General features: G+C 38.5%; 3 protein-coding genes across 5 annotated transcripts; 2 read left to right on the plus strand and 1 right to left on the minus strand.

The window, feature by feature from the left end:
* The first annotated feature begins 13,524 nt into the window (after positions 1-13,524).
* On the plus strand, positions 13,525-41,814 carry rsrc2 (arginine/serine-rich coiled-coil 2). Of its 2 annotated transcripts, XM_079815496.1 has the most exons (10): positions 13,525-13,657; positions 14,083-14,185; positions 22,916-22,956; positions 27,543-27,718; positions 27,827-27,979; positions 28,078-28,194; positions 34,329-34,405; positions 34,499-34,755; positions 39,292-39,381; positions 41,086-41,814. In XM_079815496.1, the coding sequence occupies exons 1-10, from the start codon at positions 13,652-13,654 to the stop codon at positions 41,272-41,274; spliced, it is 1,209 nt and encodes a 402-aa protein (XP_079671622.1). In that variant the 5' UTR covers positions 13,525-13,651; the 3' UTR covers positions 41,275-41,814. The 2 variants fall into 2 exon arrangements, with proteins under 2 accessions (XP_079671622.1, XP_079671623.1); XM_079815497.1 differs by lacking the exon at positions 28,078-28,194.
* Positions 41,382-50,162, minus strand: LOC307125563 (uncharacterized protein). Its single transcript, XM_079815504.1, has 4 exons — positions 49,776-50,162; positions 44,684-44,813; positions 44,456-44,589; positions 41,382-44,367 (listed from the first exon to the last, which is right to left on the minus strand). Exons 1-4 carry the CDS (start codon positions 49,896-49,898, stop codon positions 43,600-43,602), a joined length of 1,155 nt encoding a protein of 384 aa, XP_079671630.1. The 5' UTR covers positions 49,899-50,162; the 3' UTR covers positions 41,382-43,599.
* A 2-nt stretch (positions 50,163-50,164) lies between these two features.
* Positions 50,165-60,741, plus strand: zcchc8 (zinc finger, CCHC domain containing 8). 2 transcript variants are annotated; one of them, XM_079815490.1, is made up of 14 exons: positions 50,165-50,375; positions 51,593-51,635; positions 51,729-51,803; positions 52,018-52,123; positions 52,207-52,284; positions 52,378-52,481; positions 52,600-52,665; positions 52,793-52,853; positions 53,009-53,136; positions 56,059-56,195; positions 56,357-56,466; positions 56,988-57,074; positions 57,163-57,277; positions 58,860-60,741. In XM_079815490.1, the coding sequence occupies exons 1-14, from the start codon at positions 50,195-50,197 to the stop codon at positions 59,708-59,710; spliced, it is 2,142 nt and encodes a 713-aa protein (XP_079671616.1). In that variant the 5' UTR covers positions 50,165-50,194; the 3' UTR covers positions 59,711-60,741. The 2 variants fall into 2 exon arrangements, with proteins under 2 accessions (XP_079671616.1, XP_079671615.1); XM_079815489.1 differs by having other exon boundaries at positions 57,160-57,277; positions 58,860-60,532.
* Positions 60,742-60,948: the final 207 nt, after the last annotated feature.

Here is a 60,948-nt window from a genome sequence, read left to right on the forward strand (position 1 = left end):
ACCACTGAAGCACCAAAATTGGTGCTATATAGCACTAAAAAAGGTTCCCCTATGATTACGTGCCAAGAACCATTTTTGGTGCCATATAGAACTTTTTTAGAGTGTATTAAATATGATACAGTATACTAACATATTAATAAAAAGGCATTATACTTATTGTTCAACAAAATTGTTTACAAATGTTTAGTTTAAGTTATGAGAGAATAAATGGTTTTAAATATGTGCCTAAAATGTATAACACACAACGTATGCTGGGGGATACAAACATTAAAATAAAAAATAAAAGTCTTGTTTTAAAGAAAAAAAATTGTAAATTGTATTTGTGTCTTAATAAGTTGGAAAATAGCATTAAAAAAAATATTTTCTGATGTCTCTTTATGGTCTTGCCCTTCTTAGGGTTAACTCGTTGGGTTTTACAATGAAAGAGAGTTAAACCTGATGCAGAGCAAAGAATAAAAGCATGATGGTATGGCAGTATTTGATGTTCAGCAGACCAACAGCCTGAAGGAAACATCAGTTTCTTTTAGTCCTAAAGTACCTTTGTGAAAATGGGTAGGTGGCACTTGCACATCTCGTCTGTTTCTGGTGAAGTTCGCTGAGGCTCCAGTTGATCTTTGCTGCTGAAGTTGCGTTCAGTCGGGTTGATGCAGAAGACAAGACCGCAGCCTCACACAAACTTAAGGGTCCTTTGAAGATTTCTAGCTCATCGTCCTCATGTTCATGTCAGTATTTCCCATTCTTCCTGCTCTCTGGTGATCTTTTAAAGCATGAGGATGTCACACCCTGTGGAGTGAGTGAGGCAGTAAGCAGTTGTAAGGGACAGATGTGGACAAAGTACACAACTTTATTACTTGAGTAAAAGTAAAAGTACTGCTGGTCAAATATTACTCCGTTACAAGTGAAAGTTCTAAAAACAGATTTTTACTTAAGTAAAAGTACAGAAGTATTTGTTTTTAAAAGTACTTAAGTATCAAAAGTAAATTTCCTTTTTTATGTCAATGCATTATTTTATCATTGTTGTATAAATGCACTCTATGCCATCATGGTGGTTTAAACCAGTCAGCGATGCTCCATCCGACATGCTAGCATACGACTACCGTAAACTCATTTCAATAGTTGTATAAAAGTTACAAAGCTCTTTACAAAGCTGCTGTCACTTTAAGGCTGAATGCATGGACCCTATACTCTGATACACACCCGATATTTTCCCAACTCTTTACACTAACCCAGCAATTGGGTTGTTTTAACCCAGTGAATGGGTCGTTTTAACTCAGTGGTTGGGTTGAATGTTTGTTTAAAACAACCCAATTGCTGGGTTAGTCCATTTTAAACCCAACTTAGGTTGTTTTTAACCCAGCATTTTTAACCCAGAGTGTACTCTTGTCTTTCTCCCAGACATTTACATTTTTGAGCATTTTATGAGACATGCGTCAAGTGTATGCCAACTAAACTAATCTTTAATCTTTTGAGAAAACTGAAACACACTTTCTAAGAATGGCCATGGGTGCGCACACTGTGCCGAGGAACAGTCTTCTTCCATTTTGCTATAAACTGATCAGTGTTCAAAAATTTTTGGGAAACTTCACATAACCCTACAAGAGTGATTACTGATAGGCTGTCTGCACAAAAAAACAAAAAAAAACTTTTAAAGAAGAAAAAAATCATCCACTGACTTTCAAAGCTGCTACAGAAACGACTTTCGACTTTGAGGACCTTGATAGAAATGTAGTGGAGTAAAAAGAACGATATTTGTCTTTCAAATGTAGTGAAGTTAAAGTAATAAGTATCCAGAAAAAAGAATACTCAAGTAAGGTACAGATACTCAAAAAGTGTACTTAAGTTAATTACTCAAGTAAATGTACTTAGTTACTGGTAGGGGAGAGTGGGGACGGTTGCAACATGGGGCCATTGCTTATTTCTCCAATTAGATGATATTCATATTACACATGCTCAGTATAGCCCATCTTAATTCCTGTAAGAAAGCAGACACATGTGACCATTCCTTCAGCCAAGTTAAAAAAAGTTTTTACAGATTTTTTTTTAATCAGATTTTTTTGTCATAGGCTGCGTTCACACTGCAGGGCTTAATGCTCAAATTTCGATTTTTTTGAAAAAATGTGATTTTTTTTGCAAGGCCGTTCACATTTCCAATTAAATGCGACCTTTTGTGATCTCCTGTGTGAACGTGAAATGACCCAGAAGTGACCCGCATGCGCAGAAGAGTACTCAACGGTCAACGACGTCACTTGTTGTTTACGGAAGTAGCCAAATATGGGTGTCAGCATTGGAGTTCGTTTAGCTTTATTAAAGTTATTTTCGCAACGGAGCCAGCACCATTACAACCTTCTCATGTTAAGAAGAAAATTAAAAAAGAGGAGGAGAGCAAGGTTTTTGTTTAAAGGCTTTTTATTTTTCGCTGGCATTGGAGCCAGGATCGTCTGTAACCACGCTCGGCCATTTCGCTGGAAATGTTTTCAAAAACCGCCCGGTTCCGATAAGAGCCCTCGAGTTTGGCCTGAATAGAGCTGTCCCCCCAAATATTAATTAACTCCGAAATCTCGCTTCCCTTCCACTGACTGGTCTCAGCATCGTCCGCCATAGTTGTTTATCTTCTCATTCCCGCCTACTTCAACGTACAATGATGACGTTTGTCGCGTATCAACGACGTGCGGGTCGGATACATGTGACCTGGCAGTTCAGACTGAAGACGCATTTCAAAAGATCGGATAAGTATCGGATTTGGACCACATACCCAAGTGGCCTGGGTCGCATTTGAAAAGATCGGATCTGTGTCGTTCAGACTGTCATGAAAAGATCAGATACAGGTCGCATAAGGGCAAAAAAATCGGAATTGGGTCGTTTCAGCCTGCAGTGTGAACGCAGCCATACTGTGTAAACTGTTTGCGTGAAGCATTGTAAAATCATAATTTGAATCAGTGTTCTCTTAGTTTCTAAAACGCATAGCCTCGTTATTAATCACGGCTTTCAGTTTAGGGCCCTTATCACAACATTGAAGTAAAACCTTGTCATAACATAACACAACACACTTTTATGTATTAAGGCGAGACACGGCAGGTGAAAACATCTTTTTTTCATGCAGTGGTCAATTTTGAGATTTTGGGCCAGTTTGCTCCCTTAACATGTAAGCTTTCATGTCAAAATAAAAAAAAATGGCAACATTACACATTAAGGTGGTTATTTCATAATATTTTGTCACCGTGCGCCTTTAGATTTCTACCCGAAATCATCAAAACTTATTCTAGAGCGATCTCTCGTGCCGTCTCCATTCACAGAAACGTGTCATGCTTGGTATCATTTGCCGCGTTTCCACCGCAGGAACTTTACCCCGGAACCAGGAACTTTGGGGGGGAACTCGGTGTGTTTCGACCGCAGGAACCAGGGTCTAAATGAAGTTCCGGGTAAATATTTCCCCCTCCAAACGGCCCTGCTTGCGAGGTGGGACTTTTGAAAAGTTCCCGAACTTTCGGGGGTGGGACTTGGGCGCTGAACATGCTGATTGGTTGAGCTCTCGCAGCTATTTTTTTTTCCACCGCCATATTTACGAGTCTTTTGCGAGGTGAGTTCTGTGGGTTTTGCGTTCAGTAAATATTTTTTTTTGCAACAATGGAGTTCAACAATAAATTCGACCGATGGACCGACGACGAGGTTCAGGCTTTATTGAGCATATATGCGGAGGAGGACATCCAGCGGGAACTGGAACGGGCGACCCGTAATGAAAAGGTATACCTGAAGATATCGACTCGGTTCCAGTCACACTGGAAAACAGTGCAGAGAGAAGTTGAAGAAATTAAGACAAGATTACAAGAAATTAAAGGATCATAACAACCGGAGCGGTTCCGACCGGCGTATCAACAAGTGGTATGACCGCCTGGACGCGTTGCTGGGACACAGACCGTCCTTTTCTAGGGCAGCGGTAACGAAAGACTCGGCTAGTGCGTTGTTGGAAACCATCCAGGAATCCGAGTGGGTTGAAGGTAAATATATCATCTTGGTATCATCTATTAAACTCGTTGCAGTGTTTAAACACGTTGCAGTAACTTTTTTCAACGTGCTTTTCCAGACATAACGGGTGGCCCTGATGAATCGCAGGCAACGGAGACCAGCGTGTTTCCCCCCGCGGTCACTAGTACGTTATAAAGCTGACAAAAATGTGTATATATTTAAAAACTGATGTGTAATCCTTAATGGTTTTGAGTAGTTTTGTTGTTTTTAATTGTAAACTTAAATTGCCCATGATAAAATTTGCACATTGGGCATTGTTCAAGCTGGCCAAACAATTGTTCATTATTTGTAGTGAAAACACTTTAAATAATTAATTGATGGTTTCTATTGTTTCATGGTTGCCTTGTGTATTAATTTCCATGTGTTTCTGTGCAAGTTTTCTACTTAGGGAAAAGGAAAAAGGACTGTGACTTTTTTGATGCACTGAGGGACATGGGCCGGGCCGTCCTGCAGCATGGACAAGAACAGCCTGACCAATATATGCAGCTGTTACTGGATAGCCAGGCCGAGGAGAGATGAGGAGGCAAGAGCTGGCATTCCACCAGTCAGAAGCGGAAGAAAGCAGAGGGACTTTCAGACCGGGTTTCTGTCTGTTCTTGGACAGTTTGTCCAGTCGTTCAAGAAGTAGCCACAATGACCAGCCGCTTGAATGAAGCATTTGCACTACCACACTTGTACTTTATATATTGTACGTGTTGGCACAGCTCTTGGACAGGTTACTGAAAAATACACTTTATTTTTTATATTGTTGTTTTCACATTTTATATTTTCATTTTATTGTTCTAGTAATTTATTTGTCTTTGCACACTTTTATTTTAATTTTGTAAGAACTAATCTGTCTAAAATAAAGTCAAATGTGTAAAATGTCACTGTGTCTTTAATTTCCACATTCTAACTATATAACCACATTCTAATTGTATTCATATAGTGTAGGAAGCAAATAAAAGGGCTGCTGCTCGCAAGTCTTTCTGAATATGCACATAAACATATCTAGAAAACCCAAATATTATATTTTTAAATGTATAACTATGTGAATGTAGTATAATAACTTATAACCACAACTTAAGTGAAGCCATAAGTGTGGTCCTGCTTCATTTCAAATTTGAGGAAGAAGTCTCTAAAATTATGCATTTAATGAAGCATATTGTAATACTAGTCATGTGAATTTTTTTTTTTGTGAATGTTAAGAGATGTTATTGTGATAAAAAATAAAATACTTGCAGTCTAGTACCTAATCTTTCAACTGCTTAATTCAGTCTATTGTTTTCATTCAATTAACTTTTCACACATCTGTCATGACTGAAACCTCATTATACTTTTATAGAAAATGTTTTGTTTTGGAATTGAGCTATTACAACACATTCAGATTTTGGATTGCCCATCATCCCATTTTGCATTAAAATGGTCAAACCAGGTGAAAGTGCACGTTTAAATAAACAGTGTTGGTAATGTGTGTACATAATCAGCAAAAGCAGCGCTGCTTGCATCACCTACACATGTTATTGTTGCAGACAGTATCGCGCAAAAGTGATTACTGTCCGTCGGTAACTGGGAGGAGCAGTCGCGCGCATTCCCACGTCACCGGACTAATTTGCCTAATCTCCCCGGTACTTTAGACCGCGGTGGAAACGCAGATTGTAGCAGGTCTGGGGGAGAAAAAGTTCCTGGGAAAAAAGTTCCTGGTACAAATAGTTCCGGGTAATTTCGGTGGAAACGCGGCTATTATAAAGCTCTCAGTCTCACACACAGCGCTGGCTAATCCAAATATGGCAATTTCCTTTGTAGAACTGACCAACCACGAAAGTTTGCAGCCGAAAACCACATCTGATTGGTCGATGTGAATTTCTCACGCGCTGCCGCTTGCTTGTGTATTCTCCACCTGAGAGAAAGTGCAGACAACGCTGAAATCGGCTCATAAACGCTCACAGAAAAGACCAAGTAGCAAGAGCTAGTAAAAAGAAAGTAAACAACAACAGATTAGACGACGAAACCCTGTCAGAATTAGATTCAAATAGTTATAGATGGACCAATACAACAAACAGGGACAGTTCGTCCGCAGTTTTTGTGACTGGTGTTTGTTAAGGTAGTTCTCTTAAGGTAGTTCTCTAATAGCTATTGCTATTAATAATTTATTCATTTATCAATTTCCACGTGTTTTAAATATTATACACTACTGATATTAATTAACTGAATATATATTTTGTTTGTAGGTTGGGGGTTTTATAGAAATGTATGCAGTTATACAGTATAAAACTTTAAAGGCCGTTTTCTCAAAATGAGTTTTTTCTCACACTCAGAGTCAGATATATCCACTTCAGTAGCACCTACAAGCACCAACTTTTGCAGTCTTATACTGAACTATATTCTGAAGGCTTTTACAGAGGGATTTGTTGATATATCATTCCTATCCTGAGTTATAGGTCCTTTAACTCCAAAAAACATGGCGAAAATTGATTTTTTAAGGCTATTGTCAGTATTCTCTAATTTACTAAAGCACATAATAAGATACCCAGAATCCCCTCTGTAAAAGCCCTCTCATCTAACATGTCAACAAATAGAACCAAGAATTTTAAACATGGTCCTTTCCAATTTCCAGATTTTGTTTTTGGAAAAGTATGCAAATGAGCATATATTTAAGTATATAAGGCCTAATTTGCATATTAATACATTAATTTACACAAAACTTGTAATAAATTTTTTTATTATGTTTATGCCAGTAATAAACTGAAGAAGTTTCACAGTGATATCTTGTAATTAAAAAAAATTCCCTATTCACCTGTAGTGTCTCGCCTTAATAAAGAACACTTTTAATCGTCCGGTATCTCCCCTTTTAATCGTCAGGTACCTCCCCTTTTTATCTAAGTGAGTAAAAATCAGACTGGGCATACATTTGATCCGTTCTGTGTCAGTATATGCCAAAAGAGGAAATGCACAACAGAACAGATAGGCATGTGGTGTCCCTCTGATCTGATGTTAGCAGCAAACATAGTGAAGCATAAACACAGGACACCGAGATCAGAGGCAAAACACTGGCATTTGCCACTTTTTTCTCTCTCGCAAATACGAGTTAACATTTTACAATTCTTACAAGGATAAACAACTATTTGAAAATCTGAGGGTGAAAAAATATCGAAATAGTGAGAAAATCGCCTTTACAGTTGTCCAAATGCAGTCCTTAGCAACGCATATTACTACTAATAATACATTTGTGATATATTTACGGTAGGAAATGTACAAAATATCTTCATGGAACATGATCATTACTTGATATCCTAATGATCTTTGGCATAAAAGAAAAATTGATCATTTTGACCCATGCATACAATGTATTGTTGGCTATTGCCACAAATATACCCGTGCGACTTATGACTGGTTTTGTGCTCCAGGGTCACATATAAGAATAGCTATATTCCAACATTCACTTAAAGGTGGCCAATTTTTGGAGGCTAGCAATAAGCTAGCTTTGAAAGCATGAGATCCCACCCTCCCTTCAGAGCATCTCCAAAGCGTGCCACAAGAGTCCTGAAAAGTGAAGTCAAAGCGTCTCGATCGCCCCCAGGTGGCTGGATGCAGTATAGCTCATAAACCCCGCCCTCTCCATTACTGGGAATGCCCACATATCCGCCATATGCCGTGGGGGAAAACAAGCCATTAGAATGAATGCACGTAGACCTTGTTAGACGCTTTATCTTTACTCTTTGTAATGATTACGATTGATTTTTGCTTGGTGCAGTCCCGAAAAGTTGCCATGTGGCGTACTGCACCTCTAGTAAGTTAAAAAACTCTGATCTGAAGTTTTATACTGCCAAATAAACAGACGGAGCCGTTCGTCAATTCCGAAAGCCTGTGCAATACGTCCATTATAATGAAACATTTGCTCTACATGATACTGGTATTATTGTAAAGATTAAAAAAAGAGATTTTATTAATTGCAATGGCAAAAGTTTGTAGAACAAAACGCCAAAAGTCATACTTAAGTCTTCTTTATTTCATGCTTGTGCTTCAAGCTGATAGTCACATTATATGTAAGACATTTGTAAATTTTCTTGTCAAAATGTTTGCTGCTCCCACAAATATTACACAACATAATAGCTAGGCTACTTCATAAATCACACAGTCTTTTGATGAAGACGGTTGCTATTAAAAAGTAAATAAAAAACTTTGCTATTGTCAGTAATTCTAATAATATTGTGACACTGACATGTCAACTCCAAATATCAATTTCATAGCACAAGACACGCTTTATGATAATTTTAAAAACGTTAAATGTATCCATTAAATCCAGGAACATTGAATTATCGTCTTCATCGAAAGACTGGGTGATTTCTGAAGTAGGCATGTCATACCTATATATTTGTACCAAGTATTGTACCCATACCAAGTATTTTGATGAGAAAATGACACCTCTGGCCATTGATTCCGTTGGGTCGTTTATCTGTCAGATTCTGTACGGACAATCTGACCCAATATGGCTAAGTTTTCCTATATATCTAGCTCTGTTGAGCGGCAAAAGTGATTCTACACAGCAGGGATGGAAATTCACTTTTTGTCCACCGGCCACTGTGGCTGGTGGATTTCAAAATCTACCAGCCACTCAATGTTTTTACCAGACACTTTCTTGTTTTTAACCGACAATGTGTAACTGCATGTGGAAATGAATACTACAAGCTCTCCAATACTTAAGCAGTTTATTTAATCTCAAGTCTCAATGAAATACTGACATTTTCTCTTTCTCTCTTATACACACATAAACCATGAACTGATATACATTTCTTTAAATGAGTAGGGCAGATTAATGGATGTGGCATTTGGATGATTCGTGGTCTTTTATGGCTTCCAGTTTTAGGTTTTTAGTCCCAACAATAAAACTATTCGTTTTGGCATCTTCTGAAGCGTGTTGACGACATATGCACCTTCAGTGTGGCAAAATAAGGGACACCCATTCACGACAATATAAAATGTTGTATTATTTTACAATCGATTATTTAATTTATTTCTAAAGAACTCTTTAGTAGCCTATTTGGCGCACTTTAAAGGGATAGTTCACCCAAAACTGAAACATTCTGTCATCATTTACTCTCCCTCATGTTGTTCCAAACCTGTATGAGTTTCTTTGTTCTGCTGAACACAAAAGAAGATATTTTGAAGAAAGTTTGTACCCAGGCTGCTTTGGGGGCACCATTGACTTCCACATTAATCTTCCTATGTGTTCAAAATAACGAAAAGTATACATGTTTGGAACAACTTGAGGGTGAGTAAATGATGACAGAATTTTCCTTTTTGAGGGAACTGTCCCTTTAAGCAGTCATTCTGAACCAGTAATCACTTTTTTGTCAATTCTGAAATTCAAAAATGTTAAATTTTGTATTAATTTACTTAAATGATTACTATATTATTATGTAATTATATTATTTTAATAAATGTCAAACTTTATATGGCAGGATTATTATGTATGATTAAAATGATACATTAATAATAACATTAATTAGACTATAATCTATTAATTAACCTGTCTAAAAATATATAACAATTCTGTCTGCCAAGCTCTGATAATGTATGGAATATTATATAAATATATTATCCATTTAAAAAAACAATAGGCCTATACCTTTAGAAGCACGGATGTGTGTCAGCGCTGCTGCTTTAAGTCAGTCAGTCTGAGACACTGAAATGCTTCTCTGCAAAGTGTGCAGTTCGCCTGAGGTTCATCACGAGTTACTGGACAGACCCATTGATAACTTTTTTTCTATTCAGCTCTATATCTGGAGATCCTCTTGCGTTCAAACGGTGGACGCGACGCGAGCTCGATATGTTTTTAAAAAACCGCGCAAGTTTACAGCGCATGTTCTCGAGACTCCGCCGCTATGGCAATAAAGCCGCTAAAAAACGCAACCACGTGCAAATTAACTTCTCTACTACTTATTGTGAATTTGATTTGTAACGCCACATTTTTTTTGAAGGTGTGCCTCCTCTAAAAGTGTCCGCCGTCCAGGCTATGCTATTTTTATTTACCCGCCACGGTGGCCTGTAGCTGAAGCGAGTTTACCCGCTACAACACAAAATCACCCGCATCTGGCTGGTGGCGGGTGCCAATTTCCATCCCTGCTACACAGGCTATACTGGGTTAACCCCATTCATTTATATTGTATTATACTGTTTTCCCACACGCCGACTCCGCCCCAATGTCACGCCCCCAGCTATGACACGACGCCGACCAAGTCTATATAATGTAATGGGACATAAACAATCAAATTACACTTCAAATAAATTTTTTCCAAAGATAGTTTCTGTAATTTTAGGCAGTTTTTATCACGCTGATGTAAGTTCAAGTGTTCGTTCTTTAAATAAGTTTGGGTTTAGTTAGTTATTCTATGCTATAAAAACGAAGGTGTGACATTATGATTTACAGCTTCTCTGAGCGAAGTAGTCACTGAGGCACCAACATACTTTTTTTCGGGAACTTTGGGAGGAGCTACATTTCCATAACTGTTTATTTCACAATAAGTTCAGGGGCGTGTGATTTATAAAGCGGGAACATTCTATGAGTGGGAGTGTGGGAGGGACCTTGATATCGCGGCTCCACTTTGCACTCACTACTACAGACTCAAGATTCAAGATGCCAGCGCCATATTTGGACACTGGCGGCTTCACTTACTACAATGGAAAAGAGTGAATGTGCGTTATCCATCTTTTTTTAAAGACTGACTGTATCTGACGTCTGTCTCTGCATAGAGTGAAACTTGTCGATGATGCGGAGGTATGGGAATAGCCAGAGGAAGTACTTGAGAAATTTTACTTGATTACTGTACTTAAATATTATTTTTGGGGATTTTTACTTTACTTGAGTACAATTAAAAATCAATACTTTTACTTTTCCTTAATTAAATTTTCTAAGAAAAAAAAAGTATTTTTACTCCTTACAATTTTATTTACAGTCAAAAAGTACTTCTTTCTTGGAGATCACTTCATTCTATTTTCCCTTGCTATTACCCAGTTTAATTTAAATGTATTTATTCTGCCAATGAGATTCATTTTCACATTCCATGAAATTGGTCAGACATGTTAATTGTTCCTTTGGAAGTGACGTCATGTCGCATCAATTACCACAATGCAGCACCTTGACCTGGGATCAGTTGATCGTAGAGACCATTGGTGGCAATTGTTCTACGATCAACTTAAGCTTAAGATGGTTTTGGGAAACGCAGCCCTGGAAATTAGAGTGAGAGGCTTTTCAGCACTGCAAGATAGCTTTACAGCCCCAAAATACACTTGACACTCACAATTTTGAAAATCAGCTTCTGCTTAAAGGGATAGTTCACCCAAAAATGAAAATGTGATGTTTATCTGCTTACAGGTGTCTTTGTTTCTTCAGTAGAACACAAATTAAGATTTTTAACTCCAACCATTGCAGTCTATCAGTCGTATAATGCATGTGAATGGTACATGACTACTAGAATCATCTATGAGAGTAAAAAAAACCTGCACAGACAACTCCGTAGCTCGTTACAACACATTGATACCCTAAGACATGAAACAGTCGGTTTGTGTGAGAACCCGAACAGTATTTATATAATATTTTTACCTCAAAAACGATCTATGTCCGACACCCGTTCAGCACGCCATCACTTCCGGTAAGTGTGGTCAATGTACATAATAATAATAATAATAATTTGATACATTTATATATCGCTTTTTTGGGTACTCAAATCGCTTTACATATGGAAGGGGGAAATCTCCTCAACCAACACCAATGTGCAGCACCACCTGGATGATGCGACAGCAGCCATATTGCGCCAGAACGCCCACCACACACCAGCTTATGGTGGAGAGGAGACGGAGTGATGAAGCCAATCGGTATATGGGGATGATTAGGAGGCCAATGAACAGAGGCCAATTTGGCCAGGATGCGGGGGTTACACCCCTACTCTTTTTCCGAAGGACATCGTAGGATTTTTTTTAAGACCACAGAGAGTCAGGACCTCGGTTTAATGTCTCATCTGAAGGACGCTGCCCTTTGACAGTATAGTGTCCCCTACTGGGGCGTTAGGACCCACACAGACCACAGGGTGAGCACCCCCTGCTGGCCTCACTAACACATCTACCAGCAGACACCTGTTTTTCCCAGGAGGTCTCCCATCCGGGTACTGACCATGCTCAGCCCTAGTTAGCTTCAGTGGGAAACAAGTCTTGGGTGATATGGCTGCTGGCAAATGATCAGACAGAGTGCCAGAAGCGATCTCTCGCACGTATCTCTACGCCAGATTGTGTACATTGACCTCACTTACCGGAAGTGATGGCACGCTGAACGGGTGTCGGATATAGAATGTATTCGAGGTAAAACATTTTTACAAATACTGTTCGGTTTCTCGCACAAACCGATCGTTTCGTGTCTTAGGACATCAATGTGTCGTCACGAGCTGCGTGATTTGTCTGTGCATGTTTTTTTTTTACTCTCATAGATTTTGTTTCCATTCACATGCATTATACGACTGACAGACTGCAACTGTTGGAGTTAAAAATCTTCATTTGTGTTCTATTGAAGAAACAAAGACACCTACATCTTGGATGCCCTGGAGATAAGCAGATAAACATCAAATTTCCATTTTTGGGTGAACTATCCCTTTAAATTAAATCCAGGGTTTTACAACTTTGAGTAGCATGTTGCATACTGGCATTTGGTAGTAGTCTTATTGTTTGATAATTAAATACCATTAAATGCAAACAGTTCTAAAGCAGGATAAAACCTTGTATGTGGTTCATTCACTTCATGTTTTTAGAGATTAAAAGCTTAGTAGTAGAATCTCTAGTTTTCATTCTTGCTGCTACTTTTACTTTTTTAATACTCAAGTACAATTTTAATGTGGTATTTTTTACTCAAGTATGATTCTGGCCAGATACTTTTACTTTTAATTGAGTAAAAATTTCATTCAGTACTTGTACTTTCACTTGAGTAACATTTTTGAGTACTTTTTACACCTCTGGGAATAGCTACATACGTTGACAGTAGTAGTGGGAAGTTTGGATCATTTTACTGACTTGGATCTTTGAATCTCATTCAGCAAAATGAGACGTTCATTTTGCTCATTTCAGCAGAATATAATTAAAATGTTACATGTTAAATTTTCCAACACATTTAGTACTTTTGGAATAAAAAATAAACTATAAGCTAATGCAGCCATGGCCAAACTTTGAGAAAGAAATGATTATTGACCAGGAATGTCACTTGGCCCACCTTACATCTCAAAGCTGGAGCTGGGCTTGACTACCAGGTAGTCTACATCTTCAAAACTCTTGTCACAATACTCCAAACAAGCCAATGTAAGCCTGTCTATGATTCACACCTAATACAGTGCTTTCGTTAATGTAAAGTTGTAAATATTGTGTCAAACACACCATATATTTCAATGAGAAGAACATGCAGTCAGCCAGGTTTCATCATCGTCAAAAACCTGGAGTCAGAATGTCCAGCCGCAAGAGTGGCGCTGTGCGTCTGCGAATATCCGCAGAAGAAGAAGGAAACATCCGGGTATTGTTCCGCCGCAAAGGAAACGGATGATAGAAGAAGGAGCTGTACGAGTTCTACCGATAACCACAGGGACACAACCAATCCGTTTCTTTATTCGTTAACATGGCGGCAAGTACATTTGATTATTGTTTTGGTCGAGATCATATTCGACAGAAGCACATCATTAATGAAACAGTGATTGATGGGCTGCGTTCTGTACTCAGAAAATGGCGGATAGCCTAAGCTAACCTTACATAGAAAATAATTAATCTCTAGACTCAAAACAATGCTGTGAGCTAAAATGGGAACCCATGGTGTTCAAAATCAGAGTGTATTTGAGATGACAAGTTATTTAATTGTGTTAGAGTTTGCTATCCAGCATATAACGTGTTAGTGCACGCAAACAGGAGGCGATTAGCTGGATAATTCGACTTACGGTCCTTGTAGTCGCACTCCAGTGTGAATGTTCATTATCGAGTGCTTTTATACTGTAGTGTTTACATTGTAAAACGGGTTGGCGGGATGTTTATATTGTTTTTTTCTGATTTTATCAGGCAAGTGACGACGACTTAGGCTTGGAAACCTGCAAAACATCCAGGAGCTCGAAGCATTGTTCACGGTCCAGATCGCGCTCAGTGGAGCGAAAGCGCAAGTCAGGTAAACCATATTCACTAATAACGACATGTTGCTGTCATTCTCATTAAAATCCCCATAAACCTCAATGAACGCACCATAAAATCAACCTGTTAGACGTTTAAAGCTCGTATTTATGAGTTTAACGCACATTAACGCCACCACTAAGCCGTAAATACGAGTGGGAAGCTCGGGATATTTAAGTCCCGATCTTTACGAATTCGAGGTGTGTGTGTGTGAGAAACATGGCGGAATACCTCAATATTTATAGGTATTTACTTAGCAACAAAATATGCTAATTTCCTGCACAAAATATATCTTAGTAAAATAACAACATGTAACGATGAAGTTTACAGTGGTGTTATAAATTAATAGAAAATGTAAAAAAAAAACTAAAAACATTACGTCATAAAATACATTTCTAGTTTCAACATTATTTGTTGTTCAGATATTCCTTTTTTAAAAGAAAAAAAGCTCTATGCAAAGTGACCCACATTTGATTTTTGACCACTGAAAATGTGTGCAGTTGTCTAATATACTCATGGAGCCACATTAAGATCCCTATATCTCTGTAAATGAACTAGGGCTGTCAAAATTGCTCAAAAATGACGTTCGAATATTCCCTCTAAAAAAAGCACGAATATTCGAACATCTGGTTGTGCATTTTATCAATGACGCGCATTACGTCAATAACAGGACAAATGAATACAAAGAGACATAACTACTTATATAGGTAGTCTAGTTAAGTTTAAACATATTTGACAACGTATTACTACACAAAAACAAGTAAATCAACTAATGGCTAAGACTGCAGAACTCACTCTCTCTCACCCTCACGCTCTCTGCGCATAACGGTTTAAAGCAGGGGTCTCCAAACTCAGTCCGGGAGGGCCGTTGTCCTGCAGAGTTTAGCTCGAACCCCAAATAAACACCTGAATCAGCTCATCAGTGTCTTACAAGGCCCTAGTTAGACACTGGTGAGCTGATTCAGGTGTGTTTAATTAGAGTTAGAGCTAAACTCTGCAGGACAGCGGCCCTCCAGGACTGAGTTTGGAGACCCCTGGTTTAAATGAACAAACACATTTTGAGAGCTGATCAAGAGTTTTGTGCAAGCAATTTAAGGTCGCGACTCTTGTCCCAAATATAGCAGACTTCATTAAGTGATTGAAACAAATATTAATATAAGTTTTACAGCATATTATTTTTAACTTCTTGCCCCTGAGAGTAACAAATTCCATCACGGCCCCAAACTTCATCCGAGAGGGACAAAAAAAGCCCAACCATCCCCCTAACAAACCAGAAGCTGGAGCGCTAGCCATGACTGGAAGATGCTAGTCGATGTTGGCCAGCAACTAATCTTCCCACCCGAGATAGCAGCCACCACCCTTATGCCAGACTTGGTACTTTGGTCCCCTTCATTGAAGTCTGTTTATATCATAGAGCTCACAGTCCCATGGGAGAATTTAGCAGAAGAGGCCTATGAGCGCAAGAAACTGCGCTACATAGAACTGGCAGCAGACGCTCAACAACGAGGATGGAAAGTGAAAGTCTATCCGGTTGAAGTGGGATGCAGAGGTTTTGTGGCTTTTTCTACCATCAGACTGCTGAAAGACCTTGGCATCCATGGACAGGCTCTACGGCAGACAGTCAGATCAGTCTCTGAAGCGGCCGAAAGAAACAGCCAGTGGATATGGATTAAGCGGAAGGACCCTTGCTGGGCTCAAAGAGCAACAACATGACCCGCTTACTAATCCCCCCACCCTATACCCCACTTGAGAACCCAAAGGCCCGTGGGCTGTGCCATTTAAAACAACCAGGCAATTCTTATGATTGGGCATGGGACACAAGCTCAGGTTTGATCACCCTGTAGCTGGCCACCTTTGATGAGGGTGTCTAGTGTTGAAAGGCCGAAACACCCCCCGATTCAAAGGTACACTACTGATGATGTGTCCCGAAATTAACATCTTTCCCACTTCTGAGATACAGCTCTCACGCCACTCTCAACATCAAGGCAAACCTCATGTGCATACCATCTATTGGCACAATGGACAGTTCAACATCACGTCCCGTGTTTTATGATTCTGAACGCTCCGAGCGAGCTGTGCTGTGGTAAACATGGAACTTTTCCTTGACATGAAACGGTAAATAATCAAACCAGTGGAAGCAGTGCATTTATCCTTTATTCATGCAATATCTATTCAGTCAGTACCTCGGTTCCATTGCTTGACAGAACTCCAGCCTGCCCCATCCACGACACTGATCGCTCTCATGTCCTTACAAATGAACAAAATTAATTTCTCCGTTATGGCCTCTTGTCGTGTTGCAGACAGAGAGCTTGTGGCGGGCGATGCAAAGTAAGGGTGGTCCAGTTTGCACAAACAAATTAGTTGCTTATATTTACAAAACGAGCCTACAAAAGCATAAAAAAGGCCGTTTAATAAAGAAAAGTTCACGAAACTAAGTGAAAACTCACTAAAGTGTTTAGTGAAATTAGGAAACATTTAGATATCATAAATTGAGTTGTATAAGTTAACGTTACATTTCTACATACATTTTGTTCTCATGTCACAAGTAATATCAAGGTTTATTTTGATCCGTTTTACATGATTCTTTTGTAGTGTGGTTTTTGGTGAAGTGTACTAAAATAAATATCGTCACCTGTGTACATTAGCCCACTTCTTCTCGACGCTTTTCCTGATAGTTTATAGAACAATTACTCCGAGTCGTCATCTGTCGTTTCAAAGAAAAGCACAACGCGAGCGCGTCAAGTATAAACACCTCGTCCGTTTGGGGAGGAGCGCGCGCAGTCAGCGGAGGCTCACGCTGCGGAGACAGGCCAAAGTACAGAAGGCTTCATGCGCGCTAGCGCGCCCACTCGCAAAGCAGACAGCCACGCCTCTACTACCGCGGGCGTTTTTTTTCCCCACATTTTTTTATTTATTCGAATATTAATTTTCACCTTCGAAATTCGTTTTTTAAAAACTATTCGAATATATATTCGAATTTAGAATATTCGTTGACAGCCCTAAAATGAACCATATAAGGCCTTTAAAATGAAGATCCCAAAAGAAAAGTTTAAGAACCAGAATCTGAAAAGGATATTTTTTATACTACTTGAGTTACAGACATGCAAACTTGGGGCAAAAAACACAAGAAAAAATGTTATTGGCTACATCTAGCATATTTAAGCGTGCAGCAAACATTTTAAAATATCTTTATAAACTGTTCAACTGAAAGTATTAATCTGTCAAAATTCAACCAGTTAATTATGAGCATCCCATCAGAGGTGGAAAGTAACGAATTACATTTACTCGCGTTACTGTAATTGAATAGTTTTTCTGTGTACTTCTACTTTTTTAAGTAGCTTTTAAAATCTGTAATTTTACTTAAGTATGTTTTGTTTGAAGTATTGTACTTCGCTACATTTTAAACCACATCCGTTACTGAGTAAAAATATATAATACAAAGGGATGAAAATCGCGATCCAGAAACGACTGCATTGAATTGAAGGCGGGAGAACAACACGCCAAAATCACAAAAAGATGGAGACAGATGTCAGACGTCAGACTCAGCTGAAAACGAAACGCTGTCGTGAACCCCTGGATAGTATGGAAATACTTTGGATATAGACAAAAAATAGACGGGTGTTGTTCTGGAGGATATCAAATTAGCAAAAAAAAATGTTGATGCAAAGGAGGAAACACATAGAACATGTTTGGGAACACCCGCTGTGCTTAAGGCCGAATGATTTCTGTGATGCAGAGGGAATCCAGACATGAGAATTTTATTTACAGTATAACGCAAATGTCAATTAAAACACACAGACGGATGGATGGATGAATACATCGAAAGTAGAGCTGAATAATAAATCAAATCGCGACATGGTCTGTGAATATTAAAGCTCAAAACACTGCTATTTAAATATATGATCTGCTTGTTCTGTCTCTGTGTGAATGAGCAGCGCCGTTTCGTCTAACGTTACTAGTCTACATACTCAAGTAGCCTAAAGGTGATGCTTGTGGTGTTTTTAACGTCCCACAAACCATATTTGAACATGAACACATGGACATTTCCAGAGCTGATCTGAAACCCCCCTAATGAGCATTTTCATAATTTTCTTTAATTAAAAACCATTGTCACTCTGAAACAGGTAAAAATAAACGTTTGGTTTAACTAGATGAAATTGCGACAGAAATATATTAGGCTACTCTTGTAGGCCTACAATAGAATACTTGTCATAATAATAATAACACATAATTTAAACATTATTTAAGAATATATTTTTCAATCCATGGTTTAATTTAGTAAAACTGTTTTGCAGCGCTTTGCCCAAAAAAATATGAAAGGATAAGTTTGTTACATTTTATTTGATTATCACCGTTTTGGTAATGTATTTGTATTAAATCATAAAAAGAAAAATTTCATAGGACTCTATAATTCTTAAAGTTGTTAATCTAATTCATAATAATTTATTTAATTTATTTAATTAGACATGTTTTATTGAAATTTTAATAAACAAAACAAACAAATGGTTTCAAGTTTGTTATAATAAAGCATTTGTTAAAAAAAAATCAGTTTTCATTAATTTAACGCAATTTAACTGGTGATAATAATAACCATAATTTAATAATACAGTTTATTTATTAAATAATTAATACCGTGATGCTGAGTCCCCCTCCCTGCTGTTAAAAAAAGTAACTCAGTAGCTTTTACATTTTAAATGAACTACTTTTTACTTTTACTTGAGTAAATATTTAGACCGGTACTTTTTACTTGTACTTAAGTAAAATTGTATTGAAGTAATAGTACTTTTACTTGAGTAGAACATTTCGTTACTCTTTCCACCTCTGCATCCCATATTATGCATACAATAACATACTATGGCCTGTTTATTGCTAGGGTGATGTAAATGCTTGCTAGAGCTTGGAAAGACGGTTTCCAGTGACAGTTAACCTGTTTGCCTGACCATGTCAAAAGAGTTCACCCCCACCATGTCTGTATAATGTTTTGGTGCCAAAATATGGCATATTCATTTTACTCTACGTTTGCTAGGGTGTGGCTTCACAGTTGGTATAGTATATTTGTATTCTAAATATAGTATATTTTTGTAGAATAATTTGGGAGTAATATGAATAAAACCAGGAAGGCCTCTGTAACGCACACTATATGACCTGCACCTGTGGTACAGGCCTGTTCACACCGGGGCGATTTTTGCGCGTGTTAATTGCCGACTTTTAATGCCTTGTGACTAAACAAAGAGCGCCAGTGTGAGTGTGCACACCGATGCGCAAAACAACAGGCGTAAAAGCGTTTTTGGTTTAACGCACCACATTAACTGGCCGACCAATGAGATCGGCGCTTTAGTTCACGTGCCTGGAGCTGCTGAAGTTACAGTAAAACACGACTTGGTGGCGCTCAAGCACAAAACGGTCTTGCACACATTGATATGACGAAGAGGAAGAAAGTAGACAAAGAAGAAGATGAGCTATGCCGCCATATGCCGCTGCGCATCGCCAGTGAAAATCGCAAAGAAGCGTCAAACAACGCTGGTGATAAGCGTGTGCGAATAATCGTCCCGGTGTGCACAGGCCTTTAGGCTGCTCTCTTGATTTAAATGTTGTATGTGCTCTTTTGACAAAAAAAATAGACTAGTTGGCAGTGCGCCAGCATTGAAAAGAAGCCACAAAGGTTAAGAAATGACTGTGGCAAAGGGAATGGGGATGGACAAAAAGCTGGAGTGTGTGTGTGTGTGTGTGTGTGTGTGTGTGTGTGTGTGTGTGTGTGTGTGTGTGTGTGTGTGTGTGTGTGTGTGTGTGTGTGTGTGTGTGTGTGTGTGTGTGTGTGTGTGTGTGTGTGTGTGTGTGTGTGTGTGTGTGTGTGTGTGTGTGTGTGTGTGTGTGTGTGTGTGTGTGTGTGTGTGTGTGTGTGTGTGTATATATATATTAGTGCTGTCAGTTAAACGCGTTATTAACGACGTTAACGCAAACCTATTTTAACGGCGTCAATTTTTTTATCGCGAGATTAACGTTCTTTTTGGTCTAACAAACTTTGTAGTTTTTTCACATGCTGTTGCAACAACTAGTAACGTTAGAAAAACTACAACACCACTTCGGATGTAGCTAGACCGGAAACAAAACATCAGGCACGCTGCGGCTGCCCGCACTCGTTTGGGCCATTAAAAGAGTAGACGTGGATGGCAAGCGTGAGACGCCGAAATGAGAAACGTATTAAGCCATGGTTTAACTCAGGGGTCTTCAACTAAAAGTGCTTGTCTTGAGCGCTGCTTTCTGCTCTGATGGTGCGTTCACACCAGACGCGAATGAAGCGTTTTGCGCGAGTGATTTAAGTCAATGCAAAGACGCAAATAGACATTCTGCGGCGCGGATTAAGCGGCGTGCATGTCGCGTCATTCGCGTCCGGTGTGAAGGCACCATCAGTCTCTTCTTCACTGCATGCTTGACCGCGCGTCTGGGTCTGAACGTAGTAACTGAGCATTGCAACGTTAACTGTTTCATTACGTCAAAAGGCTTCGCGGTCCGGATTCGGACCGGAGTCCGCTAGTTGGCGACCCCTGGTTTAACTGCACTATAGGCGGAGTCCTAGTTTACCTTGCATGTGCACTTTGTAATTTTATTTTGTATCACCCTGTTTTGATCCCTTAGAAAGGGCTGTTGAAGGGGCTGTTTGTGCAACAAAGTATTTGTTTCACCCTTTTATTGATGGGCAGTGTTACATTGCGTGAGCGATCATTTGCTCCAATTGAGAATGTTGGTGTGAAATCGAACACTAAAGTATGCCAATGTTGTTTTCAATAAAACAAACATTTGAACAAAGCAAGCCGATCCACTTTTCTATGTTGATAAGAGCATTAAAATAAGAAAAAATAATGGGACAAAAAAGAAATCAAGGGACATTTAGAATAAATAAAAATGTGCGATTAATTGTGAGTTAACTATGACATTAATGCGATTAATCGCGATTAAATATTTTAATCGTTTGACAGCACTAATATATATATATATTAGTGCTGTCAAACGATTAAAATATTTAATCGCGATTAATCGCATTAATGCCATAGTTAACTCACAATTAATCGCACATTTTTATTTATTCTAAATGCCCCATTTCTTTTTGTCCCATTATTTTTTCTTATTTTAATGCTCTTATCAACATAGAAAAGTGGATCGGCTTGCTTTGTTCAAATGTTTGTTTTATTGAAAACAACATTGGCATACTTTAGTGTTCGATTTCACACCAACATTCACACTTGGAGCAAATAATCGCTCACACAATGTAGCACTGTCCATCAATAAAAGGGTGAAAAAAATACTTTGTTGCACAAACAGCCCCTTCAACAGCCCTTTCTAAGGGATCAAAACAGGGTGATACAAAATAAAATTACAAAGTGCACATGCAAGGTAAACTAGGACTCCGCCTATAGTGCAGTTAAACCAGGGGTCGCCAACTAGTGAACTCTGGACCGCGAGATGCGTCCATCCGGACCGCGAAGCCTTTTGACGTAATGAAACAGTTAACGTTGCAATGCTCACTGTTACTACGTTCACTTCAGACCCAGACGCGCGGTCAAGCATGCAGTGAAGAAGAGACTGATGGTGCGCTCACACCGGACGCGAATGACGCGACATGCACGCCGCTTAATTCGCGCCGCAGAATGTCTATTTGCGTCTTTGCATTGACTTAAATCACTCGCGCGAAACGCTTCATTCGCGTCCGGTGTGTAGGCTACGCACCATCAGAGCAGAAAGCAGCGCTCAAGACAAGCACTTTTAGTAGAAGACCCCTGAGTTAAACCATGGCTTAATACGTTTCTCATTTCGGCGTCTCACGCTTGCCATCCACGTCTACTCTTTTAATGGCCCAAACGAGTGCGGGCAGCCGCAGCGTGCCTGATGTTTTGTTTCCGGTCTAGCTACACCCGGAGTGGTGTTGTAGTTTTTCTAACGTTACTAGTTGTTGCAACAGCATGTGAAAAAACTACAAAGTTTGTTAGACCAAAAAGAACGTTAATCTCGCGATAAAAAAATTAACGCCGTTAAAATAGGTTTGCGTTAACGGCGTTAATAACGCGTTTAACTGACAGCACTAATATATATATATATATATATATTAGACACACACACACACACGTTTGTTTTTGTGAAATGTGAGGACATTCCATAGGCGTAATGGTTTTTATACCGTACAAACTGTATTTTCTATCCCCTTACACTGCCCCTAAACCTACCCATCACAGGAGACTGCAGTTTACTTTCTGTGAAAAAAAACTCATTCTGTATGATTTATAAGCATTTTGAAAAGTGAGGACATGGGTAACGTCCTCATATTTCACCCTCTTTTTGTAATACCAATGTCATACCCATGTCATTATACACATTTGTGTCCTGATATTTCACAAAAACATGCCCACACACACACTCACACTCACACACACTCACTGGTCAGAACAGGTTAGATAAACTGTATAAAAGAGAGAGGTACGATTGAGGTTGACAGATGTACAGCTGGCATGGAAGAATAAAGTCTCATCTTGGACATCTAGAACTTCTTGATGTTCTTGTGTCTGGTTATGGCTTGTTCATGTTGTTCATGTCTAAATGGTTGCTAGAGTGTGGCTAGGCAGTTGCCATTTTAAAAGAGGAAAGAAAAAACTTTTACTTTAAAAAGTTACATGTAATTTAAATCCTCGAGTGTCCTTCAAACAATAATTTATTTGTATCTTTTTTTGCCTTTTAGGAGACAAGAGGCACAGACGAAGCCACAGCAGAAGCAAAGAGGTAACTAATTTTAGTCCATTGATGTCATGTAGACCTAAATTAAACTGGTCACATCATCATCAGTAGTTTTACAGCTGGCATTTCTAGTTTTAGCCCGTGGTAAGTATGCAGCTTAGACCGAAAGGAATGAAATGCCAGACTGAGAAGAAAAGCACTGATATAATCACAAGTGCATGTAATCTTAAATGATATTAATGTTGAATACAGATGGAGAGAAATGTCTGTTTGGGAGCTTTTTTAACGTCCTGTATTTTAGATCATATGATAACATTTGTACAATAAATTACACTCAGCGTGCTAATGCACGAAGAGACACTCTGAACAGAAGACGCTGCTGACAGATAGCAAAATTATATGCCTACTACCTGGACAGGTAACTATCAGTCATTTAAACTTATTTGCCTATAAATAGATCTTTTTGTCTCACAACCCCTTTTTTTGTAGATACCTGCTCAGAATTGTAATGAGAGAAATTGAGTGAAAATGGCCATTCCCCATGTGAATGCATGCAGATTTGCACAGTATTATAATCTGTTTTAAAACCAGCAAAATAATTTTTTCAAATGAATTTGGTCATAATTGGCTTTTTACGCTGTACGCCGTGCCCGTGAGTTCTTTTTCGATGGGAGGTAGAACAGGCTCATTCACGTGAATCATGCCACTTTGTTGTGTACAACCGCAGCTGCTGAGATTACTTTATTCAAATTGCATTAGATTTAATATTTAGTTAACCTATTCTGCCCTACAAAGCCTAAACACAGTGATTTCACATTTGTGTGTGAAAACTGCAGTACATGTTATTTTAGTTTTTATTTGTTTTATTCATATTTTAATTAGCTTTCATTTGTAGTCATTTTGTTTTCATGTGCTTTTCATGTGTCATTTTATTTGTATTTATTTTACTTTCCATTTTAGTTTGTCTTATCTCCAGTTAATATTTTTAGTGCTACAACATAAACTTATTTCAGTTTATTGTTTTTCAACTAATATTTATGTTTTATTTAATAGAAATATTCTTGGTTACATTTGGTGACGTAGTTACATTTTACATTGTACTAAATAATATTAATTAACTATATATTTGCTATAGGATTAGGGTTTGGTTTAGGGTTAGTTACTTGTAGTTTTGCATAATTTACTGCTATTACTATAGTAAGTACACGTAGTAATGATTACGTCACCTTAAAATAGTGTTACCATATTTTTAATATAGTTAATGATAATAACCCTGCTGCAGTCACTGAGATCCACTCTAACCCAAACTTTAAAGAGCACCTATCATGGAATTTTGAAATTTACCTTTCATGTAGTGTGTAACATAGATCTAAGTGAACAAAAACATCCTGCATAGTTTGAAATATGACAGTGCACCGTATATATAGTTATTTTCTTTCAAAAGTAAGAGTCGACTCTGAGTCATTTTTAAGAATCGTTAGAAGACCGAAGCTTTTTCTCTGACTAGATGACGTCAAGTTATTTGAATACGATACGCCCACTTATTGCGCTCCAAGATGCCAGTGAAAACTAGAAAACATCATGGCGACGAGATCCTGTGTTCTGAAGTGCGACTCAAAAGCAAACTTTTTTAATCTGCCCAAGGATGAGCATTTGAAGACTAAGTGGCTTGAAGACAAACCATACATCGCCGCGATTGAGTGTTTATTAGTCGTCAAATGTATGTTTCGCGATCTCAGGAAGCTTTTATTATGGACTTCTATTATGGCACATGGTTCTTCTTCGTCTGTCTGTACATGGACTACATGTGCACAGAGCGCCCTCCGGCTGCCAGTATGAATTGAAAACAACACATTAGAGACTCAATCGCTCATGATTAGGCTATATCTGCGCATTTTGAGGAAGTATTGAATAAAAAATACTCCTCTGTTTAGAAATTTGACACAGACATATGAGAATCTATCAATATGTCTCCTCATCTGCACACTTTTGAACTAAAAGCCCTGAGGGATGTTGATTTGTCGCGAGTCTTCGTGAGGAGAATAGAGGAGTTTTTTTTATGAATGAGATCAACTAAGGCTCATATTACAATCAAAAGGTACAGACGCGGTTTTCATATTCATAACTCCTGACACATATTAACAAATTACCTGTCACTATAAGACTTTGATGGGCGTTCCGTTTCCGAAAATATCTGCACAGACTATACCAATCACAACTGACTGGGTCATCGGACCAATAACAGCAGATTAGCGTCAAGTAAAGGCGGGGTTTTGAAAAGTGAATCACTAAAGGAATCATTTGAGAATCGCTGTCAAAACAGGTAAAAATAAATGCATATTATAAGAAAACTAAAGTCTTTTTTGTCATTGCATGCATGCAAAACTGTTGTTGGGGACTTCTAAAACAATATTTGGAACATTTTAAATGCCATGATAGGTGCTCTTTAAAGCCATTTTTCATTTGGTGTTGTTACTTTGTTTTGCCTTTGTAGTGCAGTATTATCTTTGCATTTCTCAAATGAACACCCACACATTTTAAGGAAAAATAAATGCCATTACACCTAAAAGGAATAAATACTCAAACACGATGCAATGTTTAAACCGTAATCATTTCAGAAATAGGATTTTTTTCGTTCACTTGCACAAGCGGGCATCATTGATTGTTACCATTTTAACCACTTGCGCGTCCGTGTTTTACATTGCCTATATGTATGGCAATGTGCCTGTACACATAAGAGTTGGCAAGATTGCAAGAAAAGTTTTTCTCGTATCATGTAAAATGACCTTTAAAGTCAACATGAAACCGCATTCCCGACCCAATTTACTTCCATAATGGGACATTTCTAAATAGGGGTGGGAATCACAGGGTACCTCACGATACGATGCGATACATGGCTCACGATACCTATTATATCACGATAAAGCATTTTCTGCGATAATCATTATATTGCTAGACAGTTCTATAATGACACATCACGATAAAAATTCCTGTGAAAAGGTTAAGTGCAGGTTTTCAAGACTTTGGACTTAAACGTGGCTGGAGCATCTATCATTTTACTCACACTGCTGTCCGCCATCCCATTAAAAACCTCTTTTTCTTAGGCTAGTTAACTTGTTCACGTTTCCTTCATTAATGTGTTGAGTGCCACCTCAAGGAGCCATGAAGTAGCGATGCTGGGAGCAGGGAAATCTATTTAGAGCGCCTTATTTTATTGATTAAAATACTGATATTTGGCGCCAGCATATCGATTCTTGTTTCGCGTGGAGGAGGACTACGAGATATTGCCTTATCGATATTTTGTCCCACCCCTATTTCTAAACGAAACATAGTATTCTGTATCAAAATTAATTTATTCATGTTGTATTGACTCAATGGACTACTTGCACAACTTACTTACGTGTTCTAATTATTGCTGCTCAGGAGTTTGTTCGGTAACAGCGTTCAGCGCACCTACATGCATGAGAATGCAGATTATTACTGCGGTATATGGCTGTCAATTGATAACATGAATTATCTTGAACCTGCTGAAATGTTCCTATAGAGATATATTTTCTTTCCAACTGTGCATTCAAAATATTAATTATATTTTCCCACTAACCTGCAGCAGTCCAGTGCTCGTCTTCTCATTAACAGTGTTTTTCTCTTACTGATCAAATTTCATACCTTTTGAATTACATTTGTCTGATTAAAAAGGATTGCTGCATGCGTTGGCGCTCCTATTCCAGTCTTTTAAAATAGTTGAATGAATGAATGTGCATGTATGTGCCATAAATTTATTTTATTTTACATTTTTAATTAACCCGTTGACAGTGCTTCTACTTTGAATATTAATGAAGAATTCTGGCATAAGCATAAATTACATGTGGTGAAATGACTGACAATGAAAAATGACAGAATGGTGAATAAAATATTTAATATAAATAAATAAAGGATTGTGTCTGATTCAAAGCAGGCAGAAAGCTAGATCTAATGAGCCATTTCTGACAAAAATAACCATAAATTTTACCCTTCCCGTCAAATATTGTGCTGCAAACATCAATAACAGCTTTAAGTTGTCAATGCCGGCAAATGATCATGGTATAAGGCAGATAATCCACAGCTAGCTCTTCATTAAATGATTTAAATGCACTTTACGAAAGGAACCACCCGCTGCTTCAAGTCGATTTACACGGCTAGCTCAAATTCACTCTCAAGAGCATCTCAACAAATCCCAAAGCTATAATGTGACCGATAAGTCAATCAGAGTAAGACCAGAACATGCAAGTAAATGGGGTTCATTCGGATTTCATGTTGACTTTATGTAAGAGGAAAAACAAGAAAAGAAAATGCCGGTTCAAATGAATTAAATCTGTCGAATTCTCAGAATGAAGTTTTGCCCTCTGGTGTAGACCAAGATCTCCCGTGCCATTTTTATTTTTTGGTACTGAACTAGGTGTAAATGTGCTGGTTAAATGCACTCATTAAATGTAACTGTACATGCTGCACTCGGATGGTGGTGGAAGGGCTTTTGTAATTTAAAATAGTGTTTTTCTTGTCAGAATTATTTTGGCAAGTTTGTTGTTAAACCAACTTACTAACTCTCTTTATTGCACTATTTTCCTGAAAGAGACCAATTCTTCTTAAAACAGGCACGGAAGAAAGACTCTGAGAAAGCTCTGAAATGTCAGAGTGGATCAGAGGAGCAGATGGAGGTGTCAGATAAAGGACGCGACAGGCTGTCCGAAGACGGGGAGGAGCGACATCGCAGAAAAGACAAGAAGTCCTCCAGACCAAGAAGCCTGTCGAGGTCACGTTCAAAGGAAAGGTATTTTCGTTTGACATTTGTCGTTTTGATTCGATTTCATTCATGCAACAAAGTCAGTATGTGAAGGCTTAGTGTGCTTAGATGTGCTAAATGAATGTTTTCCCGAAGACGGCATCATGGTCGAAACTGGGACAAAAGAAGATCTCGCTCACGCAGTGGGGAAAGGCGATCGAGGAGTCGTGACAAAAAGAGACGGGCCAGGTCTCGATCCAACTCCAGAGGCAAACACAGGCATCACAGCAGGAGCCGTAGCAAGAGCAGGTGGACAAAGATTTTGTGTTTGGGATTTTGTTTGTGAGTGAAACTGAATGAAAATGCTGATTTGTGCTTAAACCGTGAGATGGTCCGATTTTATCTAGGGAGAAGAAGAAGAGGACAGAGAAAGCGCGGAGAAAAAGCCACAGTCGGTCAGTTAGCCCTGTGACCTTCAGGGGTAGAAACACAGCCATGGATGCTCAGGAAGCATTGGCTAGAAGGTAGAGTGACATCTGTTGCCTGGAAGCACAAACTAAACTTTTTGGATTTTATACGCAGTATATAACAGAAGTGAGTACACACCTGTGCAATATCACTTAGTCACCATGAAATCAAAAATTCATGTGCCCTTATAATCTTTAATCAAAATAATTTCCCTTCCCTCTTGCAGTGACATCTCTTCTCTTCTCTGATGATGTGTTTACTGGTGTGAGGGCGGGGCAACCTGTCACTCACATGAGATCCACCAATAGCAAACCACAACCATCCAATCAATTCCCAATAGACAAAATCAAGTCCAGCCCTACATTTTTTTTCCTTTTTTTTTCTTGTGCAAGAAGCCATTTCACTCGATATACGTCACAATAGGGAAGAAAAGACGGTTGCATCATCTTTTTTTCATGTCGACTTGTATCACCTCACAGTAATTGCATTACTCCTAAGTTGAACAGGTGACCTCACTTTTGTTGAGTTTGTACCTTGGGGCCTGTATTTTAAGGGTGGGTTGCACCAATAAGGATTCAATTAAGCACAGTTTAGAGCTAATCTAGGATTTGTTGATCTCTAGGCTTTATTTTAAATCGAGTTGTGTTGCGCCACATAATTTTAAACCCAGACAAATCGGGGATTAGAATTTAACCTGCGATTAAAACCTCCTTTTACGATGAATTTTCTCCGCCATGATGGATTTACCATTGACAGCAAAAATTTTAATATTCCATTTCCTCCTACAGAAACTCACTCTCTGACATAAGTAGCGGATTTCATAAGCCTGGAAATGTACAGTATCAATTAATGGAGTATTATTGTAGCGTAACTTGATAAAACAACTGGCATGATTGGCGAAGTGACCATCTCCGCCCTGTCTGTTTGAGCACCGCCCAGCAGTCACGCATGGAGCGGGCATGAGAAACGAGAGGTGTGGCAGCGATCATTAGCGTTTGCCTCATCACCGCTCTCGTTAAATGCTAAATATATTACTCTCTTCTTTTCTTTGTCCAACAACGAGAAGCGTAAGCTCCGGGCCGCCACGACCTCACACTCTGCCGGCTCAATTCGCTTTGTTTAATATTTATATGTGACCCTGGACCACAAAACCAGTTATAAGTCGCACGGGTATATTTGTGGCAATAGCCAACAATACATTGTATGGGTCAAAATTATCGATTTTTCTTTTATGCCAAAAATCATTAGGAGATTAAGTAAAGATCATGTTCCATGTAGATATTTTGTAAATTTCCTACCGTAAATATATCAACAATTTATTATTATTAGTAATAAGCGTTGCTAAGGACTTCATTTGGACAACTTTAAAGGCGATTTTCTCAATTTTGCTTTTTTGAACCCTCAGATTCCAGATTTTCAAATAGTTGTATCTAGGACAATATTTGGCCGATCCTAACAAACCAAAAAATGCTTACCCTTATGACTGGTTTTATGGTCCAGGGTCACATTTGTAATAAACACCTCTCTAAGACCTGATGACACACCCACTGTTTCTATCTCTGTTCAGTCATCCACATATTTTAATTGTAGGTGCACTTTATTTAATTTAAACCACCTCACCTGTAAATTTAAAATGAATCCCTAATAGACCCTTTTCACATTTCCGGGTTTCTCAGAGCGGAAGTCGTCATAGTTGGGTTAAATATTATAGCTGTGAATGAGAGAATACATTAAATATTTTTTTTTGTGTGCCCATTTGCTCACATAGCAAAAGAAAATCGCCACAGTAGTGATTTCACAACTTTCAAAAAGAGGGAAAAAATAGAGTGAGATTGATAACGCAGTCAAAAGAGAGAAATATGTTCATTTTTACCATCACTCCCATAGACGCTATTACTAAACACCCTCACAGCAGCGGTAACTTTTTTATTGTAATTTGATGCAAAAGTAATTAAAACAAAGTATTAGTGTTATTAATATACATATATATTTTTTTAAATGATAATACAAAAAACGTTGCAGGATTTACGATATTGATGACCGTTAAAACGCGTCATCACAGTCTGTGAAAAGGGTCTATTGAGATTTAAATCTGAGTTTAAAGTTATGAAGTAACAGGATTATTTTAAATACAAATTCAATCCAGGATCAAAATGATGGTTTAAATGTAAACCTGCTTATTTTTAAACAAGGTTTGGTGCAACAGAATTATTAGATTAACCTTGATTTAATCTAGATTTAAGATTAATCCTTGTTGGTGCAAGTGTTTGATTTTGATTGTTCATGAGAGGAAATAATCTATTTGTCAAACTAGAATTAAAGCAGGTTTACTCACTTTTGTTGTATACTGTGTGTATGTGTATATATTCTCCCAGAAAAGGTTATAACTGTTTGATCAGAAATATTGTCAGAATCGTTTGGATTTCTACTCTAGCTATTTACTAAAACAGGGGCCGGATTCACGAAACAGTCTTTAGAATAAAATTCTTCATAACTGTCAATTTCTTCTTATTTTTTCAACTTGGAGAAAAAAAGAAGAATATTTTGTATTCCCAAAAACATTTCTTAAGAATGTTCTCATCTTTTTTTTCTTTCTTAAGATTTAAGAAGTATTCATATTCATGTAAAGAATGTTTGGTTATGCTTTATTTTAAGGTGTCATTGTTACAGCGTAATTATATATTTAAGTACTGAGTAATATTAATTAACTACATGAACTTATTATATGGTTACGATTAGGGTTTGGTTGAGGGTTAGTTACATGTAATTATGCATAATTTACTGTTATTACTATGGTAAGTACATGTAACATATGTAACAATGACACTGTAAAATAGTGTTACCGAATGTTCTTAAAAATCACCATGAAGTTAGGATAACCTCCAACCTGTCTTAAATACCCAAATGTTAGATGGTTAATTAATTTATTGGGTTGTTTGAAATATTAAGCATTACAACACAACGCTAGCTAAGTATAATACATATTGTAACTAGTACGAGTAGACGAGCGAGGGATGTCTCTCACTCTAGAGAGCGCGCAAGAAAGACGGAGCACAGATGAATGGGAATAACCTCTGCATCTTGAGACGGGCTCTTTTAAAATAATGATTTTAACTTAACACGGCGCAGTAAAAACACAACGCTGAGTGATAAACTCCCGACAAGCCAGTCACAACAAAAATAGTCTGCATGCTTATTATGATTTCTACGGTAATCTGCGGGGTGTTTTTCATTCAGTGAGTCTTCAGCTATACCCACCTTTCAATCAAATAACACAGCATAACACCCTTTCATTGCCTTCTTAAGTAAAACAAAAGTTAAGGATGTTCTTAAGAAAATATTCAGAGCTTCTTAAAGGGATAGTTCACCCAAAAAATTCTGTCATTAATTCCTCACCCTCATGTCGTTCCAAACCCGTAAGACCTTTGTTCATCTTCAGAGCACAAATGAAGTTATTTTTGATTAAATCCGAGAGCTCGACCCATCCATAAACAGCAATTGAAATACCACTTTCAAGGTCCAGAAAGGTAGTAAAGAGTAAAGTCATTGTTAAAATCATCCGTGTAACTATAATGGTTCAATCTTAATTTTATGAAGCGACGAGAATCCTTTGTGCACAAAAAACAAATAAAATAACGATTTCTTCTAGCCTGTTTAACAATGTCTTTACTACCTTTCTGGACCTTGAAAGTGGTAATTCAATTGCTGTTTATGGAGGGGTCGAGCTCTCGGATTTCATCTGAAAGATCTTTATTTGTGTTCCGAAGATGAACGAAGGAACGACATGACGGCGAGTAATTAATGACAGGATTTTAATTTGTGAGTGAACTAACCCTTTTTTTCAAGAATTGCACTAAGAATTTTACCAACTTAAGATATTCGTGAATCCGACCCCAGTTTATTAAAATAATATATAAGCAAATTTACTATCTCAACAACACCTCACAAACCTGTAGTCTCTGCATACTTCAGTGAACACTGCTAACAGAAACCAATCATTGCTTTGACATTTGTTGAAGTAGAGACAAATTAAAGGAACACGCCGACTTTTTGGGACTTTAGTTTATTCACCGTATTTAGATAAGTCCATACATACCATTCTCATCTCCGTGAGTGCCATAACTCTGTCTGACGCACCCACCGCTAGCCTAGCTTAGCACAAAGACTGTAGGTAAACGGCTCCAGCTAGCCTACTGCTCAATAAGTGACTAAATAATGCGCAATAATATTACACAGTGCCTGAAAATAGGTTAACTTCCGTCAACTTCACCAACGTGACAACCTGCTTGCACAGGGAGCGCTGGGGACTATTTTCAGCCGCTGCGTAATATCATTGCGCCATTGAACTCATGGTACGGCAGCAAAGTTCCTCGATCATTACGCAGGAATGAGAGAATAGTTCCTAGCCATATCAGTCTAGAAAATCGCAACTTTTCATTTTCCGTCGGTCTTAGTACACAATGTAACTACACCCATCACAACATGTCAATAGGAAAATGTTGCCGTTCTTTTGACACTTATTGAGCAGTAGGCTAGCTGGAGCCGTTTACCTCCAGTCTTTGTGCTAAGCTAGGCTAGCAGTGGGTGCGTCAGACAGAGTTATGGCACTCACGGAGATGAGAATGGTATGTATGAACTTATCTAACTCTGGGGGATGTGGTGAATAAGCTATAAAGTTGGTGTGTTCCTTTTAAGAAACAACTTTTTTGAGCGTGTTTTAACATGCTGACTGTTAGTACAATGAGCAGGCTTTCACACTGGCAATTTAGTCTGATAAAGAGCACGGTTTGCATGACAGATTAGTTATGTGAAAGCTGACATGCAGATCAGGAGGCAAGCTGTGGCGTTGAACCTGAGACTACAGCTATTTTTCCATCCAAAGTTGCGAATTTAACTTGTGCGCAAAATTGGCAAATGACATAGAACGTTTGCGAATAAAGCAGCATTTCCATTCCACGTGTTTAAGAGAACAAAACTCTCACTTCCTGCTAAATTGGTGCAAAATATCTGTATTGGAAGCTGCTGCAATCGGGGAAGAAACTGTGGCTCTTTTTTCACACATCATACATCACTTGAGCCTCAGAGCACACCGACCCAACACAATAAACGATTTCATGTTGTCTTGCGTTCAGTTGGAGAACACAATCATGCTTCTGGGAGGTCATTATACCAAATTATTCTGATGACAGACTTTGGCTCAGGCATTTCAGAATGAGCACACCAACATTTTTGTTTTATTTATAGTTTAATTAATAGGGACAGATACAGTAAACAGATTATCTTCTTTTAAGCAATTCCATGCCAGCATCATAGTGTTTATAGCCAAAGGCTAATTCGCAACACTTGTCCCTAGAAGGGCTTTTTGTAAATTTGAGATGCTGTGCAATGAAACTGATCCGCTGGTTTAGTCCAGTCATCCAATCACATCCTCTGTTGAGGCAAAGTCCCCTGAGCTTTTAGTTGTGCATCGAGGGATTCATTCAGTGAATGTTTCCACTTGTAGTTTATGCACATGTCGTCTTATTGGATAAAATAATCAGAAAAAAGTGCAAACGTTTTTAATGTGCATTGTTTTTTACATTTATGCACATCTTGGCATTTCCATCCAGCATTTATATAGTTTTTTTTATACAATATCCCAAAATTCAAGTGGATGGAAACATGTTATGTGATGTAAATGACTTGGGTGTGTCAATGTTACATAACTTGCACATGCGTTTTAGCTGACAGTGACCTCACTAGGTCCAGGAGATGTGCGTAAGGGATGACAGTGGTTATGACTTGAGCATGCAAATGTAATCGGAGTTGCTAATGAATTGCTCCGCTGTCTCCTCAACAAAAAGACTTTGCGAACAGCATAAAGCCACCTTCCCCTAGACATCTATTGAATTACGTCTTGTCTTGCGCATAAAGAGCCAAATGAAAAAAAAAACCGTGTGATCTGCATTGTGCTCGCCATGCCCGTTTGTAATGCAAAATGAATGGAAATGCACCACTGTTCTATAGAATCCAATGTGTCTGAAAGCACACCAACACGGCGGTGGTGCCGGGAATAATCACACTCCGATTTGGACCGCAGCAAACTTGCCCAGTGTGAAAACCACCTAAAGTATCCAACTAGTTGATTAGTGACGTTTGAACTGCTTTCTAGTCTTCATGTTCAGTAAACACATTCACTTCACACTCCTAGGTTGGAGAGGGCAAAGAAGCTTCAAGAACAGAAAGAAAAGGAGTTGTTGGAAAAACGGCAACAAGAGCAAGCAGCAGGCAAGTGACTGCCACATGTTGGCGTGCTATTGGCGTAATGGCTTCACATCTGTCCCACTCCATCTGATGGTTTGTTGGTTGTCTCCCCAACAGCAGCTGCTCCACTGTTGTGTGATCCGGTCACCGCTGCACCCAGTCCAGCCCTGAACGTCGCAGCGCTGCTTGCCTCTGGCACACAGGTCACTCCCCAGATCGCAATGGCTGCTCAGATGGCAGCGCTTCAGGCCAAGACGCTGGCAGAGACTGGCATTGCTGTGCCAAGCTACTACAATCCCTCAGCGGTCAACCCAATGAAGTTTGCCGAGCAGGAAAAGAAGAGGAAAAGGTTGTGGCAGGGGAAGAAAGAAGGGGTGAGGACAAGTTATGTAAGGGATAATGCATCAGCCATAACCGGCTGGATGTACATTATCCAGCTTATTAAATGGCTACGTGCCACATAAATAATTAGACATAGAATATTGATAGACTAAATATTTTATTAGCTCTTTAAACACAACGCTTTTGTGAAGAAAGCAGTTGCTAGCAAGCGCAAGTTCAAACTGGATGGACATTTAAGGGATACGGTGCAGTTATACCACTTATTACATGGCATTTCACCACATAAAAAATAATTATGGGGATAAGAGATATTGATTTGAGATGAAACCGTTTTAAAATTGCACCCGTTTGTTATCATATAACCTATGCCCGTGATAACGGTTTTTAGCAGTTCTCTGAAAATAACATGCCACTGGATGACGCGATTGACCAATCAGAATCAAGTATTCCACAGAGCCGTGTAAGAATTGGATTTTAACACATAGGGTTGTTGCCAAGTTATATCGTGGTATCCGTTAAATTGTTTGGATGGGTCATTAATTGTTCTGTTTATTACATTATACATCATTATTATTATGTGGGGGGTGTCATCTTTGTAAGTGCACATACAAATTAAATGGAATTTGACAATTACGCAAGGCTAGGCCACTTAGGGTGCTATAGAACAATAAAATGTAATACTGGTTTAAATAGATAGTTCACCCAAAAATGAAAATTGTCATCAATTACACATGCTCATTTTGTTCCAAACCAATAAGACTCCTTCATTTTCACAGCACAAATGAAGATATTTTTAGGGATGCACCGAATCCAGGGTTCGGGTTCGGATTCGGCCGAATATTGGGCTTTTTGACTGGGTTCGGTTTCTGCCGAACCTCAGAATTTATTTCCACCGAACCCGAACCCTAGGCTTGCACTATGCGCGCCCCGCTGGTCGAACGTGCAAACAGCCTATAGATCTATAGATCAGATAAAATATAAATAAAATTAATAAAATATATAGGCCTACACTAAATATTTTCACTTAAATAATTACCAAATTAAGATGACAAAACGAAAATACACTGAATCCGTAAGCTTTGAAGAACCGGAATTAGGTAAATAGGTAGATAATATACTATATATCTTTACATATATACTATTCTCTTAAAACCAAATTTCGTTATTTTTACTAACCCAAATAATGATTCATCTGCTAGGTTGCACGTGAGGGGGAAAAATAGGTTCCTTCCACTTAAGAGTTGAGCTCTTTTTATTTTAATATATCTCTTTACATAAATACTATTTTCTACTTTTTAAGAAAATAACTTCGTTATTTTACTAACCCAGTGTTTTGTATGTGAAGCTGTTTCACGTGAATACCACAGGAGTGAAGCGCAAAGCTTTGTTTAGCCTAGAAAGGAAATAATGGTCAGATTGCACTTTTTCATTCTGTTTTGCAATCTGGATATGGTCACTCGATTTTCCGTGAATTTGAACAATAGGCCTAGTCCATTTTATCCCAATGGACATGGACATCTATCTCGTTTCTTTTCACAAAAACTTCACTCACGTCGCACCCATGTTCGCAGGGGATTATAAACGTTTCTTCCTTTCGTTTGCTTATAATTAAGTCTATTATAACTATTCACATCCTTTACTGTGGGAAAGTATAAAAAACACTGTAGGACGAATACCTTTTTACTTCAAATTTTATTTAACACAGTTTGTTCTTGTTATTAAACTTGGTAAGGCGCGTCAAGTTTGGTTTATTTGAATAGCGCATTTCACACACGCCGGTGATTTTAGTTTCGTTTTCTTTGGCAGTGAATAATCAAACATTGCCTAAATGTCTTTGACCTTGTGGAAGATAAAATCCGCTCTTCAGACCTTTTACAACAAGTGTTGCTTTGCAACATCAGTAGAACATATGAAGACGAAGATATTCGAGAAGGTGTCCATTCAGTGTCCCATTCCTCTCAAAGCGCAGAGTGGTATATGACGCATCTTTGCGGGGAAATAGTATGAATCAAATATTTTTCTAACTAATATTTAATTTTCATATATTCTTGAGGTTACCATTATTTACTGAAAATCGTTTTTGTTTTATAGGCTGTGTTGTTTCACTGACGGAAGTGCTTAAATAAACACGCATGCTTATGATGTTTCAGCCTCAAATGATTTCAAAATGTAGGCTATATATCTGGCATAGACTACAGTATTTAAAATAGCATATATGCATTAGTTACATTCTCAATTTAATTTACAGAGCAATCCCTGCTAAGTTTTTGTTTAACTAATACTATAGAAGAGGATTAGTGTGTGTCGCACACAACAGACTCACAACCGGGGCGTGGCATCACGATGGTGGGTTGGGTTGTTCTTTGAAACGACAGAGGACGACTCGGGGTAATTTTTCTATAAACCATCATGAAATAGCGTCGAGAAGAACATAGACGACAATGTTTACTTTAATAAACTTGACCAAAACAGTTAATGGTAGCATCCCTACACTGCTGTGGACGTTGTTAACTTCATTAATGTGTTTACTGTGATAATGGACTGCGGATGGGAGTAGGATTCGGTATTCGGTTTCGGATTCGGCCGAATCTTAACCAGTGGATTCGGTATTCGGCCGAACCCCAAAAATCTGGATTCGGTGCATCCCTAGATATTTTTAATTAAATCTGAGAGATTTCTCTCACTGCCTTTAAAGTCTGTTCACCCAAAACACTGATGCTTCAAAACGTTTATAAAGAGATGGTAAAAAAAAAAAAATCCAAATGACTTAAGCGGTTTAATCCAAGTCTTATGAATTGCTTTAGATGGTGAACAGGCCTAATCCCATTTCTACCCCATAACCTTTCCCTTTCCCCTACCCCTTCGTTTTGCGCGGCGTTCACGTGAAAGGGGTAGGGGTGTCTCGATTCTCTTTTGGCTGGAGTGGTAGGGGTAAGGGCCAGATAGCCTTTCAAACAAAACATTTTCAGGACCACACTTCGAACGAAGGGGTATGAGGAACCGTGCTGCCAAACTGTGTTGGGATGTTGCCACTCATGATCGATTACCTGGCTGCCAGTTTCTACGTAGCTTGCTAAACGCGTTATTTGAGTTATGTGAACACACATTAATAATACAGTTCAAAGAATTATCTGGTCATCCTTCATAAGAATTTAATAGGCCCCGATCATGCAGAACAGGTTTTTCAGGTCTGAAAACGCGAGGCCCACTGGCTTTTTTGGTTGACGTTTTTCAATTTAGAAAATGGCAGTGCGCTGCAGGGTTTTTTTATGTTTCTTGGCAACCCCCGAATCAGCTGTGCTGGCAGTCTCATCAAGGTAACGGTCACCACAACGGAAGGCCCGCCTCTCCATTCATTCGATTGGACAATAGGAAAAAACGTGAAGATGTCGGGCACTTTTCCGCTCAGAGTTGATTTTTATTTTTTTTTTCAACTTCAGGCGCTCCTTCTAAAACGCGAGGCGCAGCAGGCGGTTAAATCGCGAGGTGCCCGGGGCGCATAAGCAGTGCACATAACGCACTCTGCCATCAGAAATCTATTCAAAAAAGGCGCCTCTAGCTGCAAAAACACGTTCTGTGATCGGGCCCTCACGCAGTCGCTATTTACATCACGTATCGTCTGTAAACTCTTGCATTACCAAGACAACGACTGACTTGTTTGCATTACATTATAAAGAGCTCCGTTATTGCAGCACCACAGTAGAAAACGAAACCATATCCTTACCGGACGGCTCGGATCAGCGCGGAATGGAGCGGTTGACAAACAGAACAGAACAGTTTGGCCCAAAGGAAAAGCGACTTCTTCAGTCTTGTATGTTCTGTATCGTCTTAGGAAAAGAACATGCAAATACAATACAGTTTAAGAACAGTTTAGTTTAATTTCTTTCAAAATCAAACACTTCAGTTGTTTTGACTTCATAAGAAACCCTGCTTTACTGGGACCCTATGCAAGCTTGGCATCTCTATATGATCATTGGTCAATCTCCTAAATAGACTGACAAACAACCAACAATTGAAACCGTGATATACATGATGTTTGATATTAAACAGCCTAACAGGAAGTGATCAGTTGGAGAGACTTCAATAGGACATGCAGTTTAACATTCATAATCTTGTCTCAAAACTATAGCCTTTATAAATGGCAGTTGGAGATTATTAAGACTGCTGCGTTTTGTAAATCCAGTTTTGAGATTGATCAATCATTTAAGTAATTGTAACACTTTAGTTTAGGGTCCAATTCTCACTATTAACTAGATGTTTATTAGAATGCATATTACTAGGATATTGGCTGTTTATTAGTACTTATAAAGCACATATTAATGCCTTATTCTGCATGATTATATTCTACATCCCTTAATCCTACCCAATACCTAAACTTATCAACTACCTTACTAACTATTAATAAGCAGTAATTAGGAGTTTGAGGCAAAAGTTGTAGTGAATAGTGAGATTGGACCCTAATCTAAAGTGTGACCGTAACTGTTTAGTGGTAGTTTGAGAATCTGTTGTTTCAGAGCATTTCAGACATCACCGCATTTGTCCAGTATTAATGTATGTTTTTGTTGTAGGACAAGTCGCAGACAGCGGAGCTTTGGGAGAAGCTGAATTTTGGCAATAAAGACCAAAATGTGAAATTTCGCAAGCTTATGGGAATTAAAGTAAGTGCTTTCCTGTCTTAAATATTACATTATCTATTCAAAATGTTCTTACTGTGCGAAATGGAGAAATCTCATATTTAAAGGGGTCTTTTTGTGTTTCTTTTACATTCTCTACTGTCTTTAATGTTGCTGTTTGCGCATGAAAAAAGTCAACAACGTCACTCCAAAGGTTATTCTCTATATCAGTGTCAGTAGTCGCGTTTCCATTACAGATTTGCGCAAAACTTTTGCGACATTTTCTAAACTATTGCGAAATGACGGCGTTTCCATTAACCGATGTTATGCGACTAAAACTCCTCTCGTGAAAGGTCATTCCAAAATGATGCCACGCATGTTGTAGGTTTATGTACATCTCAGTCACCGCACTAGCCATTATTTTTAACGGAAGGACACGTAGGCATGTTATCCAAGCATTAATGGCAAGGAAAGAACTGTATACTTTGGAGCGGCCACGGAGAAATGTTTGTGGGTGTTTCTCCCTCAGATCTGCTTCAAGGTCTTAAATTATCACTTGTGGCATTTCTTTGTTGTTTAGAATCCAGTATTCCTGTAATTCTATTGTCTCTTATGAGTTTAATAAAGAACTCAGTCTCGTCTTCTGTACAACATACAGGGTCATCAATAATTGTCTTCTATACACCAGGTGACATGTAAATGTAAACTTTTTTTGCGATATATGGGAGTTTTTTGCAAAATTGCCGTGTTTCCGTTGGCCGTATTTTCAAGTAGCGCAATTTGAAGGGTAACTGAAACACGGCTACTGTTTCTGAACTCCCTGAAATGCCTCCATTGTAGTCTTGAGTTTTCTTCTGTGAACGAACACGTCATAATATTCCTCATTTAAATAATTCCCACCAGGGCCTGACATTAACCTATTTGCTCACCAGCCACTGTGGCTAGTGGTTTTCCAAATTTCCAAACTCAGCATTTTCACTGGCCACAATTTTGACTTTGATACCATGGGGAAAAACTGCCACAGAGATATTTTTAATACTATCTTATAATTTTGCAGGTATATTAGGCTGCTGTCACTTTAAGACCTGACGCACGGATCCATTACACTGTTACACATGCGTTTTCTTTCTCAACTGTTTACGTTCACTTAATACAGAACTGACTGTGTTTACGAGAATATTCACAAAGTCCGGCATTTGACATTATTTTGTGTGTATTTGACTGTTTAAGAGCGATAAGCCACGAAAAAGAACTCAATTTAGTCCTGTATATGTGGCCACAATTTAGCCCTTTATATGCGCCCTCTTCGGGTGTAACCACAAAATTTGTGTAAAATGATGCGCAAATACACTCGCATTTGGCGGGTGTTAATGTCAAGCCCTGATTCCCACCCGAGGCATTCACAAAATAAAGGAGCAGGTCCAGGTATTAGTATTGTGTTGAAACTAGCAGTTATGGTAAGGGGCGTGACATTTCCCAAGGGGTTGCCCAATCACTAACTAGTCCAGCCGACCAATCGGAACACATTGTGGTTTTCAGAAGGAGGGGCTTTATAGAGACCGGAACTAAATGGTGCGTTACTAAGAAGAGAGGTGCTGCACAATGTAAAATATTTGAGAAAATGTTTTTTTTTTGAACATTCAAGCATGAAAACCTATTCTAGTAGAGAACCAAGACTTTGAAAAAGGCCATAATATGTGCTCTTTAATATAGAATATAGACCGTTCTGATTGATTGTGTTCCCCATAGGGTGAAGAGGAAGCTACTTCATCAGGAACTACCACCGAAGAAGGTCTTAAAACCTTGCAGCAGCAGGAAGAGATGTTCCGCAACCTGGACGTCCAGTACGAGATGGCCCGCTCACAGACACACACGCAGAGGGGGATGGGTCTTGGTTTCTCTTCCTCGTTTTCATCAAGGGGCATGGATGCCGTCTGAACATTCTGTACTTGTGCTTCTTGTTTCTGTAAATTCTGGCCCACGTTGCCCCTGTAAAGCTGGTTTGTACGTGCTTGTAGAGAATGCTGGTGCATTAGCTTGCATGTATAATTCATCAGATCTGTCGTTTTATTCATTTTGCAAATTCACATGTAAATACAGTTGATTGCACAAACATATATCGTGGCTTGGTCTCTGAAAAGGGTTTCATATTGTAAAGCTTTCATTTGGATTTTTGGGTGGGGAATGTGTCTGTATATTTCACTGTGTTTGTATTGAGAAACTCTGACGCTAGCAATTCCTGAAATCTCAACGACAAACAGGTGTGAATCCATTTCTGCCTTGGTTACTAGGGGGCGATGCTATATTGTTGATGCTTTATTGGTTTTAATAAAATAGTTACTACATATATATATATATATTAAGGGCACAAATTATCATGGCAGACATTTCAATAGTTTCGGTTGAGAAACAACAAAAAAAACCAGACCAACACATTTCACAATAAAACTATTTATCATGTAAAATACTTCATAAATGAAAATCAAACATTTTTGATATGTGGCTTGTTCTTAATACACTAAGAAAAACCCCAACTTTTACCGTAGCATCTGTGCTATCTTAGGTTATTGCAAGGTGGTGATCATTAATAGCTAGGTTTAGCTAACTAACTGAATAAAATATGCATAGTTGCGTACTACTCAAATAAATAGAAATAGCGGTCAGCAACACCATATTTGAACTTGTGTGGTAATTAGGTAATGCCGGAATGAAAGTTATCTAACTTTTGCATACGCTCAAATAGACCAAGCTGTTATTAAGTTAAAAAGATGGATACAACTGTAATAATTGATACCAAATATAATAATGGGTCTAAATGACAACGATGTACTAAAAATTCAAAAAGCTTTTTTGCATCTAGACAACAATGCTGTCAAAACAATCAACTAAAAACGCTGTATTCTGCTGCCAGGCCAGTAGTTGGCAATGCGCATGCCCATATTACGTCCTTTCCATTTCAATCAAACATTCGCAGTTTTGTAGTTTACGTGGAGACTATAATGATATCAGTTTAAACTTGCACTTTGACACCCGTTTTCAAAAGTTCGCATTTTCCGGCCCCCAAAACGCTGTTGTGTAAATGAATGGCCAAAACTCTATTCCATTTTTAGTTGGAAATTGTGTCTTATAATTGCCCCTCAGTATTGTTCCCTCACAATGTTTGTTATTAAACAGTTCCAATCGAAATCTGAAATAAGTCCATTCGTGAAATTTCCTCACTACTGAATATTCCACGGTCAACTGTTAGTTGTATTATAACAAAGTGGAAGCAATTGGGAACAACAGCAATTCAGCCACAAAGTGCCAGGCCACGCAAAATCACAGAGTGGGGTCAGCCCATGCTAAGGTGTGCAGAAGTCGCCAACTTTCTGCAGAGTCAATAGCTACAGACCTCCAAACTTTGTCTGGCCTTCAGATTAGCTCAAGAACAGTGTGTCGAGAGCTTCCTGGAATGGGTTTCCATGGCCGAACAGCTCATCCAAGCCTTACATCACCAAGTGCAATGCAAAGCGTCAGATTCAGTGGTGTAAAGCACGGCACCACTGGATTCTCTGGAGTGACCAATCACGCTCCTCTGTCTGGCAATCCGATGGACGAGTCTGGGTTTGGCTGTTGCCAGGAGAACGGTACTTGCCTGACTGCATTGTGTCAAGTGTAAAGTTTGGTGGAGGGGGGGTTATGGTGTGGGGTTGGCCCCTTATTCCAGTGAAAGGAACTCTTAATGCTTCAGCATACCAAGACATTTAGGCACTGGCCTGCACAGAGTCCTGACCTCAACCCGATAGAACACCTTTGGGATGAATTAGAGCGGAGACTGAGAGCCAGGCCTTCTCGTCCAACATCAGTGTCTGACCTCACAAATGCGCTTCTAGAAGAATGGTCAAAAATTCCCATAAACACACTCCTAAACCTTGTGGAAAGCCTTCTCAGAAGAGTTGAAGCTGTTCTAGCTGCAAAGGAATCCGTAACCCCTACGGATTAAGAATGGGATGGCATTAAAGTTCATGTGCATGTAAAGGCAGACGTTCCAAAACTTTTGGCAATATAGTGTATGAACTATGAAAGATAGCCATTTTCCTTTTAAATTCTTAATAGTTTGGCCTAAGACTTTTTATTTGTTTTTGACCAAATGCTACATTTGTGCCCTCAACATGTCAAACATTTGACTTTTAATGGTAAACTATTTATTTGGAATCATTTGTGTTTTAAAGCTATACAACTATAAAAATAGCACCTTATGACATAACACGCGAAAATAACGACCTATTTGCATATTAGACTGGAATACAATACATGGGCGACCCCAGTGATAAGATTGTGATTGGCAAATTCTAGGATAAGCAATAAAATGGGGTATTCGCTGTGTCGTTTCCAGTTTTCCGCCTCGTCACTCAGACCCATCCAGTGTGCAAGAAGATTCCGCATCGCCTCTGGGAAAAGTTCGGTCGCCAGCTCCTCTGGAGGGGGCAAGTTGGTAATGTGCTCAATGTGTTGGGCCTTAAAACCTTCGACCCGGTGGCTAATGGTGCTGTTGGCTGCACTGAACTGCTGGCCAAGCCAACCCGCCACAGCCTTTAACAGACTGCTCGAGTAGATGGAGTAGCTCTTAAAATGAGTGTGAAACAGGGCCATCACAGTTTCCGTCAGTCTTTCCTCTTCAATCATCCCGGTAATAGAGTATTCAACATAGTCCAAGACCTTCGTGCTAGTGTTTAATTGTTCTGCTTCAATATTTGTAAGTAACCTCACTTTTTCCGCCAGGCTGTGAAGTTTCTCAGCAAGTAAAGCAGACTGGCTTAAGTTCATTTGCTCTAAGGAACAGTAGTCGTGGTCTGTAGATGATGAAATATCTGACTGAACTGTGGCTATCGGACAGATGTTCATCTCCCCTCCGTCAGAGTGTCGATGGCCTTGGTATGATGGACATGTTGGCAAAATTGTTTGCGACTCAATTTGGGGTTGAACGTCCTGGGCACCAAGATGATAGGTCGTGTTTAAGTTGTTGTCATTTATTCGAGATTTCCAAAGATCCTTACGAACAGAATTATAAACAAAAAAAACAAATTATTAGAAATTGTGAAGATACAAAGACAGAAAAAAAATATCAACCTCAGATTACCTGAAATGACTCCATGATTGAGAGCTGGTCTTGTTTGCTGTACAGTTCAAATGCCACTCGAAAAACCCCTTGAACGCTATAGAACCACAGACTGTTGCTGGAACAAGGAAGTCGTAGCCCTTGGAGTCTGAAGTCTAGGGAGCAATGAGGTGAATATTAACCTCTAATAGTTCATGAAAATTAACTAGTATCATCTAATGCCCAGGCCAAAATATGATCACCACAAACCTGATGAGAAAACCAGTTTAGTTGCCAATCCTCGTTTAGCAAATTTGGCATGGTATCTGGGTTGGTTTTCACTGCGGACGTCTGTGTCTGAGAACAGATCGGCTCCAAGAAAGAGAGGGATCATCTGATCCTACAAAATAAACAAAAACACACCAAATGTAATTCATTGGAGGAACCATACAAAATGAAAGGGGTACTTCTGCGCGGGGGAAGATGAATGTGTATTTAAACTGGGTCATTTGGATCGACAGATATGGATTTTTTTTCATCAGCCTTAGCCGATGAACGATACGGGCTGCCGATTTTCTTGAGCCGATATTTGGAGCCGATACTGCTTTTTCTCCCTCAATTTACAACATAAAAATGACACAATGATCATGATGATAATTTAAAATTTAAAAAAGGAACATTTATTGAACTAAAAAAAACAATATTCAACAAATAGTAAAAACAGGTGAGGTAGAACAAGAAAAAAAAGAGTTCAGTGGTGAAAATAAATTCTGAAAATAAATATTTAAGCATAAATAAAATAATTACACTATTGCACACAGTATCAACAAGCAAGCAGCATAATAAAGTGCACACTGACTGTACTATACTTCATTTTAAAACAGTTTACAACCTAGTCATTTAATGGTTACACTCTAAAAAATGCTGGGTTAAAAATAACCCAAGTTGGGTTGAAAATGGACTTACCCAGCAATTGGGTTGTTTTGACCCAGCGGTTGGGTTAAATGTTTGCTTAAAACAACCCAATTGCTGGGTTAAAACAACCCAATTGATGGGTTAGTCCATTTTCACCTAGAGTGTAGGTGCACTTAACTTATAATAATTTGTTACATTTATATAGCGCTTTTCTAGGCACTCAAAGCGCTTTACATATAGAAGGGGGGAATCTCTTGTAGAGCAACACCAGCGGTAATTCAGGAAAAAAATCTCCCAATGCTCCACGTGAAACTTCAGTCTTTCGACCTTTTACCATCGTGTCAATTCTCAATTGATTTTGATTAATATGCGCGAGGGAGGGAGAGCAAGAGAGTTTGAAGACGGTGAGAGCTGCCTGTGGACGCCTGTCTGTAAATAATGCAGGGGAAAAAATATCGGCGAACGCAGCAGCCTTGTATCGGCCAATGCAGATAGACTTAAAAATCGCAAATTTCGGCCCGATATCGGTCTAACACTAGTAGAAATGTCAAATTATTTTTGAATTTGGTGCCTTCTAGACTGAGAAAAGACAGAAAAATTATTTTTGTCTCATGTGGATGAAAGACAACAACTCCCAGAATGCACTTGCTTCACTGCCCAACGACGCCACTCCCACAGCCACGGCTACTGGTTATCACTTGCCCACCATGACTCCGCCCCCACCGTCTTTTTGATTTTCATAATAATAAAATAATTTTGTTCAGTTAGAGAATAGACACTACAATTAAAAACTGAACGTGTCTTTTCAATAAAGTGTGAGTGAGCCGAACGAAAGTCGCGTCACAGACGCATCAGGAGTCAGATTTCATTCATCACGAGAGCGAAGAGCTGAGCAGAGCTGAGGTAAGCGCGGATGTCATTCACGATGTGTGTCCAGTCAGGTGCGTTTTCAGATCATGCCTATGGAAGCTTAACTTTTATAGGAATTCATTGAAAAGTTGAAACACTCACTTTGCTCCGCACCGCCCTGTTATTAATGCCCGAGCCGAGCGGCCGTGTGCATTTACATTCTGTGAGTGAGATCTCTCCCCTGTAGGCGGGTTGAAAACATGGGGAACAGCTCCATCTAGTGGCTGTAGTCTCTAGCCTCTGGCCAAAAAAAGGATTTTTTCCAGAAATAAAATGCATAATTCTCTCATCTCAGGGGGAAATGAGGGGGGAAAGTACCATAATTCGAATATACTACTGGGTTTCTACTGAAACAAAGCTTAATGCTAATCGCTGAAGTAACCCTTTAATGTCCATGGGTCAAAGACGAAACAGGGGTTTTCAAGCATCAAAAAAATAAATGTGTAATACAGCTTTAAATTTAGTTTTTTCCTGTACATTAGAATGTGTCCTGTTTAATTTTATATTTTCTTAGCAAAAAATAATGACTATCACACATTTTTTACCATGATTTACAGAAGACACCCACTAAAATGTCATTCAGTGTAACAATATTTATGTATCAGAAAATCTTATTAGGCATATTTAAAACAGGAATCATTTGATGGCATATTAAAAGACTCTATTTAAGCATCAAAGTCCAGCCCACAAATACTAATTAATTGTAATTTTTAAATCCACTATCCTTCAAACCACTAGGTTTACCCATTTGCCAGCAAGAAGTTTTTGTAAGGAAGTGAAAATCATTTAAAATATAATAAAATTTTGTTTTATATATTTTTATGATTACAGGTTAGAATAAGTATATTGTTTAATTTTTTACATAAATATATCTGTTACACTGAATGAAAAAAGCATTACCCCGAATGACGAAACTTCTACTTCAGCTTATATTGCAGGCCATAAGCTGGCCATCTATATCAAAAAGTGAGCTTGACCAGTAAAGTTAATCACAATTATTCACAACATCTACTTATTTTTCAAAAATTCTAACAATATAAATGTTTTTTTGGCATTTCTCTGAATGACGTACGGTTTTGTAACTTAGGATACCACACCATAAAAATGTGGAATTATCAAATATTTAAGAGCAATGAATTCACTTTTCCGCTGCACCACATGGTCTTCAGGGGGCCTTTTGATGATGTCACAGACTGTTGAATGACTATCTGTTTTTTATATGATTTCAGAATGACTTCTTGATCTGAATATTACACTGAATGATCTCTTACAAACTGGATTTTCGGGACAAAAGTCCCCTGGTTATTTAAATACTTGTTAAAAGTATAATTAAAAAATAAGTAAGACATAGTCCTTTTAATATAACACAGCCAACACATATTTGAAAATGCCAAGAAAACAAATATATTTTTTTATTTGTTATTTTATACATTTATTTAAAGATGTAATGGCAAAATCAAAGACCGGACCATTACGCTGAATGACAATTTTACACTTTGGAACATTATTTCCCCTAAATGTTGACATTTTATTTTGACAAAAGTTATTTGAAATAGTAAAGTAGACACTTTACTTGCATTTAACATGTTTTTATGTATATAAAATGACTTTTGTAAACATAATTTGATGCGGACACCAAAATTGTGACGTCTTGTCTTTGACCCATATATATTAGTCAATTAAATTGCGTTTTTGAGGAATCATCAGGTCCTACAAAAAATGTTACTGCAAACGTACATCATTCCGGTATCGCTACACTTTCTTCATATAAAATTGATTTACAAACAACGGTAACACTTTATTTTACAGTGTCATTGTTACATGTTACAGTATTTGCAGTTACTATAGTAATAACTATACATTTTGCGTAATTACATGCAACTTACTCTAAACCAAACCTAATCCTAACTCTATAGTAAGTTCATGTAGTTAATTAATATTACTCAATACTTAAATGTATAATTACAGTGTAACAATGACACCTTAAAATAAAGCGTAACCCACTTTAATTGAAGGTGATGTATTGTAGTGTGATAACTACATGTACTTACTAAAGTAACAGCAGTGAATTATGGATAACTACAAGTAACTAACCAGAACCCTAACACGTAGTTAATAAATATTACTCAGCACAATGAAACAATGTCACCTTAAAATAAAGTGTAACCCAAAAACAACTTTAAACAGATATGAATTAAAGAGATTTGTAAACATGCATTTAATTGATCAATAATCAAGAAAAGGCTGAACGCTCGCTGGAAAAATGAGAAACCACAGTGGAAACCCGGCTAAAAAAACATCTGGTTTTAGTTAGTCTTCTAGCCTGGTCACACCTGGTTTTGCAGGCTGGATTTGACCACTTCTTTAGCTGGTCAGGATGGGAGACCAGCTGACCAAGCATCTAAAACCAGCTAAACAGCAGCTTGACCAGCCTGTGGGCCCAGCTTGACCAGCTTAACATGTTAGTCCACCCAAAAATGAAAATTAGCCCATGATTTTTCAAGTTATCCTAGGTGTATATGACATTCTTCTTTCAGACAAACACAATCGGAGTTATATTAATAAAAGTCCTGGCTCTTCCAAGCTTTATAATGGCAGTGATTGATGCTTCATTTTTGAAGTCCATAAAAGTGCATCTATCCATCATATAACTGCTCCACATGGCTCCAGGGGGTTAATAAAGGCCTTTTGAAGCAAAGTGGTGTGTTTGTGTAAGAAAAATATCCATATTTAAAACTTTATAGACTAAAATAACTAGCTTCCGGCGGTCAGCGATATGCGAGTTGCCTTTCGCTAAAAGAGTAACCCCTGACGCTATGTTTTGTTTTGCCACCAGCCAAACCAGCTAAGACCAGCCAACCAACATAGACTGGTTTTAACTGTTTAAAAAAAAAAAAAACTTTTACTATGGTGTGACATAGAAATAATTAAGAATATAGGGCTGTCACACCAAAAAACAACAGAAATGAACACTTTTATAGTGGGTCCAAAATGTTTAAAATATTTAAACAATTCTGAGACAAAATCTTACCATGTACAGATGTCATGGGCTTCACAGTAACATGACCTTGAATGGGGTCATTCAACTAATTAAACTTGTCAGTGACATTGGCCTGATTTAAAATCAGGATATGGCGTCAAAGCGGAGGACATGGTTTTCAGTGACACAATGTATCAAGTTCCTACACTTTTAGAAATATATGGAAGGATCATTTAATAAAATAGACACTTGTAAAATTATGCCTGAAGTATTTATTAACATGTGTAAGCTTTTCTTTTTAATGTATAAAAGTTGTAATTCATTGAACCATGCTTGAGACAGTCACACCATAGGACAGTTTTGAGATTTGGCTCAAAAAAGTGTAATTTAAACAAATCTAAAGACAAAGCAGTTTTTATATCAACAGGTCCACGTAAGACAAAGAAATATTTTACCATTTACTGCATTTTATATGATGACAATCCTAATATATATTCATGTTTATCTTGTGTGACAGTCACCAAATATCAATGGCGTTTTTGTTATTGATACACTTACCTCATTTGTGCTTCGTTTAGTAACGTTAAACGTGTTATTGTTTGTAAGATACAAGAATCGTATCCTCCTCTTTCCACTCTCCCAATGTGGCATATTGATGAGAGACACTCCTCCAGATGTCATGATGCTTTACAGACAGGGATATGTTCAAATAGTATAGAAATTAAGTGTTTATTGCAAACACCCTGACATGCCAGATATCACCTTTAACGTGGTTACAGAAGAGCATAGTAAAACCGCAAACTCTAACTTAGGAGTGGTCATATAGCCTGCTTATGCTTTAAGTGTGAAGTATTCCTCAAACTCAGTGTTGTTTGTATATTTTCTTCCGGATTCTCGTCTCTAGCAAATCAGCAGTCCCGCGTCAGCGCCTTGTAGGATTTGCCCTTCGAACCGGACGCGCATTTTGGTCATCAAACATGGCGGCGGTGGAGTTTGGAGATGCAGAATTGTTCGAGCAATTCGAAGAGAAAGCGCCAAGGCATATTCGTATGGTAGACGAAGGCGATGAAGAAGAGGGTGAGAGTTCAGATCGACTCCGGGGGCTTCGGCAGACGTTAGAAGTGTGCGAAGAAACAATAGAGCGCCTGAACGCGGAGAATATCCTTCTAGTGGCTCATCCAGGGCGCGCGCTGGCTTTCATTTTCGGATGATATATATATGACTGCTTTGCTGGGTTGTTGAATATAGCTGTATCGCTGGAGATAACTGTATCTATTACTGTACTTTTTATTGTGTACATTAGATATGTTAAAAGGCAATGTTAGTGGAAAAAAATATCTGATGTTTGTGTAGATCAGTTACGATGAAAGTGTGATTTAAAGGGATAGTTCACCCAAAAATGACATTTCTGTCATTAATTACTGACCCTCATGTCGTTTCAAAACCCGTAAGACTTTCATTCATCGTCGGAACACAAATATAGATAGTTTTGAATTAAATCTGAGAGCTTTAATATTAATCGCGCGTTCACGTAATAACGTCTTCTCTCGTGTCAACACAACACGCTGCTCTCGTGGACGCGCGACGGAGATTCATATTTTGTAAATAAAGGTGTAAATTGTATTTTATTTTTTCGCATACAAAGTACTCATGTCGCTTCATAAAATTCAGGTTTAGCCACTGGAGTCAAATGGAGTCCTTTAATGATGTCTTTCCTTCTTTTCTGGGGCCTGAAAGTGGTAGTTGCGTAGCTGTCAATGGAGGGGTCAGAAAGCTCTCAGATTTAATCAAAAACATCTTATTTTGTGTTTCGAAGATGAACGAAAGTCTTACGGGTTTGAACTAAAACATGAGGGTGAGTAAATAATGACAGAATTTCCATTTCTGAGTTAACTATCCTTTTAAGTTTGCACCAACCGCTGATTTGTTTGTTTGTGTTTGCTATGGTCAATAATCAATATTGTAACTCTTATTTTGAATGTTTCTATTAGAAAAAGCTTACACTATTTACAGTTTCACATTCTGCAAGTGACATCAAGCACCAAGACTGAAAATGTACAGGGATAAAAAGAAGATTGAATGTTTAGGACTTAGAAACTTTTTCTGTAATATGACTTTTTTTCAAATCGTCAGTCAAGAATTAAGATGGGAAGTTTCTGTAATACAGCCACTGGTGTAACTTAGAAAGATGGTTCACTGGAATACATATGCTCTTGTATTATCTAATTTCAATATCAATTAGATGAAAAATGCTGATACCTATCGATAATATGCTTGTGTACCTCTACTATCTCTATTTTGATCTTTTTTTCCCCACTGCTTGTTGTCTGTCTTTTATATTGAGTGTTGAATTTTGTACCTTAATGATGATCCACATGAGGAACTGAAGAGAAAGCTGAACATATTAAGTCGTCCCACGTGAGTGAAAAATAATTTTTTACACTCTATATACGGTTAAACTGGGCATTTGCAATTATTGATTTATTGATTCAACTGTCATTTTTATGCCAGGGGGATAAAAATAGCAGATTCCAAAACCGATGGGCCACTTTGTCAGGTTAATTATGGAAACAGTGTCATTTCCAAGTAGGTACTCACTGGATCATCCTTCATTTTTTTATGTTTTCAAAAATGAAGCTTTGTTGAGAGATGCTCTTTGTGTGTGTGTGTGTGTGTGTGTGTGTGTGTGTGTGTGTGTGTGTGTGTGTGTGTGTGTGTGTGTGTGTGTGTGTGTGTGTGTGTGTGTGTGTGTGTGTGTGTGTGTGTGTGTGTGTGTGTGTGTGTGTGTGTGTGTGTTTAGGCAGTGTCGGAAAGACATCGAAGACTTCATCTACTGTCTTGTCCAGAAACGCCTACAAGAGTGTAACAATGATCCAGAAGGCTCTGCTCTTCATGTCAACCCACATGTACATATTTAATATCACTGGACAAGGAATTTGATACAATAGTCTTCATCAGTAAGCTACAATTGTTTTTTCTTTGTTTGTAGCATTCAAGTTTCGTCATGGAGGAGAGCTATAAAGCGAAGACTTCCAGTGACTCCAAACATATAAAAAATGCTTTCAGTGTGAGTTTTATATAGCAGTGACACATCGCACATTATTCATATTCATTTAGACCATTGAAACCACTAAAAATCAAACTTGTTTTTGGTTTGTAGATAATAGGGAGTGTTTTATACTTCGCCAACTTCTGTGTTGATAAACTCGGCCAGCCGCTGCTGAATGAAAACCCCCAACTGACTGAGGGATGGGAAGTTCCCAAGTATCCTAAAAGTTTATAGCCAGCTTACACTTGCTGTGCTTTTTGTGATCTAGGTAATGCTTTTACTCTGTTTTACACGTCTATGTACATCACTGCTCCTGAATCTTTTTTTGCAAAGATACCAGCAGCTCTTTGGACAAATCATTGCCCTCGAGGGCCAAGAGGTGCAGGTAAAGGCGAAAAGGTATGTTTACAATAGCAGCATTTGGATATTAATATTGTTAAGGTATTGCAACCGTGCTGATGCTTGTCTTTACAAGACTTGCTGTGCAAATGAGTATTGATTTCGATTGCTTGTGTTGTCTTCCCAGACCTAGACCATGCTGTTTTAACTGCGGTTCTGAGGACCATCAGCTGCGCGACTGTCCTCAGGTGTTTCTCTTTAATTATTGAAATGATATCTGTACTAGAGTCATATTTACAGTTGCATTATTGTGTTTTATATTTGGCATAAGATCATTTATGACACAGTTATGAATCAAACTTTGAGCCTTTAATTTAAACCTTTTTCATTTTTACTGTTTAAGCCCAAAGATATGGCTCGTATCAATGAAAAAAGGAAGGAGTTTTCACAGAACAGCAATCTGAGCAACCAACGCTACCATGCAGAAGAGGTTGAGGAGCGATTTGCAAAGTACAAGCCAGGAATAATGAGGTCAGCCATCTTATGAAGTGTTTGTTTTTGTGTTGGGGGGGGGGGGGGGGGACAATTGTGTTCAGTGTCTGAACAATTTAATAATTTAACAAACTAGTGTTGTCTACAAAGATTAAGTTGATGATTAGCTCTCATCTCCACAGTACAGTTGTCAAAAGTACCGACTTCGGTACCAAGTCGGTACTGACATTTAAAAAATTTGACTCTTTGAGCGCTGTTGAGCGGAATCACAAAAACCTCTGACTAGTGTTGTCAAAAGTACTGGCCATTGTGCTCACGCGCTCCTCAAACATGTCTGATTGGCTACAATGACCAGCGCTTCAAAAACATGTTGTAAATATACATCAATACACAGATACACACGGGAGCGTTTGAATGCAGGCTCCTATCAGCCTACCGGTCCGCTGGACGACGCCTGCTTGTGCTTTCAAACGCTCCTGCTCCTGCTCCCGCTTTCAGGCGCTCCCGTGCGCTGATCATTAGCCACGTTTACATGCACACTTTTTTATCATTCCGATTGAAAGATTCGGTGGACTGTTTACATGAGACGTTATCTAAACCGATCTGCTGTTTACATGTGCATGATGTGAATCGTTTTGTGACATGCACACACAGTTTGTCTGCCGCATCAGATTCGTAACGTTAGTATCGTGGATCAATAGTTCTGTGTTGGTAATTTTTATATTTATTTATTTTTCTGTGGGCGGACATGCAGTAGTTTAAACAAATTTATGTCCTATACAATGGCTATTTCAACAGCTGTGAATGATGAATGCGGAATCAAAATCATTTATTTTGAAAAACACAAAATTAACTACAAAATGCACCCAAATTATTAATAAAAACATAGGATGTATGGTGGAACAAGAATGAAAGCATTCAAGACGTGCTCCGCATACTAGTACTAAACGCATAGATATTTCAGATGATTAAGGAAAGATACCATCATCACAAAGGTATAAATATTAACAAAAGTAATTAAAGTAGACTGTGTTTAACTTTTTTTTATATCTAACTTACGAGAAACAAAATGTCGACACGTCCTCTCCAGCAGCTTGAATGTTCCCCGTTGCATTGGCAACTCTCAACGGCCACCAGGACTTATACAGTTTTATAAAAGCTATTCATTATTTGTTGTAAAGTGTAAGAATCACCTTAGAAAAATAAATTCTTCTGTTAGGCGCAGTTGAAGCCTAGGACAAACGCTGTCAAGATGAGATGCTGTAGCCAGGCTATGTCTGTGTCATTATTCCAACATCATGTTCATAACATGTTACGAAATAAAAAGTTTAATACCTCAGAAAAATGTACTTCCCTCTCGTGTCAACATTAGCCTGGTGTGAGCGCGGCGTGCGCTCTTCAGTTGAGAAGGCGCGCGCTGTATATCACGTCACAGAAAGACGTACACTCACAGTAATCTGATCAGGTCGTTTACATGGTGGAATTTTTCGTTTGATCGGTTCATGAAAAGGTTTATCCCACCCCTCTCAAACCGATTACAATTTCATTCGGTTTGGCCATTTTTATTCCTAATGAGGTGTTTATATGGACCATTTTCATTCGGATTGGACTTTTAAACCGATTACAGTGCTCCGTGTAAACGCACCTATTGAAGCCAATCACAGACACATCCGTTGAGCGCGTGAGCACAATGGCCAGTCAGAGGTGTTTATGATTCCAGCTCAACAGTGCTCAAAGCGTCACATTTTTTACATTTCAGTACCGACTTGGCATCGTGGTCGGTACTTTTGACAACACTACCTCTGACTGGCCCTCGTGTTCACGTGGAGTATATTTTTTTTTTGTGACCGACTAATTAAAATTTGGCCGAGTGTAACCCCTTCTCGTTGACTAATGTTTAGTCGACTATTAGGAGGAAGCCCTAGTAAAGAGTGTCAAAGACTAATATTCTTAATAAAGTAATCTAAGATTAAAACATTAGCTTTAAAAAAAAAATACAAAAAGGTATGAAGCGATCCTATTCCAATTTCCAACATAATTTAATAAACAGCTCTGGAAAAAATTAGGAGACCACTTAACATTGATTTCTCAATGCTGTAGGCCTCCAGATGTTCCCAAATAAATTTAGTTTGTCATTGATAAATCGCTGTATATCTATATGTATAAAGTTCATCAACTCGCAATGTTGTAAGCATGTCCAGTTTCCACATCTGGAGGGGGAAACAGAAAGAGAGAGGCATTAATTTGTATTAAGAGAAAATGTACCCCCAAATTGGCCAACAAAATATCTGGCTGAATTCCCATTTTATAAACATCTGAGAGAGAGTCTGATATCTGTGAATTTTACAGCATGTCATAAATGAATCGGCGTAACTTCAGCAGATTTGCATTCATTGCATTCAAGAGTTGGCACATCCAAATATGAAAATTGTCATTGTTTACTCACTCGCATTGTTCCAAACCCATAAAACTTTGTTCATTTTTTAAACACAAATGAAGATATTTTTAATGTTAGCCTGTCTTAACAACTTTACCTGTCGAGTTTTAACTGAATCACAAATCTCATAATTATGTAGCAGCTTTCAATGAGTATAAAATTATATAAATGTAAAATTATAGACCTTTACACTCCAGTACTGATAACATGACAAATGCACTTCGTCTTTCCTTTCCCAAATATTTTAATTTGGTAATATAAGGCCCGGTTTCACAGACAGAGCTTAGATTTAGCCAGGATTAGGTATTTAAGTAGCTTTTACAAACATTATAAACCATGACTGGTGTGCACCTTGAGACAAAACAATGACACTGACATATTTTAAGATCTGTCATCAACTGTGCGAGTTGCTTTCAGTTAAAACAGCTTAAACATGCATTTTAGTCTTGGACTAGAGTTAAGCCTGTGAAACCCGGGGGTTAATGTCATTTTTCTGATATGCAGTTTATATTGTCTTTGTGTAGTCAAGATCTGCTTGATGCTCTTGGGATTACTGTAAACACCCTTCCTCCATTCATCTATCGCATGAGGGAGCTCGGCTACCCGCCTGGCTGGTTAAAAGAGGCAGAACTGGAAAACTCAGGCCTGATGCTCTATGATGGTAAGAGTGAGTTTGGTATTTTATTATGGCCAGTGAATTGTGAGGGGTTTGTTGCAGGTGACCACAGGACTGCAAGACCTTCACCTTTCAGAAGCGTGATTTAAGGGAGGATAGTGTGTTTAACTATACTGCAACTAACTCCTTTAACTTTTCTTTGCAAGGATCAAATGATGAAGATGAAAATAACTCCAGCCAAAATATATCTTACGATGTCTCCAAGCTGGTTGACTTTCCTGGCTTCAATGTCTCTACACCACCCAGCATAAGAGATGTAAGTGTAAATACACTTCAATTGGACACAAACAAAGATGTGCTTGTGTTTCCACCAGCTTCAATTTCAAGTATTGACAAACAAGCACAATATTTAATTCACAACCATCCGAAACACCCGCATAGTAGTGTGAGTTTTGAATGAGCAAAGCATCAATAACTAGTGTTGCTCAATATACAGATGCTTTGTAGTATTTTTTGGTAGGGACCATGGGGAGCATTGATGCTCCCTGGTTTTACATGTGCATTGTGGGATTTTTTTTAAGGGAGTGAACGTTTCAGTGCACTGGAAGGATTTTGGGATTGAGACAGCCTTTAAAATGGCCGACTCCCTGATCTGTGCCCTAAGTACTGAAATAGGGAGCTGATTGAGACACACCCCTTACTTACGAGCTGTGGCTGTATATTATTTACCAGCATGTTTATGTGAATATACCTGAATTAAAAATATGGCCCATAGTCTCAAGTCTCCTGTTCTGTTGAAATCTAACAAACTCTTCTGTGATCCCCCCCAATATACAGGATTACAGGTCTTTCGGTTCCATTCCAATGCAGCCTCAGCAATGGAAGCAAAATTTCGCTGCTTTTTTAAGCAGTACCTTTCCAACGGTAAAAACCCTTTTCGATATATGTGTCTAGTTTATTGCCATTATTGATATTTCCCAAGGAATTTATGATATCCATATGTACACAGCAGGCCACCAGCTGCACTAAGAGGCGTCATGAGTCTGAATCGACACCCCAGAAGATAAAGAAATGGAGATCTAATTCAGAGCAAACACACCCGGCATCGGATATGGAGATAGAGTCAGGTACACAGCTTTGTAGGTTTTATGAGCACAGATTGTTCCGGAATACATACTTGACATGGCATTATTGCAGTGAAACTATTTACTTATGTTTTTTTTTTTTTTTTAAATGTGCTACGTATAGTAATTAAAGGGATAGTTCACCCAAAAATGAAAACTATCCCATGATTTACTCCCCCTCAAGTCATCCTAGGTGTATATGACATTCTTCTTTCAGACTAATAAAATCGGAGTTATATTAAAAAAGTCCAGGCTAATCCAAGCATTATAATAGCAGTAATTGTTGCTCTGTTTTTGAAGTCCATAAAAAATGTGTCCGTCAAATAACGTGCTCCACACGGCTCCAGGGGTTAATAAAGGCCTTCTGAAGCGAATCGATGCGTTTGTGTAAGAAAAATAGCCATATTTAAAACTTTATGAAGTAAAGTTTTGGCTGATCGCCTCATTGGTTCTTGCTGAAGCTCAAACATGCTGCGTAACACAAGAATGAACCTCACTGGTTCTTGCTGAAGCTCAAACGTGATGCGTAACACAAGAATGAACCTAATTGGTTCTTGATGAAGCTCAAACGTGATGCGTAACACAAGGATTAACCTCATTGGTTCTTGATGAAGCTTAAACGTGATGCGTAACACAAGAATGAACCTCATTGGTTCTTGATAAAGCTCAAACGTGATGCGTAACACAAGAATGAACCTCATTGGTTCTTGCTGAAGCTCAAACGTGATGCGTAACACAAGAATTAACCTCATTGGTTCTTGCTGAAGCTCAAACGTGATGCGTAACACAAGAATTAACCTCATTGGTTCTTGCTGAAGCTCAAACGTGATGCGTAACACAAGAATGAACCTCATTGGTTCTTGATGAAGCTCAAACGTGATGCGTAACACAAGAATGAACCTCATTGGTTCTTGATGAAGCTTAAACGTGATGCGTAACACAAGAATGAACCTCATTGGTTCTTGATAAAGCTCAAACGTGATGCGTAACACAAGAATGAACCTCATTGGTTCTTGCTGAAGCTCAAACGTGATGCGTAACACAAGAATTAACCTCATTGGTTCTTGCTGAAGCTCAAACGTGATGCGTAACACAAGAATTAACCTCATTGGTTCTTGCTGAAGCTCAAACGTGATGCGTAACACAAGAATGAACCTCATTGGTTCTTGCTGAAGCTCAAACGTGATGCGTAACACAAGAATGAACCTCATTGGTTCTTGCTGAAGCTCAAACGTGCTGCGTAACACAAGAATTAACCTCATTGGTTCTTGCTGAAGCTCAAACGTGATGCGTAACACAAGAATGAACCTCATTGGTTCTTGCTGAAGCTCAAACGTGATGCGTAACACGAGAATGAATCTCATTGGTTTTCGCACATGAAGCGAACATGCTTGAGCTTCCGTTTACCACAACTGATGTGTGAGTTGATCAATGTTTAAATGTGAATAAAAGCCTAAATTCAATCTGTTCATCATATAAAGCGATCGAGTCTCTTCAAAAAAATGTTTACTAAACCTCTCGATTCATATGGATTAGTTTTTATCGTGAAAGAACATCATGATGATTTCGTTTTGTCCTTCTACAGATCATGACGCGCCTCAAATGAGATCTGATGGTTTCCAGTTCCACCCACCACTCCCTCCTGGTTCTTCGTCCTTGAGTGGTCCTCCACCTCTACCGCTGGGAACGCCTCCAAGCACACCTCCAGTCCCTAAGGGTACTCCACCAGCAACTCCGCCCACAAGTGATTCTCCATCCACCCAAGTGAGGGGCATGACGGAGGGGGAGGAGTCAGAGGATGGGCTGACTTTGGAGGAACTGGAGGAGCAGCAAAGGCTTCTTTGGGCAGCCCTCGAGAAGGCAGATACCACAACCAACAGTGATTCTGAAGCTGGAGCTTCTGTGACCCCCGTCCCAAGTTCCCCCAGTGTTGTCACTTCGCTTAGGCTTGACACAGAGGAAGAGGGAGAAAAGACGGAGGACTCAAGTCATGCATATGAAATCAAGAGCACACCAACTTCACCCGTTGGTCCAGTAACCACCTGCGAGGATGAGACGATAGATAAAACGACCAGTGACGGACAGGAAAAACATTCAGCTAAAGAAAACATGATCGACCTGCCAGAAGAGATGAGTGATATTATCGTCCTGGATGAAATTTACGAGGACAACAGCAATCACGATGCGACCAATGGGGCTTCAGCCTCTCCGCAGATGAGCACACAAGAGCCGAGCGCTCAAGCGGCTGATGACACGGAGGAACCTGCCGTAAATAAAGTAGCTTTCGTCCCACACCGTAGCAGATTTGCTGCAGGAATAATTCCCTTTGAGGACACTCCTGAGTTCACAGAGGTTGCCGAAGCAACGGGGGTTTACCTCAAGATTCGAGATTTACTAAAAGGCTCTCCGAGAAATCAGGCAAAAAACAAGAAATAATTGAAGTCGTCTGTTTTTACGGCCCACCTGTGGACAATAAGCCTAGTTTTTTTTCTCTTACTACAGTCCTTTTGTATGTAGTTTTACTTTGGTGCTTTGTATCTTTTTACTGCTATCGTGTGATTTTTAAAAACACAAAAAGGTTACATTTGATTTGTACCTGAATATTAACTGACTGTGGGTACTGTGCGCTTTTTTTTATTTTTATTGTAATTCTTCCTGCTCAGTTTTCTGTTATTTCACTTAGTGCTACATCTCATGGCATGCTCAGTTGTATGTCCACCATAGATGATCTGTGTAATTTATTGTGAATAGCTCAAATTTCTTAAGAATTCTCATTCGATTAAAAGTTTTTAACTTTAACTCGGTAGTAAAATTGTCATTGCACTTTCATTTTTAGTTATTTTTATCAATGCAATTCTTTGCCTGTCCTACACAATCTTTTCTTTTTCTTTATACCATGGGCTGTCTGAATACTCAGTTCTGATTGGCTGCAAGGTGTGCATTCAAACCATGTAATGCACCGGTAGGTCAGTTTGATCACCGCTCTGTAGTAATACACTGCTTTTGTTGAAACACAAACACACACACACACACACCGATATGAGCACAGAATGTCAACGCTGACCCGCAACTTTACTACGAATTAGCTACATTTTATTTCTCAGCAGCGAGGTGGTAACATCGCTGTTTTTGAAGTAATTATTACACTAGCGCTTCTTCATTAGTTGAGACGCTGCACAGACGTATTTCACACTCTCACGCAATTCATTCAAATGAATGTTATAATTCACTCAAATAAATGTAATCTTAACGCACTTTTATCTCTGTGTCTGATTTAGAGCGTACCGAGTGTAATACCAAGTAATATCATGATACCTTGCAGTATTGTGGTAATTCATAATTACAATTTACAAAATAGACAATTTTCATAAATCCATAGGTGTTATTGAAAACTACTAGATTAGATTTTCCTCTGAATCCTTTATTAATGAGAATGAATAACTGGCTGTACCAAATAAAGTCAGTGTAAACAAATTGCATAATTGAGATTAATATTTTTAATATTGAATGAATAAATAAAATAATAGGCCTACTTTTAAATGTAAAATGAAAACCAAGATTGAGTCACTGAATCATTCGTTCAAAAAGGCTGATTCGTTCAGAAACGAAGTAAATTAATCATTGACTCCTGAATTGTTCATAATCACAGATTCATTTTGAAATGAAACACCTGC

The sequence above is a fragment of the Gobio gobio genome, assembly GCF_949357685.1.
Source record: "Gobio gobio genome assembly, chromosome: 4".
Lineage (NCBI taxonomy): Eukaryota > Metazoa > Chordata > Actinopteri > Cypriniformes > Gobionidae > Gobio > Gobio gobio.

Bases quoted from the DNA above. Each gene is read 5' to 3' on its own strand.
- rsrc2 (XM_079815496.1), top strand. The intron at 14,186-22,915 runs GTAAACCATATT...TTTGCCTTTTAG, and splicing joins GGAGCGAAAGCGCAAGTCAG to GAGACAAGAGGCACAGACGA. The intron at 28,195-34,328 runs GTAGAGTGACAT...TCACACTCCTAG, and splicing joins CAGGAAGCATTGGCTAGAAG to GTTGGAGAGGGCAAAGAAGC.
- LOC307125563 (XM_079815504.1), bottom strand. From the start codon at position 49,898: ATGACATCTGGAGGAGTGTCTCTCATCAATATGCCACATTGGGAGAGT. The intron at 44,590-44,683 runs GTTTGTGGTGAT...ATTGCTCCCTAG, and splicing joins TAAACTGGTTTTCTCATCAG to ACTTCAGACTCCAAGGGCTA. The intron at 44,368-44,455 runs GTAATCTGAGGT...TCTGTTCGTAAG, and splicing joins CAATCATGGAGTCATTTCAG to GATCTTTGGAAATCTCGAAT.
- zcchc8 (XM_079815489.1), top strand. From the start codon at position 50,195: ATGGCGGCGGTGGAGTTTGGAGATGCAGAATTGTTCGAGCAATTCGAA. The intron at 51,636-51,728 runs GTGAGTGAAAAA...TTTTTATGCCAG, and splicing joins AACATATTAAGTCGTCCCAC to GGGGATAAAAATAGCAGATT. The intron at 51,804-52,017 runs GTAGGTACTCAC...GTGTGTGTTTAG, and splicing joins GGAAACAGTGTCATTTCCAA to GCAGTGTCGGAAAGACATCG.